The sequence below is a fragment of the Echeneis naucrates genome, chromosome 3, assembly GCF_900963305.1.
Source record: "Echeneis naucrates chromosome 3, fEcheNa1.1, whole genome shotgun sequence".
Classification (NCBI taxonomy): Eukaryota; Metazoa; Chordata; class Actinopteri; order Carangiformes; family Echeneidae; genus Echeneis; species Echeneis naucrates.
Genome location: NC_042513.1, coordinates 21740755 through 21812843, shown reverse-complemented (window position 1 = coordinate 21812843; position 72089 = coordinate 21740755). Strand labels below are relative to the sequence as shown.

Here is a 72089-nt window from a genome sequence, read left to right as displayed (position 1 = left end):
TCATAAATAGCAAGCAAATGAATTAAATGACTTCATTTTCTATAAAAACGATAAATCAGCGACTGCAATTATTCACACTGGATGTAATAGCACTCCACTGGGCAGATAAACGGGTGTGTATAAGTCTGTTTCAGCACTAACACACATGGACAGACACACACACACACACACACATGGTGTGCTTAAAGTGATTCTTTTGGTAATTTGGCATCCATTATAGATGTACTGCAAATGTCTTTTTAAGCTGTTGGGGGTAATTACTGTTTATTTGAGTGAGTATCAACCCCCATGAGCCAGTGGTCGCATGTGTGGTAAGCTTTTGAGTGTGTGCGAAGTCCATCCCCAAGGGAATTTTCTCCTGTTAAAAATCAACTGTCTATTACAGCAGCAGGCTGCCGATATTTCAGTCTGCTTCGTAATTATTTATTTATTTAATATTGCTTGCTACAGTGTGTGTGCGCGTGTGTGTATGTCTAAAAGGGGAAGGTCTCATCTCATTCAGGTATTGATGTGCTTCAACCTTGATGTCCTCCTTTCTCACTCAAAAAACACACACACACGTACCTACAATATACTGAAGCAAAGCATAGAGTACAATTCAATTCAATTCACTTCACTGGTAGACAGCGAGCACAGTCCAGAGGTCACCACACACACACACACACACTTGGCTGCAGGTGGCTGCTGGCTAACATTGTGTCTGCTTTTATTCTGAATCATTGCAGCAGTTGGTTTTCCTTTGGCAGTGTATGGTACAATAAGAACAACATGGCACAGATATTCCTGGGCTGAGGGCTCAATTTCCAGCAGCACCACCTGTAGTAAGCCCGTGTTGTGATTGTGGGATGTTCACAGCCTGTAGTGGTCAGTAACTATCTAATCTGGTGAGCTGGCGACAGGGTCACAGGCTGCTGAGGCTCATTGATGCATGTGGTGAGTGAATGGCGATCCGTGTGGTCTGACACAGCAGAAGTTAATGCTGGCTCGGATAGAACGGCGTCAGAACAAACACTCAGTTGTGTTTGGGGTTGTTTAGCCACAGACTGGTCAGTAACACCCACTTAAACATTGTTGCATAGTTTCTTAGCAGGTTAATGCCTCTTGCCTAAATATGACAATGAGGAACATCAACAAGTTCAGGGTGTTGACTCTAAATTCTCCAGATCTTAATCCAATCATGCATCTTTAAGATATGCTACACAAATACATTCACAAGATTCATGGAGGCCCTTAAAGGGATAATGTTTGGTGCCAGATGCCACAGCTCACCTTCAGAGGTCTAGTGGAGTCCTGGCCTCGATGGGTCAGGGCTGTTTTGGCCACATAAGGGCCACCCGAGCAAATTAGGCAGGTGGTCATAAAGATATGGCTGACTGCTGTGTTATCCTCAATCTGGGCATTTAATTGTTGCTTAGATCTCTCTTATCAGATGGCCAGTTCAGTTCTATCTGTTTACTGGGAATCCGGCAAACTCCAAAAATTACTCTTCAAAAGACTCACCATAGGCTTTTGCTTAGATTTATATTAGTACAACATTTTATTCAGAAAATAACAAAAAACAAACCTCAATTCCAATAAGGAGCTGGAATTATGTTTGTGGCCAGCGTAGTTTTGTTTTTGTAAAGAGCCTTTTAGTTTTACATTCATAACTGACATCAATTCAGCTGATCCCTGAATTAATAGAGCGTACAAGAAACTATCTGCAGTTTTTTAAAGTGTGTTCCAGTGAAAGTCACACCAACAGTTAGAGAGGAAGTTTTCACTTTCCCTCCTCTTAGTGGTTCATCGCATTTTGGAAGCTCATGTAAGTCTGTCAACATTCTGTCTAACAACATATACATATACATATAATAGAAAGAATTAGAATAGTTCTGTCTGGGTTGTGTTAGTGTGTGTGTGTGTGTTTTGGCGGGGAGGAAAGACATGGCTTGGTATGTGATGTCAGCTGAAAAGAGAACATCTCACATCTCATCTGCCACTGAAGTGACATGCATCTGTCTGTTTCACGTGTGTGTGTGTGTGTGTGTGTAGTGCCAGTCAGTGTGCCAGTCAGGGTCTGCATCACAATACTGATGACCTGTCATGTCCAGTCAGAACCCAGTGGGTATATGAATCTGGCTGTGTGTGTGTGTGTGTTTGTGTGCTGAGATGGAGTCCTAAAATGTCACTTGGCACTCTCGCCTGCAGCTCCATCTTTGACCTGAAGTATCCTCCACATGTACAAAAAAACATGTGTGATTAAAAATTTTCCTCACGTTCGTTTTTCACAAACAAATATTGTCATCAGATAGTAAATAACTACGAAGAGCAGCAGATTGAGACTAAAAGCATGTTGTCTCTGTCATACTAATGTACGGCTTATAAATCAGTGGAGACGCGTCGGTCATCTGTGATGTGTGTGGTGTTGAATAGTCAGTGTTATGTGGTTACCAGAGTTTTGGCAGTTAATGTTACATTATTGACACGAGTTTAAAAGACACAGTATTGATGTTGTAAAGGTAGTAGTGGGCTAATTGATCAACTGCGTGCCTAATGCTGACAACATTAAGAGTGTATTGGAACTCCATTATCAGGAGGCTGTGAACAACCAAACACACACACATTGTTATATACATTATTTTTCAGTCAAACCTCTTTAAATATAAAGGCCCCCATTGTTGAGTGATGCGCAGCTGTTGTGTAATTACTGTGATAAGAGTACAGTATCAACGTACATGCCTGTATTTGAACAGTGCCATAAGGTGAGCTGCCGGTTTTAAAGTATCTGCCATTGTAAGAACAACACAACTCCAACTCCACCGCTGAGTTCATAAACAGAAAAGCATTGAGCATTGCTGTCAGAAAGCCAACACATGATTTCATAGCCCTCCCAAAGATGGTAATATTAGAGACCCGTGGCTTGAGTTTATCTTCTCTGCTGCAGCAGGCCATTTTCGTGACCATTTTCCACATTTTCATCGAGCACAGAGTCTTCACAAGCTACAGCAGAAGGCTGGAAGTCTGCTAGCTGTGGTCAGCCTGGCTGTATGTCATGCAGGAAACTGTCAGCCAATCAGAAGAAAGGTTTAGAAATGGACAACAAAAGCCCTGTTCAAGAAGCTAGAGCTCAGAGAGAAAACTATCTTCAGATTCTTGGCATTTTGAACGAGGAAGACATCTCCTTGAAGAATTAATGCTTTGCTTTTGTTTAAAATTCAAGTTTCTTATCGAAATAGCTATAAAAACAAAGTCGAATCTGAGCAAACTTAAATTCAATGTTTTGTACTGAGGTCTGAGATTTACTGTGGTTAGGACAAATTTTGTTCGTGCTTAGAAGGTATTAAGGCTGGATACAGATGTCCTAATGATCACTGATGAAAGAAGAGGCTCCTTCACTTTTCATCTTAATACAACAAAAAGCAACATATAATCCTCGTCTGCTATCAATTTTCCCTCTCTCTCTCTCTTTTTCAGATGCCAGCCATTATGGCAGTGCCAGGCAGGTGATGGTGATGCCAAGCCGGAATGACACACACACACACACGGGCACGCAAAGGTCTCCCTACGGACGCTCTTAATTAGACTCCACCCGTCCCCTACAGTCCCTGTGGCAGGCGAGACAAAGGGAGGCTCACTTGTTCGGACGTGTGAGTGTCTGTGTGTGTGTGTTTGTGTCTGAGGGGCCTATCTTTAGCAGCTGCTCATACCTCTCCCGTCTCTCAGTGTGCGGAGCAGCGGTGCTATCATTAAAGTGTCATTGAGAAGTGGCACCACTTAATTTTAGCTGCTCTCACTGGGGGCGCTGAGGGAGACGCTGGAGACTGAGGAGGGAGGGCGGGAGGGAGAGAGAGAGGAGAAGAGGGAGAGAGGAAGAAGAAATGGAGACAGAGAGGGGAGCAAGAGAAAAGATACAAAGGTTAGATAAAAGGGATTAGGAAGGAAAAATCTAAAGCACCTTGATAAGAAAACTTCCTGCAGCCAAAGACTCAACCGTGTTTCCATCAGAGCAACGTGGGGAAGAGTGTCGTTTACAGTGATCAGGTGTGATAAGCTCTGCTAAAAATGCAACCTCTTGTAGTTCTGCTTGTGTTTTTGCTCCAGAACGACTCAGCTAATTTTTTTGATTTAGCCTCCTTTGGCTTCTCAGGGTTTGTAATCTCCATTCCTGTACTGGCACAATACAACACACTGGATTTCAGGTTCCAGCCAGACAAAGATGTCAAAGACACTGTGATACACTGTGCAAGAATGTCCACTGTGTTGTGTATTTGCTACCAAACTCAATAATACTGAATAATGTTTTGAAAGCTAACAACAAAGAAACGTAAAAAAGTAAAAGATTAGGGTGAAAATTGCAGTGAACAAGGAAGTGTATTAGACTTCAAGAAGAAATTTCCTAAACAACTGATTGCCCCAGAGGTGAGATACATGACACACGCACACACGTGCACAAATGCAAACACACACAGAGCATCCTGGTGGCGTCAGGCTCAGTAATGAATCCATGTCTCAGGGACGTCAGGTGAGAAGCAGAACTTCCTATGGAGAACCCAAAATAACCAAGTGGTTGACTGTTTGGAAGCTGAACAGAGAGACAGTCAGAGATACTGAAGACCTGTAGCACGAATAGATCCGACCAATCAAAAACCCTGTACACGCAGAGGCCTATCACACGAGCGAAGTATATCTGAGTTACGTGTCGCAGGTTTCCTGGGTCCTCCCGACTTTTCTCATCGATTTATTGACCTTGACCTTGGTATCCCCACTCTTTCCCTCCCTGCTTCCCATTTATCTGTCTGCCCGATGTGTCAGTAAAACGTTAGCACGTTGTCATTGTCTTCAAGAGCAGGTATGGACTTGTTAATCCTGCCCCCATCTACCCCTACACTGCTATCTGCTATTTAGATTTTGTCTGTAGGGCTGATGTGTTTTCATAAGGCAGTTGCCAACACATACAGAACATTTTTCCAACAAACTGTTACTTTTACTGGAGGGACTTTTAAAACTTTTTTTGGACTCCCTATTACCACATATTCTTCTCTTTCTCACCTCTCCAGCCTGCCATCACTTCCTCTGTTATTTCTCCCACCATTCAAGGACTTTCTGTTTTACGGCTGACTAGCTTTGTGAAGTTTAACATCTTAGTTACAGACGAAACACAATACACAGCTGCTACAGATTATTGTTTGTGCATTGAAGATGCATTTATGGTTACCATTACCCTCAAATCTATCATTAACATTTAAAAATATATGTACATGGTTGGATTGGGGCCCTGGATGGGTGCCGGTATGTAAAACTGATTAAAGAGAGATAAAACCTACGTGCAAACTGGAGTATGCAGCGAACACAGTGAAACTAATCTATCTGCCACAAATATCTGAAAAAAAATAAAAAAACACAGTGTTATGAATATGAAGCACTTCTCCCCAACACAGTGTCCTTCTATCTTTGTTTAATACGAACATCCCACAGCGTCCTCTCTCTCTCTCACCTCTCCTTGCAGCCACCCACTGCTCCCTCCACCCTCGCTGTCTCCTTGTTTGACACTCACTGTCATACGGCCTTGGCATCTGCTCCATGAGACTCCTCTCGCGTATCTTCCTACATTGTCCCAGCCGTTGCAACTCCATTTTTTGTTTGACTCGCTTTATGTCTCTGTCCTTCTGCATGCTTTAATCGCTGTCTGCATGCTGTGTCTCATACCTCGTCTCAAACCATGTGGTGTACTCGATAGGGCAGCTCCTTCCAAAGTCCTCATATGAATCTCTGTGTGTTGCTGGCAGGAGTTTGATTGTGGCTCTTTAGGTTTTTGGGACCCTTCGTGTCTTTTAGCTCATCCTTCTCTCAGCATGGAAACCCCTTCTGTCTGTAAACCTGTCTGTTAACTTTGCTGAGCCCCGATCGTCTGGATCTCTGTTCTTTCAACCCTGGCTCTGTTAAAGAGTCATCTTTTAATCCCAGCATAACTATAACACTGTGTTATTTAGTTATATAAATTTGTTTTAGGGACAGATATAGAACAATACATTTCTAGTCTACAGCATAGTTATTCTTCAAAGAGTAACATAGACAGTTATTAATTAAGAGCCACTTTCTTCCCAGTCAGCGTTGATCTTAAACACAATTATTTCCCTCTTTGCAAAGAAATTGCTGTTCTGTAGAACACAAAATGAAAAATGTAAGATTTCGCTGTATATAATCCCGCGACCTGGAAACGGATAAGCGGTTGAAGATGAATGAATGAATGAATGAATGTATATAATCCTGCCCCTGAATTACAAGATCATGCCAAGTTCACCACACTATCACTGTGCTGAGACTTTTGAAACCTATGAGAGTTTGGTTCTCTAAGATTTCAGCAGTGTGACACTTTTACATTTCACATGAGTTATCTGATTGACTGATGAGGTCAGAGACATCAAATAAGCAAAATGTAACAGTTGGTGTCTGACTACTAATTAATGTTTTTCCTTTGAACAAACCGACATTTAATCACATTTGTCACGGTTGCAATATCTGTCTTTACTGCACTCTACATCCTGTTTGTGACATTTAGAGAAAAGTGAATGGAAAAAAACCAGTGGAAGAAAAAAAAAAGAAGAAAAACAAGAAAGGAGCTATGAATTAAACAAAACAAGAAGCACACAGAAGAAATGAGAAGAAAAAATGGACACCAGAAAGGAGGAAAGGAGTGAGGAAAAGAGTTTAATAGTAGCCAAATGGAGGTGAGACAGGAGATGAGTGGGGACCTGAAGAGGGGATGAGAAAGGAGGGTATGAGGAGAAAAAAGGAGTGAGGCCCTCTTCATTTATTGCTCCAGTGGAGAAGAACGTAGAGCTCTCTAATGGCGCTGCCGTGGTAATAACAATAAAAACCAGGAGAACAAGAGAAAAAGAGAGACAGAGAAAGAGAAGGAAAAAGAGAGGGGTTAGGACGGGGAGGGAAACATCTAGCATGATTGTTTTCTTTCTACATTTCCATATTTTCCCATCTAGTTTCCAGTCTTTCTTTCTGTACCCTCCATTCAACACACACACACACACACACACACACACACACACACACCATTTCCCTCTCTTCTTCTTCTCTGTCTTTCTGCTGTTGGCGCCGTGTGTCCTTGCTCTATGCTTTGTTAGGCAGGGCAGTGGCACTGCTGTAGTTGCTGTGTCAGGGCTTTCTATTGGTGGTGATTAATGTATGGAGATGGACTGATCGTCACCAGCCACCAACAATATCCTCACCGCCGGCACAGTGGAGGTGCACACAGCGGGAAGGGGAGACGGAGACAGCGTACCTGCACGTGGGCATCATCATCATTGGATAATGGGCCCACTTGCACACATATATGAAAACTATGCCTTAGCTGAGGAGAAAAAAACTGGAGACATTTTCCCTTGAATGTGACTCCTGGCTTACAAAAAGTAACAGTAAAAATCAACCAGGAAAATACTAGCGATGACTTGATCTGTCAGTCACAGAAAATGTATTGTGCTCCATTAATTGCTATATTCTTCTCTTTTTATTTAATAGAACTATAAAATACTATTGAGTGCTGGAAACAGTTGTTGTTTGATGAGTATAATTAACAAGTAAAAGTTGTGCGATATCTAAGTACCAAATGGCAAGCTTGGCATTTCTGCACTCACTGCATATGTGTGTGTTCAGATTAGGCCACTGAGACAGTAGATAAATTAGCTTTGGGAAGGAAATGAAAGTGCAAGATATACTGGATTGCCCTGTGAGAGTTCATGCAAGTAGCCCCACACACACACACACACACACACACACACACTCGCACTAAACCTTTCCTCCCTCCCTTCCTTCCTTTCCACCTTCCCATCCATCAGGCCATCTCAGGGAGCTGCCCGCGGTTCCACTGGCTGGTTTAATTGTTAATGCTAATTGCTATTTATTGGCCCAGATGCAAATGATAGGCTGGCCAAAGTGAAATTTTATGAGGAGTGAACTCCCCCTCTCACACAAATTGAAAAAGTGAAACAAGAGGAAGAGGGAAATGAGGCGAGAAGAGAAAAGCTTAATGGCGGCTCTTTAATGGCAGAGAGCAAAAATTAAGACTGATTTAAGACAAGGCGCTAAATCTCCCCCAAAATCCTCTGTGATCCCAACTCAGGGAGACACCCATTTGGCACGAGAGGAGAGACGAGAAGAAATGTGAAATTGATTGTGTTTCATAAGTGTGTCATCAATATTACATGTTAAAAACTGTCAAAATCTTTTTTTTTTTAATGTGAGCCTAAAATACAAGTGCAGTTCTTCACGCTCAATACCCAAAACCCTGTTTAAGTAAATAACGCAGATCAATAGATATATTGATAAATAGAAAGATGGCTAGATAGACACCACTTCACACTCGATAACTGTAAGGACCCAGTGGAATAATTGTATTAGAGGAGAGCATATGGAGAATGACACTGGGCTGAGGTCAAACTTAGCCAGCGGCAGCCTTTCGCTGGCTCCCTATATACCAACTGAGCTTACACTTGAACATCATCCACTTTCTAATACACTCTAAAAGGCAAAGCAGTATTTGTACAGTACATTATCTTAATGTAAGCTGTGTATATGTATGTGTGTGTGTGTGTGCATTTTTGCACAGGACAAGCTTCATGGCCCTGCATGACTCAACAGTGTCCTCTTTTAAGGCTTGCTCATTTGCTTTCCATCCAACCATTACTCCCTTCCTCCCTCCTCTCTATCCCTGGCTCCATCACTCTGTCTGATTGAAGGATCTTCTCTCCATCCTCAAGGTGTGATCGCCCTGCCAATTAAAGACCAATCCAATCGCATCTGAGCTTCTGTGTGTGTTATGTGTGGGGGAGCAGAATGTGTATGCGTGTGATCAGGTGTGTGTGTGTCTGCATGTATACACTTACATGTATGAGAATATTTTGTGTGTGTGTGTTTGAGACGGGAGATCTGCGAGGTTAATGCATTTAGGGTTATTTCACAGTCCATTAAGAAGCTTATGTTGACCTCCTGACACTAAAGCCAACAACACAAAATCCATTATCATGACAATAGGACTGTGTTTGCGCACGCGTGTAACTGTGGACATTTGACAATGTTATACTATGTGGAAGAAAAAAGTTTGCATGTGAGAGAGAGGTGATCAGAAAAGAACGGTAAAGACAGAAAAAGATGTCTACGACTTCCTGTTTTACTTTACTTTTCTGTGGTGACTGAAGGTTACATCAGTTCAATCGGCCCATAGAGTCAATTTGCCGCACTATAGTTAACAGAGAGGAAAAGGAAGGACAGTCAGTGACCATGCAAAAAGGGAGCAAAAGATGCTGACAGTTTTTTTTTTTGGGAACAGAGAATTTGATTCAATGATATAGAGCAAAAGCCGGTAGATCCTGTAAATGCTAAAGTGTGTGTGTGTGTGTGTGTGCAGCTGTAAATGGGAAAACCTGAATGCACGACACAGTAAAAAGAACACTACTTGCTCAAATTAAATATGTGTATATGCCCTGTGAATATTTAGCTTTACATTCATTTTACATCTTATGAGTGATATTATCAGTGAAACACATCAATCATCAGCATTATTTATCTTGACTTTTTGTATACACAGTGGATAAATACTCAAAGGGCATATGAGGTGCTGTGTGGTATTGTGATAGTTTTGCTAATCGAGTTCTTGTTTTATATATTGAATGTAGGAAACTGATAAAAAGATTTCAGCCTACCCTAACAACACATACCCTAAACAACCTGATAATATTCCATTCACCCAGACATACTGTATCAAAACTATCTTTTTTAAATATCAAGCATTTTCATACTCAAAAATTCCATATGTCTAATGACAATATATCTTACCACCTACTCTCAAAATCTTTTCATTTTCTCTTCTGTAATTAATTTTGTTCAATGTCTCTCAGTCTTTCTCATCTGGTTATCTACTTATTTCCCTAAGACTGGGCAGCTAACCCTGACCCTCACCTTGCACCCCACTATCCACACCTCTAGGATGGTTATTGATCCACATGCACGCACACATGAGCAGAGGCCAGGCTGCTCAGTCCACAGCTAATAAGACAAGTGGGGCTGGTCTGGGTCGGGATGGGTTACAGTGTAGGGACCTATAAATGCACTTACAATACCTGGAGGAACAGCAAGATCGAATTTATTACACTTTTGGTCACAGCTTGAAAGATTTCATAAAGAATAAGATGCATGCTTCCAAAGGTAGAATAAGCAATTGGTAAATGTACTTACTATTAATACTAAGGAGGGAAAAGTGAGGATGACTGGAAAAAACAATTACAAATAAATAAATAACAAGTAGTCTCTTATCTAACAGTTCAATAAGAATTTAATTTAATGACAGCTTAATAATAATCATACTTTGCTCACCTACACAAAGACACAGCCCTCAACTCTGCTCTTCCCTGACTACCTGCATCCTCCACTCAGATGTCTTGGGGTTTGGGGTTGTGTTTGCTGAAATCAGTTTGTTTACAATATGTGCAACACCCCTGTGTGCTTACCATGTGCACCTGACAGTATGTAGTTGTGTGTGTGTGTGTGTATGTGTGGCAGTACACCGTTGAAAATCACTTGCCGTGTCTTTGTGTCTCAGGCAATATGTTGCCTGTTCAGGGACTTATCAAACTGATGGATGGGAGGAGGGCAGAGCCCTTGGGACCACTGCTTTAATCAACCACAAACAGTACACACACATGCAAAAACACATATATTCTAACACATTTGAGTGCTAACAACCTAAGATAATACAGGGCCATACACGTGTGTCTTCTTATTTTTCTCATTAAAATAATTTAGTCATTTAAACCTGTGTACATTTTTATACCAGGAACTCACAGCCTCAGAATAACCTAACGTAACCCGTGCATAAAACCTCTGTGTGTCTAAATATTCTCCTTGGAAGAACATGCTAGGACTGAAGTCTCATGTACTCTCAGGACCCATGGAAGGAGACAAAGAGGGCAGAGAGACAGAGAACAGTAAGTTTACTAAAGTTTGAGATTATCATTAAAGTTAAAAATCAAACTGAGAAATAATTTTGAGTTGCATCTGGTTCACAGACTTACCTTTTTTTACTTGATTTTATTGCAAAACCAGTATCTGTAATGGGTTGAAATCAGCCATCAGAAATACAATCTATAATATATATTGTTGCTGTTAATATGATGGCTTATCATGTTCATTTGCAAAGAATATATATATACACACACACACATATATACATACATATATATATATTTATATTAAATTTCTAATCATCATTATTTTCATAAGCATGTCTCTCACAGGATCTTCAGATCTAAAGGCGTGTCGTTCCTTTATATTCATTTACTAACCTATAGAGTTCAATAATATTCATTTAATACCTTCATCATGTTACTATCTGAATAAATCCATTCTATTTTTTAACTTGATATGGAAGATTGAACTTCCACTCTACATTAAGCTGTGATTAAATTTCTATTTGAGACATTTGTCTTTGGTCTCATGCAGTTTCACCTCTCTGGTTCTGTGTCTGTCTGTGTGTGCGCATGAAGGCCTATATGCACACACTAACTCTGTTTTAATGACTCTGGAAGGTGTTTATCAGTGAAGGGTATACAATGCTGTTGTCAGTACTGTCAAAAAAAAAACAAAACCACTGGGACAAAGAACACACACACACACACACACACACACACACACACTCACTCACATATAGATGATGACGCTTTCTAAATTGTCCTTCACACGGCTCTCCCTGTATATTGACTGTGTGTCTTTTTTCTCAAGCTGACATTATTGTCAAATTGTTTCTCAAACGGGACACAATTGAAAAGGCGGACAGTTGTTCAATGGCTCGAGCTTTACCATTGATTCCCAATAGGGCCGTCTATTCGTCTGACGGCTAGAGAGAGACTCTGCTCTGCACTCGTCCCACAACCGCACTCTTTTTGTTTTAACACACACAGGTGCATGCAGATACACTTACACCCACACAAACACAGAGATATTCGTGTCTATGCATGGGCACACACATTGCTTTTCATTTAAATATTGCCCCTGTCCCAATGCATTCTTTTACTTGATGGAGTATGATACTCACAGATCAATGGAAGCCAAGGAGATACCACACACACACACAAACACACCGTACACAGCTAGACATCAGGCTGTGTGTAGCCTGCAGGCAGATGGTATCTACCGTTAGACACTTGTTATTCTGAACAACTCTGATATGGAGATCATTAGCACAAGGAAAACACTAAAATACGTTGAAACACCTGAAGCGTATACATGAGATAAAACTTTAAACTTGGAAATCACCATATTAAAGCAGACGTGTGGGATTTTGAGCTGTAATATATTACTGCTAAATCATTGAACACACATGCCTCAGCTAAAAACAACAGATATGGAGATTATTAGGATGTGAGGAACATTTTAAAATTGATGGGGCTAGGTATGTGGTACTTAGAAAATGTCATTCAAAATGTACAATGTTGTGAGAAATACATTGAAAAATGGCTGAGACAGAGAACCCCCTCCTTTATTTTTCCCCCGAGACACATATCTCTGGAGTTTGGCAGCACAAATCTTGCTGCATCTGCAAACTTGTAGATTAAGTTGATATTTTAGTGAAACGTGTACTTCTCAAACTTTGATGTAAAATGTTGCAATGTAAATAAAAATATTAACATATGCTAGGATGTCCTTGGAATATAACACCAGTGTATGGATAGTGTGTTTTTAGTAATTGCACTCATGTCTCTAGCTCTTACTCTATTACTTTCTTTGTTCTTGTGTTGATCTTTGTTTTGTGGGAAGAATAATTTCGTCTTGCTGGACTATGAAGATTAGCAATTAACCAAATATTTTAAAGTGGCCCATGAAAACATGCAGTCAACAGAAAGTAGTTGAACAAAGGCTACATCTTTGTTTAACTTTGTTCAACTACTTTCTGTTGAATGCACTTTTCTGGTCATCAATTAAATCACATTTCCAACAATTACTGTTTGGATAATGTCCGATGTCCACATTCATTTGCTATACAAAGATCTTGTGTCCAAATGTGAATTGGTGGCCCTCAAAAGAAGTTTTTTCAGTGACAGTAAAGCATATTTTGGTGAGAAGAGAAAAAAAAGCAAATGTAAGATAAGAAGAGGAATGATAAAGAGAATGAACATTATTTTTCTCCTTCTCTGTCCCTTTCTCCTTGGTGACACCTCCCAACAGTAAATAAATTAGACTACGTGTGTGTATGTGTTTCTGTGTGTGAGTCAGAGAAAAAAAAAGAAAGTGAGGGAGACAGAACCTGATATGTTAACGTAAGGCTCATAGTGTATTTTCGTACTTTTACAAAAACCTTTACTGTTCCCCTTAATTCCTTTCTTCCTGTGTGTGTGTGTGTGTGTGTGTGTGTGTATGTGTGTGTATCTGTGTGAGAGAGAGAGAAAGAGACAGTATCTGAGGGGGCGTGCGGTGCTAGATTGATGTGTACCGCCAGCGTGGCCGTTTCTGCTGAGAACGGCCACACTACTCTGCCTAATGATGCCACATCCATCGTGTAGCGTCAAGTGCTATCCAGGTAGGTGTGTGTGTGTTATGTGTGTGTCCACAAGGCGTCTATCCTGAGGGCTACAACACAGCACCTTACACAGGCTCTGATCACTCTTTATTTGGCACTGAGCATGTGTGTGTCCACATGTGTGTGTGTGTGAGAGAGTGAAGGGTCCTATGCGCCCATTAATATTAAATATAGATACCCTTGTCAGTGAATTACATCCTCTGATCCCATATCCTCCTCTCAGGGAGGAGAGGTGAGGAGGGATGAGACATGGGAGGTGAAGGAAGGGAGAGATAAAGTGAGGAAGAGGGAGATGAGGAGGACAGGAGGTGGAAATAAGAGAGAGAGAGAGAGAGGAAAGTAGGAAAAGGGTGAGAAATGTTACAGCATGTGAAGGAAGAGGGAGTAAGAAGAGAGGACAGAGGGAGAGGATGCAGAAGGTACAAGAGAGACATGAAAGGGCATGATAAGGAAAGGAAAGGAAAAGAAAGGAAAGGAAAGGAGAAAGTGAGGACAAGGAGATGATTATGCCGGACATGTCTTGTTAAAAGTGCTTCATAAATATTTAACTTGACCAAAGAAAAGAGAGTGGAAACGAAGATAATAAGAGCACAGGAGAAGTGTAGGAATCCACAGATTAGAAGAGAAAGAGAGAGAGAACTGTGGAAAGAGGGACTGCAGAGGGGACTGAGGGGTTTAGGGATGGTTGAAGGGAGGAGGGGCAAGCTGATTGATTGTTTTGAGTATTGGAGACTTGAGAAAAGAGGGGGCCCTGCGATGGACTGGCAACCTGTCCGCTGCTCTTGCCCAATGTGAGCTGGGATTGGCTCCAGCACCGCCTGCGACCCGGAAACAGATAAGCAGTAGAAGATGAGTGAGTGAGTGAGTGTGAAAAGAGCGATGATAAGAGGTGGAAAGGGAAAATAAACCAGAAGACTGATTCTGTCACTTCAAGGGAAGAACTGGGAGGCATGCAAAGACATGGCATGCATAGAGGTGGATAAGATGAGAAAAAGAGAGGAAACAAAGAAAACAGATACAGACTGAAAAGTAAAATATGGAAGACAGAGCAGATAATAAAGATGAAGAAAGACGTCAATAGAAGAGATTTGTTGGAAGAAAATGAAGAAGGGCAAGAAGTGATTGAGTTGTGACGGATGGAGGAAAAACAACAGAGTGAACGGCAGCAGCTTTGACCTGTCATCTGTCTGTAATGAAGGAGAGAAGGGAGGAAGAGAGGAAAGGAGGAGTGACAGTTTGATTTTCCTAGCCAGGCGTTCATTCCCATATTCCCTGGCAAGCTCTCACCTGATGGAAAGATGGCAGAAAATCAATAGTCCATGTGCGTAATGGAGTAATGACTCTGAGTGTATGTGTGTGTGTGTGTGAGCGTGGATAATGATAAGTGTGTGTGTATCTGCCCGATCCCTAAGCAATCACACACAGCTTAAGCCAGTCCCAAGGGGTGGGGGGCACTTTAACTAACAACTTCATTACTGTAGCCACACACATACAAACTCACACTCACACATCAAGACATGCCCCGACTCAGACACCACAAATAGTCCAAAAAGTTTTACAATGTGACTTACTATTTCACTTTTTTGAATAAAATAAACAGCCTATCATATTTTTTTTACACAAAAAAAATCGACACACACACACTTTGTGTATGTGTATGTGTTTTTACAAACAGCTCTGAAGTGTTTCCACTCTCTGCCAAGTTTTTCTGAGGCTGTGAAAACATTCCCAGCTCTGGGAATGCTGAAGCCCTGGCTTGCACACACACACACACACACATATATGCACTCAGAGATGCACCTCAATCAACCAATTAGGTCATCAAGGGGATCTCTCATCACAAAAACAGGCTCACTGCCATGTCCAAATGATCGGGTGCTGACACACACACACAACTGCCATCCTCCTCTCTCTTCAAACTCAAGAGACAATGATCCACAATGTACACGTTATTTGCATACACACACACACACACAAACACACACTTGACCCCCCCCCCTACTCATTATGAGTGCACTGATCAAAATGAATGATGCTGCCTGTAACTATCTACCAGAGGAGGATGGAGAGGAAAGAGGAGTTTGGACAAAAGGCGGCCCGTTGCGGCTCGGCTGCAGCACCGACCGGCAGCTCTCGGCGGCGGCCCCCTCTGTTTACTAGCGGCTAATTAATTCGCCACATATGCTGAGAACATCTGTCGCTAGTGACCTGCCGGGAGAGCAGAGGACGCACTGCTGCGACGGCCCGCTCCCCCCCCACTCTCATTAGCACACACACACATACAGTTTCAGATACACACACACGGGCAAAGTGACACACACATATGCACAGAGATGGACGTAAAATGTGCACCTGCGCATGCAGAGACGCATAGCTTTACATCCCGAGATGCAAACTGTGATCTTCTCTTGATTTTAAGACATGTTTTATGTTTTTTTGCAGGATTTAAGAGATGGTAAGGGACAATTAAAGCTGCATGCTGTTTGTGCTGGCACACAAAGCAGTTAGCACAGAAAATGTCAAAAATGTAATTTACTTGATGTGGAATAACTACAAAATCACAGACAATGAATAAAACCTCCATGATTAGAATATACCATACATTAACTTTATCCTCCAAATTAATAATGCTTAGATGACCAGATCAAAATCTAATCTTGATATTCTGCCTTGGCACTCAACCAGGTGTAGTCAGTTGAAGGACATCTACCTTTAAAAGCTGTCAAATATTGACCACATGTGGTAGATGTTAGTGTGGTAGTTGTTAGTGTAAAGACTTCAAGAACTTGATGCCTATTATTTTACCAGTTTAAAGGGGATTACAAAAAAAAAAAAGCACCTGGGCCAGTGTTTTTGTGTATATGTGTATTTGGAAAGTTGCAGCCAGACAGCAAGACGTGAATGCGCTGTTTAAGTCATATGATCTTTAAAGCTGAGTGTGTCAAATTGTGCAACTGTTTTTTACTGCTCTACACATTTCCCATAAAGACACATAAGAATAGAAAATATCAGGATCACAGCCACATTAGGCCCAATAAATTACGACTCAAAAATATTGTTCTCATGCAAATACTTAAAGGCATCATGTTTTTCTTTGCCCTATATCACTGCAGGTAGCAATAATATGTTTATTAGTGTATCATATATTAATACAATAGTATATGTATACATGTATACTTGTAACCCTAACCCTGGATATTGCTGAAACCAAGCTCCAGTCTACGATATACTTGGTAAAATTTTGCGCACTTTTTCTGTTATTCTGCCCTTCATGTAGCGGTGTGTCGACACTAAACTTGGCAAAATAAAAAAGTGAGGCTCTGTGAGTGTGCAAATCGCAGCACCAGCAGAAAAACTCCCACCAACCAATCAGATTCATTAACCTCCACTATCCCACAATTCCCTGGGGGGAACTACAGAGACAAAGACAAACTCTCTCTCCCCTTGTGTCCTGTATCCCCCCCACCACCACCATCACCACCCTACGTCCTCCTCCCATAACAAACCACCTAATCCTCCTGCACTGCCTCACACACCCTGAAAACAGCTTCTATACAAGAATAACAGGAATCCAATTAAAGTATGATTTTATGATATCTTTATATACTTAAAATTTCATAAAACTATTTTGAAAAATATGTTTCACTTTACATTAAGTGAGAATTTCAAATAGAACAAAATAAAAACCCATAGGCTTTCTGTAATTTAAGTGTGGGAAGGTAAATTCAAAACAAAATTTTGAGCACAGAAACTTGAATTTTCCATCAAAATTTAAATGATACTTTTGGTTATAATAGGGTGGGCCCCTGCAAATGTCCATGAGTGAATGACTGACAGAGTGATCATAGTTGAGTGATCATTGCTCCACAATTAGTCTTAATGGGCTGCATCTCATTTCATGCCATTGTATAACAAAAAGAGGAAAAGAAATTTGAATGTGAATGAGTATAATTGTTTTGTTTGTTTGTTTTTTTTTTTTTTGGGGGGGGGGGTTGGCTGGAGGGGAAGTCTTGTCTATTCTAAAATATTGGTGTAAACCCGATCTAAGGCCATGTTGTACCTAAAACTCTGTGCAACATGTGATTGTCTGTTTCTATGACAGTCATCCAGGCAGTCAGCAGTCAACCATCTGGCAATCACTCGGTCAGTTAGTTAGTCAGTAGGTCATTAAGGTAGTCACCTTACCAGTCCCTTTTCATGTGTTGAGGAATCAATTAAACCATCAAAGTTTTCCAACTCCACTAAAGGCCTCTAATACAGCCAGTCGGTTCAACTCGTTCAACTGACCGCAGAACAAGTCCACAAGTCAGCCACTCAGTGAAGCACCCGACTAAGCATCCAGTCAGTCAAGCAGCCACCCAGCCAGTGAGCCTCCCACCTGTCCCTGCTAATTTGGTGAGGAATCAATTAAGGCTGTGTTTGCTGAGTTCTCCTTGCCTTCAGCTCATCTGCTCCTCTCTAATGCAATTGTCCTGTGTGCTGCGTGCAGAGCGGCATAATAAAGTGATAAGGCTAATCAGGTTGGCTGCTTCTCTCCTCTCCCCATACGCACACTACACTTATTCTATTAGATGTGTAATGAGATTCTGCACTCCATCAACATGATGCTGCTGTGTGTGTGTGTGTGTGCGCACGCAAAAGAGTGTGTGAAAGTATGAAAGTGTGTGTGTGTGTGTGTTGAACGAGAGAGCTTCTGTTCTTGCAGAGGAAATTTGCTCCATTTACATTCTATCATTAGCTTGAAACAAATGTGCCCTTGAGCTTAGCGCCCCTGTCTCTCTCGGCTGCAAACACTTTACTTTGGCAGGCGATCATAGTAACATGCGCGTGCATGCGCAGATGCACACAGCCTCACGCTCTTGAGAAAGACACTTCAGCATATACTCAAATGCAAACATGTACAAACACACTTAAATGAAACTAACGGCACAAAGTATTAGTTAAATGAGTGTGTGACGCTGGCTGTGCAGGTGTGAGATCATTAGCTTAGGAATCATCTAACTTTTCATTATGTAAACATGTATGTAAGCAAATGTGCACGCACGCAGATCTTCACTTCCTCCACTATCCATTTATCAACCCCATTTTACTTCTCACATACACATGAACCAGTTCATTCAACCAACCACTAACTGACACACACATATACACACATTGCAGCCCCCATTTAGACAAGTAGAGAGAGTGATGGTCGAGTAGATGTAGAGGACACGGGACTCTATGATGTGTAGAACAGTTCTGGTCAATGGGCCAGATAATGAGTTGCCATAAACAGCAGCAGTCTTCCACTGTCCAGTTAGCTCATTACCGTAGCTAGCATATGTAATCAGTGTGTTGCTGGGGCGTGTCTTAATGTACTCTACTCTGCTGTTTCTCAAAGACAGGGTTGGGCCCAAAGGGTGGGTCATGAGAAGGTAAGGTTGGATCAGTGGATCATCCTCGGGAAACAATGGTGATTGGTATTCAAAGCTGCAAACGCTCTGCAAGTTATGAGTTCCTATGAATGCAATTTAGAATAAAGAGCCTACTAAACTGGACATTATGTGGTCCAAAATGCACAATTTTTGAAGCATTTTTATGAAATGGAACATAATGTTTAGTGTGAAAACAATATGGCTGCAATGTTTTATTTTTCTCTCCACTTATTTTTTATCTCCACCGCCATATCAAGCACAACCTTATATATAGTCCCTCTTTTGCGATGCACTTCATTAACATAAATCAGTAGGAAGACAAAACAACAGAGGGTATGCAGTATATGGGTATTTTGGAGGCCAGAAAACTGTCACAGAGACGTAATTAGAAAACACGCACACACCCTCACACACATACAAACATAATATCAAGCTGTGCACATCCTCATTAACTCCTTGAGTATGATAAAACACGATTCTCTCTCATCCCACCCAAGATTCCAGAAAGAAGAGATAGTATTTCAAGCTGCCGACACTAAATCTCTAATTATAACTTTATTTGAAGAAAACAAGGGCGCACTTAATAAGCAAATGAGAGTGATAATAACTTGGAGTGTGGATTGGACCTAACAGACTAAATTATAGGGGTGAATGAACCCCTGCCGAGAGAGAGAGTGAGAGAGACGGCAACAGAGAGAGCGAGAGTTGTAAATAATGTGACAGAACGAGTAAATTATGAGGCTAAATACTCAAAGCTGTAATTATGTCTTTCTTTGAATAGACAGAGATGAGTGGGTCTGAGGATGATCGGATAAAAAGTTAACTGCCTCCCTGATTTTTCCCTTCCTCCTTTCTCACTTGCTCACATTAACACACTATAGGCACTTATTTTCGTCTTGGTTTTCTACTGTTAAGTCCATTAAAATGAGAAGATGAAGAGTGCAGAAGATTCCCCTTCCCCTTTACTTAAACCCATTTAATGAGCTCTCCATTGATTTTGCACAAAAGATTTGTTTACTCACCATAATAAAAGTGTTTCAAAAAGAAAGTTTTTCTTCCATGGCTCTTTACATAGTTTGGCAAAACAATGCCAGTGATTTTATCAGGATTTGTGCTATTTGGGGTCTGAGAACGCCTGCATAAAAATCTTTGAAGTAGGGTGGGAGAGATATGGGTCTAAGAAATAAAACTCTACAGTAAACTAAAATATTTTAGAGCTAGAGAAATCTCTGCTTATGATACTTCACTTTTCTACAGTTAAAAAAAAGTTCTAGGAAATATTCCCACTGAATGAGCAATACAGTTACTCTTTCTTTAGTGTTTATTGAAAGGAATAGTTTATTATGTTTATTAATCACTTTTTGCTTAGCTAGACTAGACCTAGGGGGAAAGATTGGAATGGTAACCACTAAGTCTCATTAATAAAGAGGGATACACAACAAGATTTAAAGTTCCAATTAATGTGCTTTCAAGGTGCTGGGAGGTAAATTTTGTGAAATATGAAACTGGCAAACTCCAGGAAAGTCTACTTACTTGCCAAAATAAGCAATAAAAACTTAATACTGATAAAACTTAACATTGATTACATTATATCATATTGATGCATTGCCATCAAAATTTAAGTGCTATTCTTAAAGAACAACATAAGAAGTCAGTGTTGCCTCTCTCTAAAAACCATAGGCCATTTCATGGTAAATTGTTATTCCTTTAGACAATCTGACATTATTAAGTAATGTCATGTGTTTTGCCCACTGAGCAGTCGGAAAAAATAACAATCATGTCTAATCTTGAGGTACAACTCTGTGTATTTGTAGTTATGAATCAATGATACTTTTATGACTCTTCGACCCCAATTTAACACACAATCCCACCAAGGTTTCTGCTTCGCCTTTGTAGATCACACTCTGATTCATTTTCTTCACTTTTCTCCCTGTAACCCCTCTTACTCCTTTTCCTCTAACGTCTGTTTCTACATTGCTTCCAAATCTCTTTAGATTTGTCTGGAGCTACAGGATATGAAATTGAGTTGTAAAGAGGAGACAAGTACTCACAGAGGGTTTTGCCATTCAAGGTTGATTTCATTTTATTCGCTATCAGAGCTGTCTGTCTGTTTGCATGTTAAAGATATGAGCTAGGTGTGCACGCAGTGTTTGTGTGTGTGTGTGTGTGTGTGTGTGTGTGTGTGTGTTGCTCTGTGCTTTGTGTCTCTGCCATTCATCCAGCTATACATATGTCACACAATCTCAATTTCTATACATGGTTATATTTGACATATGCTTAACGGGGACCAGGGGGATAGCTTGCAGCGTTGTGTGCTTGCGTAGGTTTGTGTGTGTGTGTGTGTGTGTGTGTGTGTATCCCTAAGCAGCAGTCTTTGCTCCTGTACCATTCAATGAAGTTGTCTGAGAATGACAGCTTCATTATCTTGTATGAAAGTGGGACAAATGGAGGCTTGTCTCTCTATCACTGAGTGTAAGTATTGAGAGCTGAAAACACAAAAACATTAATACACGCCACAAACACACACACACACACAAACTCATATTCACACATAGGGACAAAGAGCTACACTTCCTATCCTTCTTTTCCAACGTGCTCGTTGGCTTGTGGTTCCAATTCCCGTTTCTCTTCTGATGAGTGTGTGTTGGCAGCTGAGACCAGCAAGTGATGACTGTGTCTAAATGTTGATCGCTGGGAGATGCTCTGTTGTTCTGAGAAGAGGTGGTAGGGGAGCTGTGTGTGTGTGTGTGTGTGTGTGTGTGTGTGTGTGTTGGGGGGGGGGGGGGGGGGGTGTTTTGGGGTTTTGCTGGCAGATGTCAAACTGTTGAAGCCTCACACAGACATGCTGACAACTCTCTTAGTAACTGGGCACCTTAGGGGGGCAAGCCAGGTGTATGTGTGTGTGAGAGCGGGGGGGGCGTGGGGCAGGGGGCAGAAAGAGAGTGAGGGAAGCAGACGTGGCCTACCCCCCTCCATCCCATCCCATCTGCATCCTGACATCTGACAGGGGCTTCATACCAGGCCATTCCACCAATCTTTGTGTGCGTGTGTATGTCTGCATGTGTGCGGTGTCTCATATGCAGTAGAAAGTAGTAGTATGTAAATGACCCCCTGTATGTCATCCATGAGAAGCTGGGGATGGACAGACACACCCCTTTTCCTCTCTCTCTTTTACACACACTCACACTTGATGCCCTCAGGGTAAGGGGGGGGTCTTAACCCCTGTCTGATTTCTTTGGGTCAGTTTCTCACTCTTCTGACAGGGTCACACACCTCTCCTCTCATTATTAACCTGCAGTAAAACGCTGAGAGTATGTATACTGGTGTGTGAGCGTGATTCCGAGAGGCATAGTAAGTGTGAGGAGAGAAAAATTGTCAAGTGTATGTGGGGAGGAGATGGATAAAACTGAGGTCTGTGTCGAGAGGGACAGATAGAAAGAGTCAAGTCTCTCTGTTGTGTGTGTGTGTATGCATCCTCGGGGCATTACCTATCACATTAGCAATATGACAGACTGCCCAGCCTCCTCTCTCATTTCTTGTCAATCAACCACAGTTTACCACATTCAGCCAACAATACCTCACTTTAAAGAGAAAAATCACCCAATTACAGTTTTAACATGCTGCTCTTGTGTTTTAGGACCATTTAATGTGTGTCTTTGAACATTCAGCACGATTTAGTAGCCTTTACCCCCATAACTGCCATCAACAGCCATTTCCCTGCAGCCATTTTCAGTCCCACATGGGCAGCTTTCACTTTAATTTGGTTATAATATCATATTATATTGACATTAAGGGGACATAAATATTTTTGTGAAAACCTATGGAAGCAGTGAATTTATAAATTGTCACCTGTTACTGAGGCTTTTGAACAGATTGGAAATATACACACTGCAATGGCAGAATAAAAGATGCTAGGGGAATTAAACCTACGTGAAAAAATACAGCAGAAAGAATAGAGAGAAGCATATGCGTGTAGATACACCTGCACAAGAATTTTACATTTTGCTCCCATCATTCACAGTGTGCTATTGGATTTATAAAAAAAATTAAATCCCCTATAAATTCCATCACAGTTACTGACAGGATTATAGTGTGTGTACGTGTGCGTGCATGCGTGAGGTGACAGGTGATGAGCGAATCCTGTACTGTGGTCACTGCTGATACACAATAGGATTATGACCAACACCTGCCTGTGAGTGCATCTGTAAGCAGAGCAGTGACCATGAGGGAGGGTTCCTGGATGATAAACAGAGACTGAATCTGTCCCTCTTTCTTAGTCTTTATCAATCAGATCTATTTCTACAATCATCTGAACGCCCTGTCACCTCAGCCTTATCAAACACATTTTTTTGGGAACGGTGATAGTTGCCACCTGCCAAATACAATGGATGGAAATGTAGTTGCAGTGAAACATGCTCATTGTAAATGTTTTTTCTAACATGGGAATTGCTACATTTTACAGAATATGAGACGGGAGGTGGGTGTATAGTGAGCGTAAAAGTTGCAGGACATTGTGGGCCAGGATGAACATTTTCAGTCATATCTTATGCAACTCAGTTAATAAGACATAAAAAAAGCTTAATTTGACTTAGGTTAGAAAATACCTGCTACTGCTTTGGTTTATTACTTCTACAGCGAGTACTTGAAAGTCAATTAAAGTCACTTTTGTCTTTTTCAATACCTGACCAAATCCATGATCCCGCCTTACTGTAATGGGGGTGCCAAAACATAAAGATGTTCAAAATGCTTTAGTAGCCATGAGCAAATATCATGCATTTTATATTCATCTTATTGTAATGAATACATGGGATTGAGTTGTAGCTGTACAATAGTGCATATACAGTATCCCCCCCCCATCTTTTCCCCCCATATTTGTGTGTGGGTGTGTGTGTCTGTGACCCCCCAGGCTCACTCCATCAACCTCCCTTCACCACCAGCTGTCTCCCCTCATTTACATACGCTCTCCTCCCACTAATGGAATTAGCCACAAGTTTCCTGAGGTGAGGCAAAAAACACACATGCACACACACATCTATAGACACAAGCGTGTGTACTGTATGTGTGCGAATGTACAAAATTTTGTAGTGGTGATGGTGTGTGTGATTGTGTGTTAAAGATGGGCTGCGAAGGTCAATAAGAACACACAAACACATCAGCTCAGCCCAAAACTACACTGGCAGAACAATGAAAAACAACAACAACCAAAACCTATCAGTACTCGCCCTCTGACAGAGCTATGATGTCTCTCAGATTCAAAACAAAACACCAGCTAACCAATATGCAGAAAGTCAGGCAGTGAGTGAGCTGGAAAGCCAATCAGAAAGTTTTATTCCCAGAGGATAAGAAAAAAGTGTTGCATGGCACCTTCCATACAATTACAAATACCTTCAATTCATGGTTGGATTCTCTGGAAAACACCTAAACATGCCACAAAAAGCAACGAAAGGTTTGTATGTGCCATTCAACACACTTCTGGTTGTTCATTTGGAAAGGATGTTCTTAATACTTACTGGTTATGGAGGTTCACCATCAGGCCTTTTTCACAGAAAACATTTTGTCATTTGATCTGTTCAGGTTTCAGGGTGCTCGTACTGTTGATGCCGCCTCACAGTCAAACTCTCGTGGCTCGATGGGGCACTTTAATGGAACAGAGGCATCATCGATGTTATTGGTAACGCCAGCACTTGTATTATGAAAACTCAAAATGTTAAAATGCTTTGGACGGAGTATCATGAATTTTACTTCATCTTCATTTAAGACAATATCTCTCACTGCTATCATTGTCTCTAAATTTCAGTGAAGGGTTAATCTAACTGCCAGGTTTCACTACAAAGCATTACCATTACCCCTAACAATATATGTTAATGTGGCGCTGGGTAAGTGAATCATTTTCATTGTTGGTTAGAAATTTTCCTTTCTCCAGTTCTGACCTTGAGAAAGTTTCAAAGGTCCCAGTTGATGCACTTTCTTTCTCCCTCTCCGCACTGGCTCCTCTGGCCCTATCCACCAACCCTCCACCAGCAGTGCTCTGTTTCCTCTTGTTTTGTCCTCCATCTCTCTGTCAGCAGGTCCCGTCCATCAATACACAACTGTCAGTCATTGGAGTGACAATTGGCAGCTGTCGATACGGTGTGGTGGACCACCAGTCTGTATGGAGGCCTCAAGTCTTAAAATACTATCAGCTGCCAATACATAAACACACACAAACACATGCGCACACACCGTTTGATATGCACACGCACACAGACACACACCGTTTTCTCTTTGCATCCTCATCACACTTGATCATCGCTGACACAGGAAAATTTGGTTGCAAGGAGATCAGATCAGATGAGGAAACAAAGAACCACCTTCTGACTATTCAGTCTTTGGCAGTGCGCACGCACAAACACACACACACACACACACACACACACACACACACACGCAGAGTTGTTCTGATCAAGGTCTTTGACACAGACTGGAGTCGCTGACACATGGCTCCCCCTACTGGAGACCTATAAGACCTTTGGCAATGACATTCTAGTCCCTGGTTACACTGTAGCACATTAACATTCATTAATTGATTCAATCATCCATCTATTCATTTAATCACTCCTCCCTCTCTCTGTCTTCATTTTCCCCATGCTCTATCATACTCTTCCTTCTTTCTTTCTTTCCTGCGTCAATTTCTTTTGCAAGATGAAAGCACATTTCTCATTTACTTGTAACAGCTGAAAAATCTTCAATAAATCTCTCTTAAGTGTCATCTTATCTCCAGACATATACACAACTTTTACTAACTGGGATTTGGACAGCAAATCAACCCTTAAAGAAAAAATTTGGGCGATTACCAGTTCATTTTTTTTATAGATTTGACCTTCAGTTTTTAACTGCGATGACATTGGCATCACCAAAGTAGTTCATAATGTCTGAGAAATTGTTGACAATGCTACAACAGGGGGAAAAAAAAAAATCTGAAAGACTGAGCGATCAGAAGATCAGACATGCTGTACACAGAAGGGCAAAATTATCTTTAAGAAATCATTTGAAAGTAAAACCTGTAACTAAGTGTGTAATGATGGCTCATAAGTATAAAAAGGATTGCCATCAAAATTTTTTGCTTGTGGTATGTGAAGAAATGTTTCCAATCATTTGGTATAGTCTTACATATTGATATCATATTTGTAAAAAAAACACCACCAACAACAAAAAATGTCGGCGAGATGGCCCATACATAAAATGACTGGTGTTCACCACCGATGCTGTGGGGAATAATCATACTGCTCATTTGCCTTTGTTATATAGTCAGGAAGAAGTCTGATGTGGAGTTTTTGTCTAAAGCTTGTATGGTCTTTCGGATCCTAGCATAAAATGTTGAGTTCTCTATAATAAACTTCAGTTTTCCTTTCACGTGATCCACAGAATAGCGAGCATAGTTCAGTTATGCATCTTCATGCCACTCCTGTCTCTCAAAAAACATTATCAGTTGAAAGAATGGAGTACAATGGAACACACCAGAAACAGAACACAAACTAAACGTTTAGAAAATGCCGGCAGGAACTGGGAGAGGACATGCCTGTCTTCCTATTTTCTCACCGTTACGCACATGGCATCCATCCGTATGAGAGATGTGATTACAAATGAGAGTGCGAGTGAGAGAGCGGAGTGCCACATCTGGCACGGCATCTGGCTTGGCATATCGTTGCCCGGCCTCGCCCGCTGTCTGTGCGCTCTAATGTGGCTGTCGACAAGCCCATTAAGAAGCCATTACTAAATGCTCTGTCTCTGCTCCTCTTCCACGCCTTATAGCACAGGCCCAGGGGAATGCCAGCAACATGCAAGACAGAGAGAGGAGCAAAGAGACAGACAGACATGAAAGGAAGGAGAAAAAAGTGTAGAGAAGAGTGACTGAGAGAAGACTGGAAAAAAAAAAAAAAAAACAGGGGAAGGAGGGATTAGTGTTAGAGAATTAAAAAGAAGATTCAGTGCTAAAACCTTTGAGTCATACCTGTGTCAGAGACTTTGAACTTACTTTATGCTTTGCCCTCAAAACTGACAACTTCAACAAGAAAATCTGCCTCGGGGCACTAAAAGAGTTGTCATCTGTAGTCTTGAAAACTCAATTAAGTTAACAGGCTTATACAGAAGATTGGGTTTTGGACTGTTGTTCGAAAGACCAACAATAGAATAATGATTTTTCAGTGTGTAGACAATTACATAGACCAAACAATCAGTCACCAAAAAAATTCATCAATAATAAAAATTATCATTAATTCAAACCTAAGCCTTATTTTACTGTTTCCTTTTGGACAAAGCTCAAAACAAGACAATGGCAATACATACAAGTCCAAATTAAATATCAGTCAATATTTTCATGAAGTAGCAGAGCAATTCAACATTTATGCAGTGTGACTCTATTGTATTTAATACATTACCCAACATTATAAGCCACCTATTTAGCTGATGCTGAATGTTTTTTTTTTTTTTGTCATCAATGACCCTCTGCAAGCCACACTTACAGTGTACCATGTTGCATCTCTTCTATGGCCCAGTACATCAATACTAAAATCTGTCACTGGTATAAAAATCTAAAATCATAAAAAAAAGTAACAAAAAAAAAGGTTATTAATAATTTTGTTAATTGTGTTGCTAATCAATTTAAAAAGTGTTAATTAATCACATGTGCCCTGTAAGTACCAGTGCTGCTTTGTGTCATCTTTTTATTTCTAGAAACAACAGTGAGTTCTGCTGTTATTAAATTGGACTTGATACGGGTGACTAAATCTGCTTGAGTCACATATTCCCACTTGGAGACTAATTCACACACATACACACTGTAATACCAATATGTGAAAACAACACAACAAAGACAGTCTTTCTTTTTATTTGTACTTCTCTTCATTTTTTCAGGCCAGAAGGAGGTGAATCACATAATGCTGCCTGCCTTGAGGGAACTTATCAAAGACGTGGGTGGCAAATACTGTCTCGAACGGCTGGAGAGGAGGAGACACAAAAAGAAAAAATGGGATAAATGAAAACATGGAGAGACAACAGGTTTGTTTGAATTAGTTAGAATTAGTCAAGCTGTCTGTGTGTAATGTGGTGTAGTTTAAGTTTTGTGCTTTTGTTAATGGGGATTAAGGCGTACATTCATCCATTATGATTCACAAATACACTGAACAAGACTAGGTGCAGCTAAATACATTTAATGTGTGGGTACGAGTGTGTTTGTGTGCGTGTGTGAATTGCTCTTTTTGAGTGACTGACAGATTTCTCACCAGGCCCTGAGGCCCGCACATAGTTAGAGACCTTGTACAGTAACACTCACATGAATGCATGCTGACCTGGGTGATGGTGCAAAGACAGTTTTCTGTAAAGGAACTAAAGCTGGTAGTTGGTACCTTACATATGTGTGTGTGTGTTTGTGCGTCTGCACCGGCTGCTGGAACTAAGCGAGGCTCTTAATCACGGCTGTAACGGGCAACATTACCGGCAGCGGCAGCAGGCTAATGATGAATGCCTGAGTCTCTGTGCAAACCCTGACCTCCTTTTCTGCTGTGATGCACAAAAAGCTGTACCTCTCACAAAAATGCACACATATATACACATTCACGCACATATTAGCACACACAGGCTTGCATTAACACAATTCTGGACAATAAAGATTGCCTGGATGTTTGGGGAATGCACTGTGCATTAGACTGTGCCTGTATATTGGTGTGAAACTATACAACCTTTCTCCAATTTCTCCCCTACTCAACGTTCACTTAGTTCAGCTGGAAACTGTGTGATGTCCATGGAAAAAGAAAAAAGAAACAGAAAAAAAAAAAAAAAACCCTACTAATAATTTCAACTATGCATTGGAGGAAGTAAATGAGGCAGAGAGAAAGAAAGATGAAGTAGGAAACATACCTGGAAATATAACAATAATATATATAAATATAAATCAATGAGGGAAAAAGACCAGATAAAACAGAAATAAAAGTGGGAAAGACAGAAAGAACATGAGGGAGACAGATGGTAAAGAACCAAGTAAATGAGAGACATTTTGCAACAGAGGGACTGAGTAGCTGTAAACGAGTGTAAAGTTTTGATGAAGGACAAACTAATGTCAGGGACTGGGGCGGTTCGGGCTTCCTGCTCCGCGGCTAACACATGTGATCCTGCCTGTCACTCACACTCCATCGCCATGACAATCATCGTAATGCCGATGCCTGGGGGCGGGGACATGCCTGTCCTTGTAACAAACAGAACCCCTCCGTGATCTGACGTCAACAACTGCTGAGAAGATCTCTCTCTCGCACACAAAAACCATGTACACCCACTAGAACACAATAGAAGCTCTTGCATGCAGATAAAACTACGACCAAATGAAGCAAATCCTGGTTTAAAGTTTCATTTGTCAACAACAGTGATGGAATTTGATGTATTGCTGTCACTGTCTTTAGCACACTGAACATTTTGTGACACATACACACTAATATGTAGCACATAGTCTGTGCATCTTAGTAGGCATGTCTGCTTATCACTTTATTAATTTTTTGCCTTTATACAATTCAAGTTAATTTGTGATTAGTTTGTTTAGATATACATGTGTGTGTGCGTCTGCAAGAGAGAGGAGGAAGAAAGTGACAAAGACATAATGTGTGTGTGCGTGTGTGCGAACTAGCCACAGGGTAGGGAGCAGGGACTTGTCAAACTGAGGGAGAGATGGCAAACTGGATGGTGATGCCAGCCCCGTGTGACAGCTTATTCACACACATATGCACAAACAGACATGCACACACATACACAAGAGCTGGTGCCCCCCAGACCTACCCTATCCCACACTCTAGAGCTGTGAAAGCTGGGATGCAGCAAGAAAACGAGACTGGTGGAAGCGCCCTTTAACTGGAGGCTGATTGGTTTGTGTGCGTGTGTGTGTGTGTTTTTGTGTGAGGTGGTGAGCTGGTGGGTGGGGGTCACATAATTTTGTGGCTGTGCTGCTTCTGAAAGAGGCTAACCCCTCTGCCACTTAAACTTAGGCCAACAAAGAACGGCATACTGACAGACAGGACACATATACACAGTATTCACACACATGCATGCACACACCCTTACACACTATACCTGCATACACACAATGAAGTGCAAAAACACAGCATACTGTACTGCTTAAAACACATACTGACAATATGTGTGATAATCTTACATATATTGGATCATGTTAGTGCAGCAAAATTAAACGTCTTTTTCTGCAAATCTGTCAACGCATTTCTCTAGAATGCATTTTGGTGGGATGTTCCATTGTGCCTCTGAGCCCAGGGCGCAAGCAGCCAACTGAAGTGGAGTTGCTGGTTAGAAACCCCCAGGGGTGACCTGGCCAGGGCCCCAGACCACTTTAACCACTCGTCTCCATTAACAGGGTCCTAGATATCATTATGCTCCCCGGGGACCAGACGTGCTCTAACCAACCATTTACCCTCTCCCTCTCCCCTCTATTTCTGCCTCTTTCTGCCATGTTGTTACTCAATGAAAAAAGACAGCAGGGAGAAAAAATATGAGATTGATTTATTTGCTTCAGTGTTCTTTGGGATGGAGTCCTCTCCCTCTCTCTCTCTCTTTCTCTGCAAACTGAAACCAATTAGTGAGCAGAGCACTTGTAGCGGAGAATGTAGGGCAAGCGAGGAGTAATAAAAAAGTATTGACTTTTCTGTGACTGTACGCGGCGTGAAAGGGGTGCTGCGGCCTTGTCCGACATGAAAGGAGCTCCATTAATTTCACTTATTTCACCCAGGCCCCTGTCAGGAGGCCCTAATGTGTCCCAGGCGCACTTCTCACATGCAGGCACTCAGACAGCACAACGCAGCTCCAGCCTGGTTACCAAATTAGTTTACATTATATATCAGAGTGAGGGAGAGATAGGGAGCAGAAAAGAAAAGAGTAATTTCTAATTCCCTGGTTGGGACACAAAGCGAGGCCTTTCATACAGAGCTAATTTTGCTCTGGCCTCACCTCCTTGTAGCCATCCTGTCTCACTTTCTCTCTCTTGTTCTGCATTATGTTAAGGCCACACTTCCAGGAAAATGACCTATAGTGTCAGATCCACGTCCACAACATATCTGCTGACGAGGAAAATAATCATTTGGCTTCAGACTCGGAATGACAAATAAGAATAATATATGTTGGTATATATTTCAGCTGTAGAGGCCTTTTGTATGCTTCTATTTCTTTGAGAGGAACTTAATCGAAGAAACAAAAGACTGGTCTTGTCCTGTGGACTGCTGTCCTGAAGGGGAAAAAAAAACAAAACAAAACAACAACAACAAAATTAAACGTTTAGCAGAGCATAAACAATTTAATTTGCTGAAATATAATCTTATAATCTCAAAAGAGTTGACTCAAGATAATGTTTGGTGCCTTTTTTAAACAGTGTTATGGCACATCTGAAGCTTATAAAGAACCTTAAACATGTTCTGCTGTTCTACACACTGATCTTGTTCCTATTCAAAAGTTTAGAAGCTATTTAGAAGTGTTCAGTTCTTCAAGATTACTCTGACCTCTGATTAAGTAAAATCAGTTAGTAAATTAAAGGCACAGTGAACGTTTTTCATCAGCTTTTGGGGTCGACCCATGCTGCCATCTATTTACCTATGATTTTAAGAGTATTCTATCTATGCTTTTGTGTGTGCATGGATTTGTATGCCAGAGATACAGATAGCCACTGACTGCCTGCATGTGTGTGTTTGTGAGAAAGAGAGAAAGAGCGAGGAGTGAAAGGCTATCTGCAGACAGAAACTAATCAGCATGTGTGAGATAAGAAAGCAGCCTTTATGGCGTATGGTAATCAGCCCCCCCCCACCAGCCTGCCACCGCCATGCATAATCACCACGACTTATTCACATGATTGATGAAATATGCGTCTGTGAAATCTGAGCTGCTTTTGTTATCATCTTGTTTTTTCCACCCCCCCTTCCTTTTCTCTCAATCTTTTCCTGCCTTTTTCAACCTCTCTCGCTCTGTCTCGCTCTCTCTCATATATATATAGATATATATCTCCCCTGATCTTCAGTGGCCAACGATGTTTGGAATCACGTACAAACAAGAAATTAAAAACACTGCATGTGGTCCCTGTTACATGTACATATATACACTTACACACACAGACACACAAAGTTTACAAAGTGTTTTGTAAGGTGGCAATGCACAAGCAATGCTCAAAAGGCTACACAGTTTGAAGACAAATCCGAAGGGGGAAAAAAATCATAAGGGGTTAGAAAGTAAATGAGAGGGCATTTTAAGTGTTCTGTCCTGCAGAGAAGAGTGTTGGCTGGATTAAAAGGGAATGAGAGGGAAAGCAGAGAGTGAGATGGAGTGATGGAATCAGACAGATAGAGGCTTCGGAGAGCTCTTGTCATTGACACTCAATTGCATTAATCAGGGAACGGATGTAGAATTCACAACTAATGCAACATTCAGAAATAAAGAAACCATTTAAACAAAAAGCAGCAGTTATGGACAGAAATACCAAAAGATGGAGTGGTTAGCAAGTGTCTGGCCACATTTAATGGAAAATAGTTAACCACCACTATTCCACAACACTGCTGATTTCCGCATCCTCTTCAAACTTACGCTAGTTTCTGAAAGAGTACAGTAGGATATATTGTTTGGGGTAAATTTTCAGGCCTAAGTTATACTTGACATACAAGAAGGTAGTACCAGTTAGTCTTTGTAACATTTGCAATTTAATCCATTAGAATCTTATCCATATGCAGCTATTCTATTCTTTTCTACAGGATATGTAGAAGGCTGAGGCAGTTGTAAAACTTGAGGGGTCACATGGGAGATAGCTAGAGCTGTGGAGAAGGTAACCTGAAGCTGACCAATAGAGCTCATAAAAATTTTTTAAAGCCACATCCAGACTATTGCTAAATCTACACGAAAAGAAAAACAACTCTCATTCAGAACAGACACATCATCAGCAAAAAAATTAAAACAAACAAAATCACAGTGCTGCTTACTGCTGCTGAAAATCAGTCATCATCAAATGTATTCGTGTGTGCAGTGTTTTTGGTTAGACTGTCAAATGATAAATGTGTTCCTCAGAGTGGACGTTCTGGCAGGTGTAGTCAAGTAACACACATCTGAAGGTAAAACGGGAGAGAAGAGTTCCAAATAGTGAGGCCTGGAGATGAGAGAAAAGGCTGTCAAATTTCCTTAAAGGCATTCAGCGTTGCCTTAAGTTTGTCCACATGAAATGTGAGAGACTGGCCGCTCTAAAGTGTTTGTTGGGTTATGAGTTTTGCAAACTTGAATACATTTGTCAGACCCAGCTGTCAGCCACCCTCTGACATCAGAAGTGGAGAGGGAGTTTCCAACACTGTTTGGCCATCTGACAAGCACTTTGGTTGAAGCATAAGGACACCTTAGGGCACACCGTAAGAAAGGACTAGGAGACACAAAGCTTGGGAAGAGGACTGGGACTAGTACTTTGATTTGGGTTGACAGTAGACTCTGGGGGAAGGTGGGGGCTGAGACTGAGGGTAAGATTAAGACTGGGGCTAGGACTGGTGAATTAAGCCCCCCTGCCTCAGGCGGCTATTACACATCTATAATGAGAAAGGGAGAAGAGGGGGGCTTGTCTTTGCACCTCAGCACACCTTAGATTAAATATGCACAATTCCCATGCAAAATGGGCCAGGAACAGACGGGACCAGCGTTTCTGTCTAATCCCCCGTGCTGAAGTTGTTTCAGCCAGGGTTAACAGGCTCATCAGTCAACACAGGCTGCTTAGCACAGGACATCAAGGCCATTTGCAGGTTTAAGTGTTTGTGATTGCTTCCCTTTCCAGATCCCATTGCCACACCAACCACCCATACACACACTTCTTGTGCTGGCCTATAACCATATAACCGAGCCTGCAATAAGACAGACACAGACACAGAGACACACACACACACACACACACACACACACACACACCCCCCCATATATCAACCATTTAATTGCATAGGTAAAGGAGAGGCTTTCACACAAACCAAGGCTGCTTGCAACAAAGTATACAAAACCCTAATGCACACATTGGGGGGGGGAATTAACACACAGTCTATTTTAAACCCAGCTATATTGCTTTAAGGATGACTCCTCATGATGATTTTTTGAGCTTTGTTTGTTAACACGCAACCCTGCCAACTCTATCTTTTTCAATTAGATTTTCTATGATGTCCTCGTGTAGGTGTAAAAAAACCCACAAGGGCACAGTATCAAAACAGACAAACAAATAAAAATGGGAATATAAATATTGATAATTATGAAATGAGTTCAGAAGAAAACTATAGATTTCAATAGATACATTTCTGAGCAAACAGGGTCAATATAACAGAATCAAAACTCCTCTGCCATTTGAAAATTTATTCCTTAGCTTTTCTGATGGCAAAACACACATGTAAGTCTGTGTATCCTCTCTGCTATATCCTCTGTGTCCGTCTACAAGCTTCATCACATCATTTGCATTTCACAGCCAGTGTTGACTTCTATCACCAACACAGCTGTATGAGAGGGCTGTCATGTTACTCAAGTAAGTCTGTGTGTGTTTGTGTATCCGTATTGTGCACTCAGCTATTTGATAGCAGATACACACACCCAACATAGTTTGAGAGAAACAGGGTGGGGGTCGGGGGGCTGAAAAAGTTGCAGCTATGTACTATGTACTGCAGATGAAGGCAGGGGAACAGAGAACAAGTGTGCAAATAAACAAGACAGTGAGATAAAGAAAGAGTGATGGCAGGAGATAGATAGAGATAGAGATAGACAGTGATTATACCACACAACATACAGTATGGTTCAGTGGAGCATGTCCGCACAGGGACAGGTAGTCCATTAAAGCACAGACATCCTTATCCTGCTTGTCTCCCAGCTTTCTTTTACATCTGTGTGAGCATGCACAGGAAACTAAGGAAATCTAAACATCTAAATCTTGACTTCAGTTCAAAATAACCATGATGACAAAGCATTTTATACAATATTATTTTAAGTTTTGGATGGGCCTTTTGTTGTCCTTTTATAACCAATTTCTCAAATTAAGACATACATATACATATATTAAAGAGTAAAATGTAGTTCTGTTTGAAATCAAGGATGAGAGAAGATGCTTTGAGAACTGCAAATAAAATTAATCCCTAAAAGTGAAAATCTGGAATGTCATGATTGTATTTTCACCCAACACACTTTCGTGATTTCATAATCCCTCTTACTCTAAAATCGTCACAGGGGAGATGTGAATATTCTTAACACCAATCTGCCATCACTTTTGTTTTATTATTATTATTATTATTATTATTATTATTTGCAGGCGCTTGACACAAATTCATACAATTAAGTAAAAAAATTGTTCTAAGTGACCCCAGTTAATCTGGTCAAGTCAGGTCCAGCAGCTTTAAACATAAATAATAATGTCTAATGTCATTCATTCTCTTAAGTCACACCAAAACATGACTGCTAATCATTTAATTGCAACTGTCCATTTAATATCATGCCGTGTGCACTCAGCCCTCATCGTTACTCTGTATGCAGGCCTCACGGTGCAAAATGCCACCATAATGGAAGCAAAGTGTTGGGTTAATTGATAAATCTGAGGTCACGAGTAGGAAGGAGTGTGGCAGGAGGAATGTTTTACAGCTGTGCAAATGAAGGGGCTGCAGAGTTTTACACACGCTGTAAAATGGTTATGAGGAATTAGCGTTCTTCCTTTTTCACTGCAGTAGCCTGGACACTAATGCAGCAGAGCTGGATAGATGGACAGACCTGCTAACATATGAAATACATACACAGACACTCACATAAAAGGTGGACTCATACAGGTTCACGCATTTGCTGCCCCTGCTCCACCTGATTCCATTGTCTCTACTTGTAACCTATTTCTGTCTAGGTATTAATTGCTAATGAATACTGTTCCCATTAAAAAGAACCCTCATACATCAGTTGTATGCATCACAGTGAGGCCATAAAAAGGGAGCCAGTGCGTGTGCATGTGTCGACACACTTTTCCTATGACTACTGCCTGAAGATTTGTACCCAAAACACAATAATGATGATCATAAAGCCACAGTAGAGTAGCTGGGAGGAGACTGTGGTGTGAGAAGGGGTATGCATTTGTGTGTGTGACGGTGAGAGGGGTCATCAAAGGGAATACTGAGGCAACATTAAAGAGCGGGTCTATATCTAGGTAGGTTCCCAACAGTGGTTTGGGTATATGAATACACATGTATGCATGAGTTTTCAAATGTCTATGTGTTCAGTGGAAGCTTGTGATATGTGCATTCTGGTGCGTGTATGTGTGTTGGTTCTGCTTAGATGCTAGCTTTTAAAAGTTGTGACGAGTGTCATTCTAATGCAAGGGGAAGGAAATGCTTGGAGCACAGACAGACACAGACGTGACCACTCACTGTAGTGTACTTGATGAGCATGTAGCCTCCTAATTAGCTACCCTCTTTGGTTACAGGCAGGACTGCTGGTGACATGGCTAATAACACAACCACAAAATTAGCATGGACAGAGAGGGCTTTCCCTTATCTGCATCTGAAATGAGTAATTACTGGTGCATTCTACTGTTGCTGAAGCTGAAAACCTTTGAGTATTTTTCCTTACAATGGACATTATGGGTATTTAGTATAATAAACTTTCCAACCTTTCGAGGGTCAGGCATTGTTAGACAACAAAATCTAGCCTTTCCTCACTTTTATTCCAAACAGCCAATTCACAAGTCTTTAATACTAATACAATGATTAAGCGAGAAATGAGTTCACATGGCGAGTATACACAGTTTCAAGTCTGTGTTTCATGGGGAATTGAATGTTCCAAACTTTTAAATATTTACGTGCGATTGTTGTCATGAGCTAATATGGTTATCTCAGGTTGGCCTTTCTTCAGCAGAAGTTTATATGTTATTACTCAATCATAGAATTAGAAATTACTTACACTGGAAGATATCGAATCAAAACCAAGTAAATAATGTTTTGCTCTTACATATATTCTTGCCATGTTACTCACACTATCCTGCATAATATCTTTGTATAGCTTTCTGATGTTTATTGCTTTACACTAACAACTTCCCTTTCATCTGATAATCATAATATCAAGCTGGTTTACCTTTCCAGGTAGAAACGCCTGCTAATACATGCAGATTGAGACCCATACTCCACTCTCACCCAGAGAACGACTGCAAAGCCAGGTCAGATTAAGAATACTGACCCGTACAGGGATCAATTTTGTGTAAACAATCATAATCATCATAAGACAGCACTAGACCACTCGCATCTCAGCTCGAAAAAATGCTTTGTCAGCCACCCACACACCCCACCTCCTTTACATTCTCAGGCAGCAAGATGTCAATTGAAAGCGACCACGAAGCACACAGGAGGCACAGCTAAATAGTTAGACTGTGTGCATGACAACCAACAAAAGACAATCTAACCACAACCATCAGACCATGCTTGCATTGCCTTGTTATGTTCCACAGCAATGATGACAGTTAGGCATCTACTGACAACAACATTTTGACACAGTAATTCATATTGTGGTAACTGCATGTCAGCTAATCTTTTCATGTTACTGTCGCCATAGCAGCAAGCTGGAGACCTTAAGCACTTCAAAGGTCCATCTTCACAGTCCCACTAGAAATGAAATTCAGACTTGGATTTTCACAGTAGTTTAAAATAAATGTTTCTGGATGTTTTGACAGTCCACTAACAGACTGTAGACTGAGAGGGAAAGAAATTCTCCCTGAAGTCTCTTCAATAGGAAGAAAGTAAAGTAAACTTTTACCAGAGAGTTGCATACTGCAGTCTGTCAGCTCTTGTGTGGTCAGTGCTTGTGTAGTAAGACATGGCTAACACCACCAGTTTAACAGGAAGGACTCAAATTTACAGACCTTCTCAGACCAGTTACAATTTCGCCACTATAGTCATCTGGTAAATAGATAGGAATAGTGGACATACATAGTGGATAGTGCTAGATAATCGTTTAATATATATTTTAAATACTTTTAACTAGCTGTTAACCAGTTGGTTAGATAAAAAAAAAAGAAAAAAGATAAAAACAGTAGTTGAAGTCTAACACTCTCACTTTCATTTTCAGGCTGTTGATGAGGAATGTGAATGAAGTAAGGTGGTAAAGAAGGTAAGCTGAGAAAAATAAAGATATATCATAGGGCTTGGCTAGGACTGACGATGTTATGTCCATAAGGCCAAGAGCTGTGACGTTCTGGAACTACCACCCCCTAAAAAGAAAATAAATAATAAATAAATTGGGTTATGTTAATGAGGCTCTAGGCTATGTGGTGGGCTTAAGTATGCTTAAGGTGATGATTACAAACAGTGCTAGGTAATGTAACAAAGGCTGGGTGAGAGGACTGTAGCTGGGCTTGAAAATAATTAGGAGCATGGCTGGATAACATAGCTAGATAATGTGGCTGGGGGGAGGCTGGCTGGGCACGGTATGAAGATGATGAGTACCAGGGTTGAGCTGTCCACTCCATTGGCCCTCTGAGCTGTGACAAGAAGCTCTGCTGGCCACTGCAGTAGCTGGGGGTGATGCCAACGATACGGACTAAAGCACTAATTACCCCAGCAAGAGAAGCGAGAGAGTAAATAGAGGTGGAGAGGACAATACAGCAATGGCGCAACATAGACAAGACGGGTAAATCTGAAGTCTGACGAGTTGTGAGTGACAGCAGTGTGACATGACTGAACTGAGAGCAGGCAATACTACCTTTGTTGTCTTCTTCAACAACTTCTGAAACAGCAGCAGAGTTACCAAAGAGGAAGGTCACGTTAAGGAGGACCAAGGCGTGATAGGGTTGTCTGTACTTTCATTTGATTGCAGATTTTTTCCTATTGTGATGAACAAGAACATATCATTTTTATTCATAGAGAATAAATTCAAGTTAGATTATTTGACCAAACCTGACCCAAGTACAAGACACTGAGCCCACCCGGAACCTAATGGGCCTTCTCTTTCTTATGGCTGTACCCTACCTGAGCCTGGATGCAATTAGCCTTACATTAAACTACTAGATTGTTATACTCTGTTATGCATTAGTTGTTAACATGGTCACAACTTGCCTATTTACTAAAAATGTGGACACCTGATAAATTACCATCCAAGGGTGGCCAATCCTGACCTGAGCTCAACAATAATTTCTAGACCTTTGCGTATCTCACAGCTCCTCTCTGGCTCAGGTCTGTTATTTATTATCCAACATGCATAAACATGCACTTACACATGTTTTTAAGAAATCTAACAACCTTTACTAAAAAAGGTAAAACACTGAAACATGAAATCTAGCATAACGCAGTTTTTGACCTCTAAATTATTTTAAAAAATAGATTCCAATAATGGTTGTATTTGATGCTCTACCATGCAAATCCACACAGATGTGGGGGAAGGCATGATGAAATAAAACAGTAGATGAAGAGCCCTACCAGCAGACAAATTCCAGTTACTCTGCAATATGCTATCATACTTTCCAATAATAATAATTTTGTGTGATTGGCTAGCTGTTTAGTAGGAAAAAAAATTGTTCACTGATGACAGAGGCTTTGACGTGCAGACTGAAATACAGTCAAAATGTCTGCATGTAATTGAGTCACATCTAACAAGTCCAAAAAGTCCAGACCTCTGATATCTTAGCTACGAAAATAAAAATGCAGGGTCTGCTGTCTGCAGCAAACTAGACTTCACTCATAATGATTTTAAAATTAACATCCAATTAAATTTATGGAATGATAACATTTAAATGGCTTTAGACATAAACATGTCTTGGTATGGTTTTAGGAAGGATCATGGTTTTGGATAAAACGATTACATCCTTAAGGTTAAAGCTTTCATCAATAAACAATAAGAATACAACTATGTGTTGTAATCAATTGCAAGCACAGAAGACCTCAAGGGCTCATTTTTTACAGGAGAGTGCCTCTCACTCTACTTACAAAATAAGGAAGTAATTTTCTATTTTAATGATGAGCCAAATTATCCCTGCTGGCTTCAATTTCAAAAAGGCATCAATAAAACTTTTTAATCTACCACACATGCCCAAATATAAAGACGTTACCAGAATTCCATCAAACTTGTGTTTAACAAATACAGCATAAATGCATCGAGCAAAACTGATCCGACTCCCCCAACCCCCCGTTGTCAGCTGCAGGAGACCCCATTCACCCGCCCACTCGCTCTCCATACTTATTTATCTCCACTTCCTGGGGCCGTGTTAGTTCATTCCCATGTCGCTGCTCTCTCCTCCTTCCCTTGCTCCTCTCTCTTTCTTGTTTTACTCCTCGTTTCCGGGCAATTGGGTCTGGGTGCTGGTAGTGGGGGGGGGGTAAGAGGTTGGGGTAGAGCTGCTGGGAACTTTGTGAGTGTGTGTGCATATATGTGTGTGTGTGTGTGTGTGTGTGTGTGCGTGCTGGGAAGTGAGCTAATAAAGGACGGTGATCCATGAAAGGCCTTGAGCAAAGACACAGTCAATTACCTAATGCCTGGACCAGACTGCAGGGCCCACGCACACACATTCTCTCTCTAACATACTCACACAGACACACACACGCACACACCCATGCATATACCTCATTTACGTATACATGGAGAGGGGGCAATGGAGGGCATAACTGGGAATTGTGTGTATGTGTGTGGGTGGGTTTGCCTGTGTGTGTGATGGAGAGCGGCGATTTATTAAATTGCTGTCACATTTGACAAATTTGTGCAACTCAAGTTGAAAGGGTTAGGCCATAATATTTCCCTGTTTCCTCTTTTCTTTTAGAAGAAATTTATACCTTTAAGACCAAAACCCAGGTAACCTCAGAATAAACCCATGACTGCAGTCAGTCCACCTTTGGTTGAAAACTCATGTCTGAGCTGACCTTATGACCAAGCTCCATACCTTGATATAATATAGGTGTGATATTGAGACAGTGAAACAGTAAAACAGGGATCTTCAATGCTAACAGTATGATTCCCATAAATTACTCTACACACCACTATAGCAGCTACTATACAAAAACACCTTCCTTTTCAATCATTAATTTAGTTTTTTGACTCTTGATTATAATACATTGATATACAGTACATGAGGTGACCAGAGAAACAGAAAGACTCTTCCACACAGACACATCGAATTTCCATAAAAACTTCACAGCAACCACTTTGCTTAGCTCTGGTATGCATTAATCAAACTTTTACCTTTCTATACCTTTTTGTGTATATTTTTTATGTTTAGTTTGAACATAATCGGTTTATGTTGTCTTTGGTTAACAATGTTGGCCATATAGGCTTTATCTGTGAAAGTAGTTTAATTGAGGTTTTCTCGCCTTAATGGATTGTGTATGTTAGCCAGAGAGGAAAGGAAACATTCAATCGGTATTGAATGCAAAGTAGGTGTGGTCAAACCATCAATGACAACATAACTGAAGTGATACAATAAAAATTATGACAAAAAAAAGAAAAGAAAAGAAGAAGGCATATTTTACCTCCTTACCTCCTATTGGGGTCAGTGTAGAATGTACACTATGAAGCTGTTGGCCTAGACTGGCTGTGTAAAACAACTGCTGCTCCGGATCAGATGGTGGAACATATTTTGTGTTCTTCTGGTTGGCAAATGGCAAGACAATAAAAAAGTTAAATGTTTGTTGAACTTCAGCTCAGCCTAAGATCAAGTTAGGCTTTACTTCAGTATCAAATAATTATTTGGTTGAGCATGAATCCAGAATTCGGAAAACATAGCAAACACAATAGAAAACACGAAAGAGATTGAAAAGACAGGGTAAAAGGGTGTAAGGTCCTTTCTAAAATGTCTATTGAGTCATTTGATTTAACAGGACAAAAAGCTGAGAGCAACATCTTCTGCAAAGTAAAATTAACTCAGTATGTAGTGTTAAAATAATCCAATGGTATACACCCATTAGTTTTTATATTAAGAATATGTCCATTTGCAACTTAATGTGGCATAAGTTTGCCAGCAACTGTGCTGAGTTCATACAATACACATGTTAACTTTTGTACGTATTCACAGACATGCTGCATGCCTTGCCATACACTCAAGAAAAAAAAAAGTATAATTAAAGCAAAGTTTTAATGAAACACTCATAGTTAATGTTCATGTCTGTGTGGGTGTGTACAGAAATACCTTTACAGTGTATTTTTTGTATGCCATTATGTGAGTGTATGTGAGCACTGTTGAGTCTTACGGACTTGTGCTGTCGTAGCTGATTCTGGGCCTCCTCCAGGTGTGTATAAGAGGTCTGTAGATGCAGTGCCAAGTCCGGACAAAATACACGCTGCTCCCACACTTCTCCTGGCTCCCTGAACAAACCCTGGAGTAATCAAAACCACACCAACTCAGATATAGACAGGTACCAGATTCAGATTCTTGTAGTTAGAGCTAAGTGCTAAAACCAATGGTAGGCCAACGCATTTCATCTCTACTTCAGGGACACAGAGACCAGGAAAGAAGAAGAGAGATAGACAGAGAAATAGACTGAAGCAACTTGTATCAGAAAAATAAAACTGAGCTACAATAAGAATAAAGGGGAGATGTAAAGTGGTTGGATTTATTGCCCCTCTCCTTTAGATGATAAACTTGAAATTTACCATTTTGAAAGGATTTCTGTGGACAAACAACATGGGCAGTCTTGAAAAGACACTTTAACAAAAAAAAAAAAAAAAATTCTCTGTGCCCACTATTGATCTTCCTGATTAGTCTGTGAAAGTAAGAACACAGATCTAAGTAAAACCTGAGTATAATATCAAATGAAAAATAAAGACGTTTTTTTTCCTAATACTTAAAAAATAAGAAAACAACTACACATTAAAAGAATTTAAACTCATTTGTGACAACAATTAAGTGCTATTAAAAGAAAAGGTTATATCAGGCTCTAACAGATTGAATTAACTGTTGCTTAGGCTTTGCCTTTTACAGTAAAAATACAAAGGTAAAATGACATCATCATTATTTCTGTTTTTTTAATTATTATTATTTCTGATTCACATAACACAGCCTGTTTCCCTTCTACTTCCTGCTGCACAACCTCCACACAAAATTTTGGCAGCAATCTCAGAAATACGCAGCTGAACTTCAAACAGCTGTCTGTCATTTAATTCCTTGTAGGTCTACTTGACATTGGGGTTCCTTCCCTTGAGTGGTGAGTTTCCGATCCCTGAAGCTTTTGTACCATTGGCTGTTTAAACTTACTTCTCCCTTGTGCCCCCTCTCTGTGATGAGGTCCCCCACATTTGTAATAAAGATATCATATACAAAATATATTTGAAACATATTTAATAGAATATTCAATATTCAATAGAAAGGTTTGTCTTTTAAAACTAAAAGCCAATACTAAATAATATCTATATTTCTATTTATTACTTGAGTGAAATGCAAATAATGTGACTTGCAAGTAATTTTTCAGTTACAAAGAACCAAACAAACAAATATTGAAACTTTTAGGTGTCTTTTGAAGTGAATATGAAGCTGCCTCCAAAGCAGCATTTTTCAAACTTTTTAAGACCAAGGGTCCACTTGGTCAAGTAAGAAAAGTTCACAGACCACCTAATTCCCAAACATTCCCAGAACCAACTGGGCGCTACTTCAATAGTATTATGGAACGCTTGTATGGAAACTCCCTTGAAAAAAATTGATAGGTCAGTTAGTGAACAGGAAACATGAGTTTAAAAAAAGTTAAGAAGCTAAGAGTCCAGATGATCAGAAATCAAATCAGGGTCTCATTTCACCACTTGGCTATGTATTAACTACTTTATCCATATCTGAACACTGGCCAGATGACATTAAACGCTCTATGGTCTCAGTCATGGTGACGACATTACAGAAAAACCTAACACCCACCTGTTACATCCATAGTTACAACGGTTTCAGTCGATTCTCTTTTAATAATCCAGTATTAAGCACAGGTCAATAATCGTATCTTTTATCAGTGGTTGATAATTAATATGGTTAGGGTTATAAAACAGCTAAAATTTAGTACAATCCCAGGGCAGGCCAACCAAGTTTCATCTACATGTTCTCTCAAATGTCACACTCCATAGTTTCATTTTTCATGTTTTTTGAAAAACAAACAAACAAACAAACAAACAAAAAAACTGATTAAGCTACATGAGTAGACAGCGTCACAAAGCAGCCAACAAAGCATGTATACCAAAGTTGAACAACACTATAAAATAGCCAGTGTTTATTCTGTATATTTAAAACAACACATAGACCTCACCATGCACTAGTATGCTCTATGGTCACTCTGAGAAACCTTACATTAAACATTATATTGAAAAAGATTTACTCATGAACTACCTCAGGCCTCTTTTGGACCAAAGTCTGCCCTAAACATACACAAATGTGCTCTTTTCTGAAAATGATGTGTAAACTTTGTGCACTTTAATGTTGTTGCTTTGTTTGGGTTGACCTTCAGTTGTTGTTTGGTGTTAAAAAGGAGGGAGGATGAGGGGGGAGAGATAGGGGGAAGGACAGGGACCCTGTCCTTGCTCCTATCACCATGGGATCGGTGGCTTAGCCTGACCACTTCCACAGCCAGCACCTCAACCTTATCCATCACCACTAGATAGTTATCACACCAGGGGAAGGTGGGGGGATACACCCTGCACTAATCACACATACAAAACAAAGAAACACATGCAGGCAGAGAAAGATATAGACAGACGTGTATAAATTTAGATAAATAATGTATTTTTCTCCATGTCAGCACAAGGAGACTTTTCTTGTGTGACACCATTAATGAACTCACCCTAACTACAGCCTGCTGTTTGTGTGTGCATATGTGTGCGTGTGTGTGTGCATGTGTGTGAAGTACAGCTAATAAAATGAGACAAATCCACGCCTCATTTCTGCTCACTTATGTTTTACATTGCTAGAAACTAATAATAGGGAAAGCACTTTGCCATAAAGAGCTACAGAGCGTAAATAACACAAATGCTGAAATGGCTCCTCATCAAATCATTAACATAGACACATATGCATACAAAATCACATACTTAAATTGACACACATGCTATGGAAGATGGTCCTGTGCACCTACATTCAGCGAGTGAGCACTAGAGTGCTCGAGCTTTTTTATTTGTATTATTTACATAACTTATGTAGTAAAGTTCAACTGCTGGCATACATTTATAATGACATAAAAATCTACCTGAAACTATCATCAAATGTGCCAACAACACAACACTGCTGGGTCTGATCGGTGACAACCATTGGCTCAGAGAGGTACAGAGGCTAAACAGCTGATGCTCCAAAAACACAAAAAAAAAAAAAAAAAACGAAAACTAATTAGTTCATCATCAACCGCAGATGTTTGTTTTTTGTTTTTTTTTTACAGAAAACTCATTAGTTAGCAGCAAATTCACTAAGTTGGCAACACTGCAGTCTACAAACACTTGTTGTAGTTGCAGAATTTATTGTTTTCCTATCGCCCTGATGCATATCATATATTGGATATACTCTACTGGTGCCCCTGTGCATATGAAAAAACTTAAATAGGAACTTTCAAAATTCCAGTGCATTTACAAGCAACCCTCAAAACTAACTGTGCATTCATGATAAATGTGATAAAACTTTTACTAATCAGTATTAAAACTTTTTTATACTGACTTCAAGTTATGTAGCCCCGTGCTAACAAGACACCCAAACACAATGTTGAACACCAACATTCGATAGTAACACAGCCACACAGACAGCACTAACTGAAATATAGACACTTAACGGCTTTGTGCTGTATCCCCTGAGAGAGATGTCTGCCATGTTTTAATGATGTCATTCTTCTTTGAAAGGAGTTTTAAAGGATCTCTGCTTTCATCAAGAACCACACCCCTGGGGAAAGAAGGGGATGTTGTAGGCTCTAATAATTAGTATGACACCGTAAAACTGATACTCTCTTTCACCTCCTGTGCATGCTCTATTCCTCTGTCTTTTTCTCCCATACATTAGGCGTGCCTGAAGTTTGCACTTGTCTAAACCTTTTTATGTCTAATATGATGCAAGTTTTGACCATCTCACCTGTTGTTTCTTGTTGATAATAGGGGGCAATGTAAGCTTGGAGGAGCAGCTAGTTCTAGTGGTTTTGATCCATGGGGACCCTAGGCTCCCAGAGAAACTCGTAGCCAAGGCAGGCATGCCAGGGAGAGAAGTCCTGCCTCTGGGGACCAGTCTGGTTGGGGCTTGGTACTTGACCTGCCTCAGGAGCAGCTCTGTCTCATGGGGGGCTGGCTTGAATGGAGAGTTGAAGACCCCTGGGCACTGATGTAAGGAACAGAGAAGAGAGAGAGGAAACGAGTTAAACTTGCATAATAGAAGAAGTGAGACTGAGCTAGACACAAGAGTATTAGCATTAGCTATGTGATCTGATTGAGAAATTAAGGAGGCGGCTCCTTATTTCCTCCATTGAAGATAGTCCAGGAAAAAATAAGGGGTCAAAGGGGATGACATGGTATAGAAGCTCCTCACTAAAATTCAAACCAAGGACACTGCTTGTGTCAAACTGATCTCCTGGATGTTATACTGTTATACTGGCATTAGAATGTATTAAAATATATTTGTTGAAAAACAAAAAGTCATGTTTATCAGGAGGACAATAAGGAATGGCCACCTCCTGGGACAACTATGAAGATAACAACTGTTAGTCATTCGAATTATTCCAAAAAATATTCTAAGGAAATTTGAAATATCAGTTTTACAAAAAAGTATTTCCTCACTGATTTCATCCAAGATTTGCCCTTGCCCTTTTTAATTCATAATCCATAATCCATTTTAATCCACATTCATTTAAAAATTATGTGCATTCAGTTGATCTTAACTTCATTCTAATGCATACACTGTGGCCCGATACATTTTTGGCTGTAGCAGTTCAGTGTGTCCACTTCAAAAAATTGCAAAAAATATTACAGTGATAACTATCTGTCTCATGTGTGGCATCATATGGCTTAAAATTTGTTGCTAAAAAGGACAAACTGACAGATGGATACATACTAAACATTGTCCCTCCAGTCCTGAAGTGAGATAGAGATTTTCTATAGACAGTAATAATTATTCAAATCATAGTGATCCTTTTGCCTGTGTGTTAATTACCAGACCAAAGCTTTGAATTGGAGGACTCTGTGTCTACTCTATATGCTAATAATACTGCTTGCTATTTAGGACATTCTCAAAGACTGGGAGAGCAGAGAGAGAGAGGAACGAGAAATGCCCCCCTCAAAAAAAGCTCACCACTTTAAAAATAACAAATTAACAGACTTGTTAATTAGAAAATGTTTCATTATTACGCCCCTTTTGATGTAGATGTCAAGTATTACAGAATGAGTGGAGAGATATTAATTTAACTCAGCTAAGTGTGATTTCATTAACTGTGGTTTATTGACACAATTGGATAACAGCTGATTCTTATTGATGGGTCTCTATCTGAAGAAATTGTGAGTCGAGCTAATGCCATCTTTTCATTGGATCACTGTCGGTGGCATACCTCTTGAAATTATGGCAATTGTCCTGACTCCAGTATACAGAAGCCCAGATACTTATTTAGTATAAAAACACTTTAATATTTGGTGATTTACACTTTAATAACTTGCAACACTGTCAAAGTACAAATTTGATATGGTTAATGTACTTGGAACTTCTGCAACTTGCAGAGTGCATTGAGTCCTTTCTTTCTGAGCCATAGAAACAGAATAGTGCTATATGTGTAAAATACAATATTACTCTTTTTCATAAATATATGAAAACAAAATCACAGTAGCAAATAACAGTCAATGGATAATAACATGTAGTAAATGATAAAATATATTCCTTTGCAATTAATTTAAGAATTTAATGAAGACTAAAGTGAGAAACGCTCAGTGTTTACTCAAGCAAGAACTTTATGCTTTAAAAATGGGACTGTGTATGAAAGAATATTTCAGGTGCTATAAATTTGTGCCTTGCCAATCCTCCATGTACCTCCAGAGGACCATTCCTAAAACTGTACCAAGTCTACATGCTGATACTGTATTTCTCCTGTGCTGCGTTTCTCTTAAGACAGTAGTACACTTGTTCCTTTGCATTCACAGCAGGCGTCCAAAAAAAAAAAAAAAAAAAAAAAAAAAAAAAAAAAAAAAACACAAGCGCAAAATATCAGATAGTATAGTAGTAATTAAGTGTGCTGACTCAAAAACCACAATAACACCAAAATCTATGTATTGCAAATATGAGAAACACTCACCCAAAATCCTCACTATCAAAAGTTTCTGTGTATTTGATGACAGTTCTTTAGTGGTCAGCATCTGTAAAGTATATATTATACAACAGGGATGCCTGTACATATCCGGCTGTACCAAACAGGGAAGGGACAGAAGGCTGGCCACCACTGGGGATGTGCACACCACCCAAATGCATACACACACATAAATCTCACCACTCCTAAAGACACACACACACCCTTGCTAATGCAAGCCCAAAAGTACCAACCTAGCTACGGGAAGAGCAATGATGTTGACCCCTGGAACACACCTTCTCTGTCTCTGTCAGAGGGACTTTGGGCCTTTTGGTAAGCTGTATGTGTGTGTGCGACTGTGTGGGTGTGAGTGTGTGGGCTGGGGTCTGAGAAGTGAGGAAGGATGAACTGTGTGGGAGAGCCATCTATTCACTGTTGACAAGGTCAGAGCTACGAAGGGAAAGAGTCCCCTGCCATATGCAGAGAAAGAGAGAGAGATACATAGAGAGAAAAAGATGGACAGAGGGCAGCAAAGTACAGACAAACTTTCCCACTTGCTTTCTTTCCCTCTTTATTATTCACTAAATTCCCAACATAGTTCTACAGTAAATGATAAAACAATGAAAATTTGGACACAGCCAATCCAAAGCATCTGGAGACTGAAACATGGGAAAATACTACTGCTTTCCAGCTTACACCATGTTCATTTTACACTGTTTGGAGGTTGTGTGCTTTTGGGCACTTAAGGTGAGCAGGGGATAGCTGCAGGAAGAAAGGCTGCAAGAGAGATGATGACGATGCTGGTTGCACAGGCATGAAGGAGAGAGAAAGAGAGGGGTAGAGAACGTGAGAGAAGTGGTGGTGCTGAATCAACAGTGACCAGTGTGCTTTGTCTTCATTATGATCCCAGTGGGGAGTCACAGAGATGCATGGACACACACACACACACACACACACACACACACACACACACACACACACACACACACACAGAAAGAGAACCACTAAAATAATCCACTCAGCACATCAAAAGAGTCATGAGGACATTTACTTACTCATGTGCACACACACACACAACTAAACTGCACACTGCCCATGTATGTTAACAAAAGGAAAGACAGAAGATGTCTCTCTCTCCGTAGCCAGTTTCTGGAGGAACTCCCCAGATATATTTCATTGCCTGAGTGAGTCCCTGCTCGTTTTACTGTGCAGGCATACCCATGGACATGTGTGGATGTGCAGGTTTGCACTAACTTTCTTTGTACAAAGTTTATTGAGTCAGTGATGTAACATCGTAGACGGGTAAACAGTGCATTCCAATGTATGACAAAGCCAAGGTATAGAGACAAAAAAGACAACAAGATCGAGACAAGTGAAAACTCAGAGTCCAGGTTTCAAAGCTATAAGAATCTTACTGTGAGGCAGTAATGCTAACTACATCCTAATGCCAGCCCACATTTGGATTACTACTTGATAATTATTAATTATAACTATGAAATGATAACTTCTTTGTAAAGACTGATGATCTGTACTGTTAAAACACCAATTAGTCTCTTTCCATAGTGTCTTCATGACACAACAAAGACTGTAATACTTGAAAAGAAAACTTTTGGCATGACATATATATCAGAATATATTATTACAAAGATACAGTTTAGGGTTAGTGGAATGCATCATTGCGTTCAATGGATCAACAGATGCCCTCCTAAAATACTAATTGTAACACTATTACCACTGATGTCACTGCTCTTAATTGCTTTCCACTGGCCAGTGTTTGCTGCTGCTGTTTTCAGTTCAACCTCTGCTGTATTTTGGCTCTTTCAGATCTGACCCTATTTTTTGATTGACCTTTGACTTTATACAAAATTGCATTTAAAGTACCACATTTTGTGGACCATAAGGCGCACTTCATTATAGGGCGCAATATCAATGAATGGGTCTATTTTCATGCACAAGGCGCACTGGGTTATAAAGCGAAGCGCAGTACATACCGGTATTACAGAAATTGGCAGATGTAAGCGTACTGCGTACTGTTCTCTGATTAGTTTATTGTTGCCAGCGATAGCAAACACCTGAAGTTAGTGTGACGTTGGAACGACGTTGTAAAACAACATTTGATTATAATTGGATTATGATATGGATTAGAAAATTGGGTTTATGTTAAAAACGTAATGTTGGCTTGACGTCTATTATAGTAAGGTAACATTGACTAAATGTTGGATGATGGTTGCTTGCCAGCACCACACAATTAGTTATCTAACGATGTCTGACGTTGCAACCCATATCCAACCAGGGACCAACGTTAATACAACGTCCCTGTGTCAGCTGGGAATGCTCCGACAATCCATTAAGCGATTTTTGAGCGTAGTGTACCAAATACAATTGGTTTGATGTCAGTAAGCACAACAAGAACTCATACAGGCGCACTGCTGATTTTTGAGAAAATTTAAGGATTTTAAGTGCGCCTTATAGTGCGAAAGACATTGTGCAGATTATTTCTGACTGAACTTTTTATATGGCTGTGGTTATGAACGAGCCACTGATTAAATGATTGTCATCTCTGTGAGATACGTATAGGATCTTTTAGTTCCTATAAACCAACCTGCTCTGTGCTGAGGAGATGGTGTAAACGGTGAGCTTGGTAAACCATGGCTGTCTGTTCCTTTATCTTCTCCAGGCAATCTCTCTCTCTCTTTTGGAGTTCCTCAAGTTCATCCAACTCCCTCCTACAGGAAAAACACACACAAATGATTGAAAACAACTCCTATTTTTTCTTTAACTTTACAACACTGACAATCAAGACTAATGTTTTGATTTAAAAACTTTTTCAGTCCAAGCTGATCTGTGACATTACCTTATGACCAGATGGTTCAGCTAATGTTATGTCTTAAAATTCATAGAATGAGTACTTGCACAATGTCAACTCTGTCCGAGCGTAGTTTTTAGCCATCATTGTGAAAATTCCCTTGAAGCATCCTTCAGATTGATAAATAACTACTTAATGATAAGGGAGACATTGGTACAGAGAAACTATGAGACAAACAGGCGAATGACTGCATGGAGGGAAAAAAAACTAAGTGAGAGAGGCTGTAAGTGGGGAGATGATGGATATATTTCATCACCGCAGCCAGGACAGGTCTGTCTGTTACATCTGTTAAGTGAAGCTGGCTAAATGGGATACATTAAAAGCCCATACACAGCAATTTCATTCTGCAATCACATAGCCTTATTGTAACATGGGGATAATAACTTAAAAGGGGATTGGAAACAATTACTTAAACACACATGCCATGGTAAAAAACACACACACACAAGGCAAAGAGTAAAACCAATCCAATTCCACAAAAGCAATACCAATATAAGTTTAGTCATAGCTCATCAACAACCCTTTGTCTTTTCTTATACCTCCTTTTCTCTACCGCTTCTCAACTGCCTTCTTCTCTACCCAAATTCTGTTTTCAATTACAAACCGCCACAGAGAAATCAGAATATTCATAGTGTGTCTATAATGTGAGGTTAACACATTCTGCAACTACTGACATTTAAAAAGAAATCACAACACTCACTCTTGTTGCCTTTGCATTCCCATTCCTTCCTCAGCACCAGATTAAATTACAAAATAAATGAAATATGCAGAGCATTGTGTGTGTGTGTATGTGTGCGTGTGTGTGGTGTCAGAATGAGAGCAACTCTAAATGTGTATCTATGTGTCTATTTAATATTAACCACAGTAATTTCAGACCATCTGTATGAATGTGTGCAGGCGTGTCTGTGTGTGTGTGTACACAGGACTTCCTTGGCCTCTATTTTTCTACTTGGCAAACTTATTAATATCAAATATGAAGTTTGGATTTATTTTGGTGCAGTTATCAATTTCTACATATGAATGTTTACAATATGTGAATATTTTTGTTAATTCATGTATATTTCTATTGACTTCAGAAAAGACTGCCAATTTTTTTTGCATTTGTGTGTGTCTGAGCTGCCAGTGCTTAAGTGCAATTATACCAGTGTATATGTACAGTATCTGTAACAATGTTAGGGCTTTTGTGTTCACACACTTTTGCTCGCATGTGTGTCGACATGTCTGAGTCCATATGTGTTTGTATGTGTCAGGCTGAATGGGTGACCTTTGCTTCCCTGCCCCCATCCCCTGTGTTATTAATTGCTGTGTAGTGGACAAAAGCCAAACAGATTTGTAACGGCTGAAGGCACCTCGATCTGTGTCGACCCAACCAGCCACCACAACATACAACCCTCATTAGCCCTGTTCGGCACGCAGCACGTGCCCTCAAGTGCGTGTGTGTGTGTGTGTGTGTGTGTGTGTGTGTGTGTGTGTGTGTGTGTGTGTGTGTGTGTTTGAGTGAGTGAGTGAGTGAGTGAGTGAGCGAAAAGGAAAGGAAGAAAGAAACAATAGTTTTTGGGGTTTGTTTTTTTTTAGTATTTTAACAACACATTCATATAGTTTTCATTTGATGCACAAACTGTATGAGACTCATACTTTGACTGTAACTTTCTTATTCAAAGATTTGCTTTCAAATCTGATAAGAATTTAGTCCTTCATGACTATCTACCTACAGTGAGAAGGTGGGAAAACAACCGGGAAATGTAAGTACGGGATAAAAATGATTAGAATCATTTCAAAAAGGACATATTGCTACTGCAACAATTCATAAACGTGTACATTATTGAATATCAGCAATAATCTTTGAAATTTTTCTTATTTGAGACACTTAAAAAAAAATCAACAAATAAAAACTGTTTTGTATAAGTTGATGTTTTTTATAAAGTAACTCCAGAGCCCAATATAACCAGAAAAAAAATATAAATAAATATTGAAACCAATGTCCCATGTAGAAATATCTTAGAAAGCACTATGTATCACTTTATTATAGCATATACTGCCTTGTACTACAACCTTCTTGGAAGTGATACAATGAAATAAAGTGCAAACTCTCTGACTACAGATTACTTTTGATGGTTGCAGAAGCTAATCAAGTACACCTGAAGTACTTTCAAATAACTGAAATTCTGTCTGACATTTTCACCTCAGACCGTTAACTTATTTAAATGGCTAATATAGTAGAGGTACAATTCTCACTTCTTCCTCAATTATTTACTCCCTGGTTCACAATGGGGCATCAAAGGCTGATGGGATATCAGAGAGTGAGGCATTGTGGGACAGCAGGCCACACCTGCGGTCATCCAGGCCAGCACCAGAGCAGCTAATTGACCAGGTTTTTAATATTTAATCGAGACTTGACCTGATTGGCTGTTTAATTGCTCCAATTTAATGATTCAATAGCGGAAAAGCAGGCAGTACTAAGTCTGTTAATTTAGACAGTTACCAGCTCAATATATTGAGCTTTCAACACCTTCATAAGACCTACTTCTATTTAAGTGACTGATTGACTGATAGATTAACCAGCTCAACACAAAAGTAATAGAGCTGCCATGAAGACATTTTAAAACAAACAATGATTCTACTGTTAAAATGATCCTGAATCTGGTTCAGGTACTTCTCATACTATGAAAGAGAAAATGCTTCAATTTCATAGATTTTCTATACTTCCATTCACTGTCACTCTCAAAAGTAATTTTCTAAAAAGGGGAGCACAGCACCCAGATTAAACTTCAAAACACACATACACACACGTACTGAATATACATATCCAATCAGACTGAAGGAGTGAACTTGTCTCCACCCAAACTGGATCAGAAAGAAAGAGCAGTTAAAGAAAGACTGACGCATAGAAGCAGAGAGTGATCGCAGGGCAGGCATACAGGCAGGCTTGCACTCTCTCCACCATAGCGGCTCTCCTTTCATGAATGTCCTTGAGAGGGACACAAAGAGGGAAAAAAGGCTGAAGAAAAGAGAGACAGGAAAAAAGTACAGAGAGAAATAGAGACAAGAGAGCATGAAAAGAGAAGAATAAAAAACACTCACTGCTCAGTCTAGCAACAGCAAGTCTGTAAATTCTCCCTGAGCTTCCTTTATTCTGCTCATTTTAGGAGGACTTAAAAGATTTTGCCATGTTGTTGCAACATCACAGGGAGAATTATTTATCTGATTATGGCAGTAATAATTACCCAGCTGTTTGTTGCAGATAGAGGAATAATTCATGTAGTCAACAGGCCGTGTTGGTGACAGCAACGATGACACCAACACATTTAGTAAATATGCAAAGCGGGCTTACTCTGCTTTCCTAATTGCCCCCATCTTCCCAATGCACGCCCTTATTAAAACCCAGGAACTTTAAGTGTCTCCCTGACAAAGTGATAAATTGTTGGGGTACCAAGGAAAACTGTGGCAGAGTGGGGACTGCGTTGGGGTCCTGACTTCATTAGGCTATGCAGAAGGATGGATGAGGATAGACACTGAGGTACAGAGAACCAGTAACAGTGAGCGAGGGAGAGAAAGATAGAGTAAAATAGATTGACAAAGAGAACAAGAAAGAGAAAGAGGAAAAGCAGAGTGGTGGACTGAAAGTAGAGGATAGAGGAAGGTTTATAGGTAGCATGTATTAGCTGGATGCTGTACCTAATGAAATGACACAGATGGTTTTGTGAGGGAGAGATCTGTCAGAAGACAAAAAAAGAAGCTGAAACCAAGAGTTAAAGAGAGTGAGAGAGCGATAGAACGAGAGAGTGAAAAGGAAAGAGAGAGAACGGTTCGGCAGTCTATGTATTACTCCTATATCATTACCATGCGCAGCCGATCAGCCTGCGCTAAATGGAGACCATTAGTCCAACTTTGAATAATTTATACAGCAGGTTGGACAGACAGACAGACTTACAGAGGGAGGGAGCATGCTGGTGGATTAAAAAGTAGACCTTTGCAAGGTGAGTGATCAGGCAGCATGTGATCCGAGGGCTCAGTAGCTAACACAGAAAGGATATTTTAAATAAATGCCGGCACGGCGTTAATTGATCGTGACCCCAGCAGCACTAAATAAACATGTGATTAACTGGAGAAGTGAAGTGACCTCAACACCCCAAACCACTGTGGAGGAGGGGCTGTGTGAGTGTGTGAGTGTGTGTGTGTGTGTGTGTGTGTGTGTGAGAGAGAAAGAGTCTGTGTTTATGTGTGTCTGTGTCTGTGGAATGGAGGTGCCTCAAGAGAGTGGGGATGTTACACCACTTACGTATTGAAACAATACAAAGTAATTCAGTAAAATAACATTGTATGTGGAATTTCCCTCCAGTGTTTGTCTAATCTAGTCTGACTTTGTTTTCCACTATTTTTAGAATATACTATGTGAGAGGATATAAAGACATTGCAATGATGCAGAGGAGAGCATTGCATTATTCTACATATTTGTCAAGACAAAGTCCAAAAAGCTTTAAAATTAATCAATCTGCATGGGACTTACCATATATAATGTGTTTTTTTTTTTCATGAAAATAATATATAAAATGGTTTTCATACTGGTTTTCAAAGCTGTGTTTAATTACATATAAATGTTAATGTACCAATCTATTTTCACAATGACTTCTGGAATGGACAGTTCTATGTACTTTATAGTCAAGTTTGCTTTAGAAATAATGAGCACAGTTATGCCAGTTCTATGTCTTTCAAAACTGGTGTCATACCCCTAACTGAATATTTGACTTGTTTGTCATTGTGTGTTATTAAACTGAGGTGACAACACTTCTTTAATGGACTTCAACAGCCTAGTCTCCCCTACCTCTAAAAGGAGCAAGGAGTGTAGAACGCTGGTGGGGAAGTGAGGGGGGAAGCAGTGATCCAAGGAGCACTTTAACAAATTTACATTTAATTTTAGCAGAGGCCTTAAGATATTTTCTGGTAAAATATATTAGCAACATTAAAAATGTGACTATTAGCTAAACGTGTTTTTTTTTTGTCAAAAATAAAAGATGGCGTATCTCTAGCAGTAAGCCCTGGAGCACAGGATGTTTTATTAATGCATGAGCTGCGGTTCAAATCAGAGGCTAATTTTTAATTTCTTCACATCGTTCACTTCTCTCACTCTTAGCCTGAAGCATTTTAGAGGACTCTTTTGCTCTGTCTGACTCTCTCTTTTTCTCTTGCCTATCTCACCACCTTTCTAGTAGTCTCTTTCATTCCTTCAGTTTTCTTTTCCTCTTCACCTGCCCCTATTCTCTTGTTCTGAGGCAACACTTTTGCAAGCATGGATTTTGCCAACATCTTTCTCTCTCTCTCTCTCTCACACTCTCACTCAAACACACAGACAACACAAATGTCTTAAGGTTATGGCTACACAAATACACCTTTTAACCCTCTACCTTTACTCAAATCAGATCAATTCATCTTGACATAAGTACGAGCTGACTCTAGCTCTCTGCTCTCTCATATTGATAATCATATGTTTTTCTATTTTACCTGAGAAGTTCATTTTTTCTGGATAGTCCTTCTAGATAACTCTTCCGTGCATAGAAGTTGTGGATATACTTCCTCACAAAGAATCCTCTCCACCTCCGCTGGATCTGTGATAGATTAAAACATGTCAGTGGTTTCTTCGTGAGATGAAACTGTGGTTGTTGACATTGATGTTGTTTATTTATTTATACTTTTTAAAATTCAAAACTGAATGAATCAGCTCTTGGGATGTTAGTGCATATACATTTCCTTAGTTTTATTTGTTTAGTTTTTTTTACATTTTCCTAAAAAACAAAACAGAAATTAAAATGAATATCAGTGCTGTTTACAATGGAATCAACATGTCAAAGACTTTTGACTTTGCTATTTTTAATTTTCTATCGTCGTAAGAACCATCTAACCAATACTTCTTCTCATTACTTTAACTGGAACAGGTGAAAAATAAGGAATCCAAACATATTTACATGGGATAAAACTTTTAAACCATGCAGTTTCCCCCCTGGAGTGATGGAGGGACACTCCAAGGTGGAACAGACAGCTGTCACAGCTTCATACATTTAACTATATCAGTCCACATTGATTGTGGAGCCTGCAAGCAGCTGACACACACCCCTACATACATCAGTGGACCATTTTAAAGCAAGGGGCAGATGTCCTTCAAACTAATTACAAGATTAAAACAACGGCAGGTAAAAGAATAATCACACTATGAGAAGAGGAAAGAGGAGAGAAGAGGAGTGGAGGATGACGAAAAACAACAAAGAGCAAAATGAGAATTAGCATTGATCTGCCAGTCAATAGATAATTTTAAATAAAGTAATTGCCGCCTCCCAAGTTCTTGCTGACCTTTGTTGACTAGTGAAATCAATGCTGTTGAATCTAATACAAATCCAGGGTGCAGCATGTAAACACTGGTTTCTATTACGGCCCTAATACATTATCCTCTGTTAGTTACCACGCTGTGATAAAGACAACAGGAGAGGAGTCAAAAAAAAAAAAAAAGAAAAGAAAGAAATCCAAATTGATTCAAAGGAAATGTCACAAGGGGATTCTGAGATGATTGTTTTTCCCTTTGTGTCTCTCTTTCTCCCTATTTATACATTGAATATTTCATTGGTAAAAGATGTCCTTCATTTTTTTTGCACAGGGTATCTCCCATTTGCTCTCTCTCCCTCTCTATTTCATTTCCATGCACATGAACAAAGGCTACTACTTTAGTCTGTCCCAAAGGCCAATTATTCAGAAGAGATTTGGGGTTTTTGAGATTGCAGAGAATTGCTCATAGCCCTACAAATATTTCGGATCATATGAGCAACATAAGCTATTGTAACATTCTTTATAATTTCAACAGGTGACATCATAAAAGAAGAGGTCAAGGTTCAGTTATTAGATATGTTTTCACCATACTTTTTTTGAATTTTTTGTAACTCTTCTGCTGAAGTTTGAACTTAATTGATTGGGCCTGGTAAAAGTTTTCGCTCTATTTGTCCCATGGTATTGCTTGATGTGTGACAGAGGTATTCTCATGCATATCTTTTTTGGTGGTTCAAAATGGAACACCCAAAGAAAAACCAGATGGAGTAAAGTGCACACTGTAGAGAAAATCATAATTTGGCCCTTGTGGCATTCAAACTCTGTGCCTTCCTCTATTGTGAATCACTAAACCATTTTGTTTCCACATTAAAATACATACATTTCACTTTCCATTAAAGTATCTATTGCTTCCTATATGGACCTGGAGTTATTTTATATGGGTAATAAATCTCTTTAACTTAAGAGGTTTCCACTTTGCTGCATTACCCCTAAACTTTTCCCTCCTGTGACCTAAGACCTAACACTACTCCTACTCTCACACATAAAGTGACATTTACCGAAACAGCGTGGTGGTCTGCTTTATTTGTTTGGGTTTCTATTAAGTGTAAAATTTGAAGCCTTCAACAATCCAAGCTTTTCCACCAGTGTCAAAATATTGTAGCCAACCATGTCCAACTGGATAGGGACACACACTGTTCAATAAATGTTAGTGGATTTTTTGTTGGTCTATGAAATCCTCTAATGGTTGAGGTAGAATAAAACTGTCAGCCAAAAAAGTAGGCTACATGGAATTGTAAAAATATAAGGTTTCTGTGTAATATCCTTGTATAAAAATGCCAAAGCATCAGTCATAGCCACAGTTGTATGATTTATGAGCAGAGCAGCAGTAGCTGAAAAAAGGAAAAAGGGAACAATTGATGTGCAAGGAGACCAGAAAAAGTTTTAGTTTTTTGTTTTTTGTTTTTTTTTTAATAAATAAAGGATATGTTGCTAAGAGAGAGATACAGGCTGATGTAAAGGGTATCATTCACTTGCTGGCCTCTTATTAGTCACTGTAAATGAACAGAATAAGGACTGGAAGGAATTGTCAATGTGAAAAGTAGGCAATGGTTTATTATGTTCTCTCACATTACATTAAGTAAGTTTGTATTTAATAAAATGCAATACCAAATAACTTGTAATTCACATAGTTACACCGACACATTTTTAAATAGCAGAACCAGCAGCCCAGTATAACCAGTTTTGTTTTCTTTGTATATTATATAGAGAAATTAGAGAAAATGTCAATTTTAGAGGAAATACTACATGTAAGATTAAATAAGTTGTTATGAAATAGTGTAATGAAGTGCTTACAAGCTGCTATTTATGGGGCCTCCCCTTCACAGCACACAGACAGAAACAGAGTGTACCCCCACCAAGACACTCAATTTGCTAAAATAAGACACTGTGGTGATATTTACCCTGACCGCCATCTCCTCATAGAAATTCATCTTCATGATAAAATATGCCGCCTGTGAACACAAAGGAAAAGATGGCGTTACACCTTGTCTCTGAGCCCTCTGATCTGTCCACAGCAGGCGTCAAAGATAAAGAGCTCTTTATACATAATACATTGCACAGAGGCAGTACAGATAGGGCCAATGAAGAGGCTAGGGAGGAGGGAGAGAAGCATGAAAGAGAGAAAGCAAGAGAAATGAGGAAAAGAGAGAGAATGACGAGAACAGGGGGGAGAGAAAAAAGAGAAAAAGAGAGAGGGACAGAGATAGAGAGAGAGAGGCTGGTTAGCAGGACTTTGTATCAAGGGGAGAACAGTACACTCTTAATACACCAACGCAGACAAGGGCCAAGAAAATCTATGGTAGTCAAGCAGTGAGCTAATGGAGATGTATGACGGCCAAACGCTCTCCTCTGGATTTCATAATCAATGACAGCGCTGCCAGAAGAGACTAACAAAAGGCCAGAGAATATTCAGTAGCGCACCGACAAGCCATAGCACACCAAACGTTCTGGCCGACCACTGGGGGCACATTTCTGGAGCAAACGGGAGTCGGCCATAAAAGGGATTCATATCTCAACATGTCTTTATTAATAACGACAGGGAAGAGAGGGAAGAGTGGAAGGGAAGGAAGACAAAGACTTGAAAGGTGGCTGTAAATTCAGCTTGATGTTTTGAGATGAGGCGTTGCGCACATCACATTAGACGTGATAAGGTCCAGAAGAGTAAGAGAGAAAAAGACAGGCAGAAGGCGGAGGACAGAATCTTTCAGAGCAAAAGTGTGCTGTGGCAATTTTGAGTGATTCAAATTAGTGCTCGTCTGTTTCCAAATGAGACCAAAGAGCCACTTTTTAGACCATATGTGTGTTGTGACACATCCTTCATCGTTTATTTCAACACCCCTCACCCCCCCCACAATCATACACCTCCCCCTTTCCATTTCTTGAACGCCTCCCAAACGGCGGCTGGCAGTTATGCTTTAACAAACAGTCAATTTACAGGCATGATAAATAGCTTGTTGTGATACATTTACAAAACTCAATCCAGGGGAAAATTATACGTGAGAGCGCTGGGTATTGGATCCGGTATCAACAATCTGTTCAATTAAGAGGCAGTTGGAGGCAATATGCTGAAAATGGGGCCTTGTTTTACTAAAGCACACACACACACACACACACACACACACACACACCATACACACTTCTCACTTCTCTTTCCTTCTCTTTCTTTTCCACACTCTTCTATATGCAACCCAGGAGCTGTGATGTAGATGGAATTCCTTATCATATTGCATCATATTTCCTAAGTGCTAATTTCCCAATGTGTAATGAGTGAATTATATTCCTTAAGGTCAGACGCTGGGACTTAGGAATATAGCAATTGAATTCTAATGCATGCTATCATAACATAATCAATATATCTATAGGTTTTCCAGACACTTGCTTACCTTCACCATTTGTCTGAAGCGTGCCCTTGCTGTGAAGCCCCTCCATATCTTCTGAATAATGATTGCCTTCTTGTGCAGATGACTGTAATAAAGTCATATTGGGAAATGATTTAAAATATTGGCTAAAGTTACAGAGAAAAGATAGAAGTAAATCAAAACTAAATAAACAACTAAATAACAACACTAAAAAATTTTAAAATCTAAAAGACTTGCATTCCTGTATACAATGCAATTAACTAAACCACCCCCTAACCCTGGCATCACTACTGCTGTAATAAACTGTGATCCTTTTTGGTGCACAACAAAAAAAAAAGAAAAAAGAGTGACCTTCTGCATACAAATGGCTAGTTATAAAGGACTTCAATTAAAAAGGTCAGGGAAACATCACACTTACACAGACGCTTTCACAAAGACACAGACACACACGCAGAACATTTCTGCTCCTCTAGGCTTTTCGATCATGTCAGATGAGCCTTTCTCCCCCTTTAAGTCAGCAGCACACATTTGTATTCATCTTCAAACATACTCTAAATGCAAGTCCACCGCGATTCTCTGCCTCCAATGAGACCATCAATTTCCAAAAGGCCATTTATATGCCCAGAAAATCAATGCTTATAGTGGGTGTCGCACAACCCCGGAGTTGCACTTAGGCAGCTAAAATTGTTGCTAATTATCCACTTAACGCATTGATCAATTAACTAAAGTAATCTGAATTAACCTACTGTCTGGAAGTTTGTCTGCTGACCCTGCAGAATGGTACTGGGGTCAGAGCGTAGGAACAGGCACAGAGACAGAGACATTCATTTCTCTGCATGTGAAAGGCGCACAGAGTGCAAGCGACATTTATTCCTCCAGGCCATTTGCAAAGCTCTAGAAGTGGGATAATTATGGGAGTGAGCTAGTATTAGGATCTCCCCTGAAATTAACTGTTTGAGTTGTGTCTGAATTTTTTCCTCAACTCCCAGAGGGTAAAGTAAACCTCAAATTGGTATATAAAATATTAAGGCTTGTATATTATTTTGCCTATGGCACAAAAAGGACCACCAGAAGTCTCATTAGACCAACACATAAAGGCCAATACAAATTATACCTGAGGTAAGCCCGCACCTTGCAGGCCCTGAACCAGCTCTGGATCCGGGTGGCGGCTTGGTTTTCCTTCTGTCTGTTCTCCTCAGCCTTGCTGAAGCAAACAAATCATAAAAACAAAACAGTGTAGTGTAACTCCATTATCCATGAAATGTTGTAGCGTGTTGACGTTCAAGAATAACACAAACGTTTTTGTTTGCTGAGCTCACCGACAGACGTTGATGTGGACTCATTATGTTTTATTGTTGTTAAATACCGTCTGATTTAGCGTTTTGTTAAAGCATCACTGTGGATTTATACACGTTACAGTATGAGTTTTTGCAACAAGAAAGGTTAACCACAGATACAAGTCAGGAACAGCTAGCTCCCCTAAAATGGACGTGCTATTTAGCGGCCATTAAGTCGACGCTGACTGATGTTTTACCTGCCAAAACTACTTCAGCAGCGTTGAGAATGGGTTTTCATAACTCACACCGAACTTAGTCGAACTTGAGTTGCACACCTGTTTCTGAGGAAATGCTCCTTTTTGAACTCTTCCACTTCCCGTTTCTCTCTCAGCCGCTCCGCCATCTCTGCTCGGCCGTCGGTTTACTGGTTGCCATGACAACCAAGTGTCCGGAAGACGCGTTCAGGATCATGGAGAAAATTGGAGTTTACTTCACAACAGCACGTTTAAACGCTTCTGTATGTTATTGAATTGGAATTACATTCGTATTTTGCCCTTACCCCCTTACCCAACACTTTGGTGCTCTGTCTCTAAATGTTTTTTTAAATCATCTCTATGATCGTTCCCAACTTTCACAAGGCAATTACTTTTAATTTCCTTTGATGTACTTACAATTTAACAAGGAGAAAGTACTTGAAAGTTCAGATGGACCTACTACAACAAAATCAGATTTTCTCTCCTTCAGTGGCGACTACTAAAGAAAAATTATATATAAAATAACATTATAAAATAGCTTACGGATGGCTGAAAAATAAACACTTTGAAAATGTCTGCTCTGGATGCAGATTGTGGATCTGTGTATTGATCTGCTAGTTGCCTCGCTCCTTCTTTCCATCTATTTTCATCCTGACGTGGCGTTATCACCCTTCATCACACAGTTATCAGTTTATTTCTTCCTTCCCCATTTCCCATCGTCTTCAATCCTCCACTCTGCCTCAACCATATTCACCTGTCAAAATGATCACCTCAGCAGGGTGTGTGTTTGTGTGTGCACTTTTGTATCTGTGCAAGGAAAGATGTCTGTCTGGCCGGTGGTCAGAGAAAAAGACTGTGCATATTATAGATTACTCCTTAGAGACAGGAAAACGACAAACAGTGGCAGTGAACGAATGTTTCCCATGTGTGAATCTGTCTCTGTGCTCTTTTGTGTCTGTGTGCAGGCATGTGTGTTTGTCTGAAATCCAGAGTGCTTGTTGAGAGTCTTATTCAGTCTCTCAGTCTTTCTCTGAGGCCAATTTGCTGTCTGAGGACCACCACAGTGCTGAAAAGCAGTAGGCAGATGTCCTAGGTAGAGTTATGGCTGGAGGGTTGAACCCACGGTGGCTCAGCCCATCCATCGAGGGCAGCAAGAGAGAGGCCATCCTGGTAATTACCGGAGAAATGTTGTCGTGACAAAACTGCATGCGAGCGTGAGAGAGAGATTCTTAGAGACGTGGTGTTTTTGACAAGACTGTAAGGACAGCTAGAAGCCATTCGTCCAGCTACAACACTGATTAGGTGTCACCAGGTGTGTATCCGTGAGAGAGCAACACAGAGAGGAGAGTGATGGCACTTCATAAAAAGACATGCTGTTTACACTCTGTCTAATGACCCACTTCTAGACCCAACCAGACCATCACTGTCTTTACGTCCCTCTGCACTGGAAATACACTTCTCTGTCAAGTCAGTTCCTCCTTTTTAATCTGTTCTGACGTCTTTCCCTTTTGTCTCTTTTTCTGTCTGCACTTTTTCCAGTTTTTGTCAGTTTCCTGCGCCACATTTTCTTTCTTCGTCGTACAACTCATCTCAATGAAAACATTTTTGTTGCTCACTGAGGCAATAATTCCTTATCCAGCATTACGGAGATATACCCGCCCTTTCCCACTCACTTTATCTCTCCATACGGGGCATGTCATTTAACATGCCTCCAGTCACCTCTCACAGTCAGGAAGCCCATCCAACGAGTCATTCTCCATGCCCATTGTTCCTAAATGAGGGCCATATGCGCTGTGGCCAGCACTGGTCATAAAAACGCATGCACACATGCACACGCCAGTGGTGATACCAGTGTTTGTGAGTGAACGTGTGACTTATGTGTGCGAGACTGTCATACATGGCTCCGCACAGTGCATGTGTATGCATCATTATTGCGTGTGTCAGCGTATGAGTGATTATATGTTAGTGTCTGTGTATGCGGGCCTGTCTGTGTGTGTATCTGTCTGTGCTTGTGTGTTCCTCCAGCCACAGCAGGGTACGGAGGATAGAATGTGTGTTTCTCGGCAGGGCCAGTTCAGCCATTATTATTAAACATCTGTCCGCAGCACATTAATTCCCCCACTCTGATGCATCCCTCTTTGCCCAGGGATCACTTAATTGAAATCCATAATGACTCTTTCTTCTCTTCTCTCCCACACTGAGCAAAGTGAAGCTGGAAAATATATTTTACCCCCAAAAGAGGGAGGTTAGTACCAGTTATTCTCAAACCGTTCTTTCGCTAACATTATTTTCAACATCCAGAGACACTTCTTAAGTTACACCCAGCATTTAGAGACAATAAAAAAATAATGGCTGTGTGCCTTTCCTCATGCATTCCAGTGACAAAGCAAGATAAAGTGTTTATTTATGTTCTGTTGATTATGGATGAATTATGCCTGGTACAGTTTTAGTAAAAATTTGAATAAATAAAAAAAAAAAAACAAAAAAAACAAAACAAAGCAAAGCATTTTATTTAAAGACACTTGACAGAATTATAATGATGAAATGTTCATCTTAGATACATGATGGGTGGTTTTAAGTGTAAATATTTCATTCCAAATAAGTGAATATGCACATTTGAATGGAGATTATTTTGAATACTGTGGTGAAATATTAATTTGAATAAATTACAAATAAAATAATAAAACTTTTATAATGTATTCTGCATTGTTAATTTTGAGGTTCACAACAGGAACACATACAAAGCAGGGCAGCACATTGTGTGTTCCTCTAGAATGAGCTGCTGAAATGGTTTCAACAAAATTTTATTGAATTCTTGTCACGTGATCATTTAAGGTATTTTCACCTTCTGCCCTGTTATCTAGTTTTCTCTTGAAAGACAATTAAAATTCCCCACCACACACAGTCCTAACTCAAAAAAATGAATAAAGCGCTTTATAGTTTGAGCTGATGTCATTTGTGTGACACTGAAATGTGGACAGAGCCAGCACCAAAAGCTCACCTAGAGCTTCGAAAGGCCTCAGGGAAGCCCCAGTATTCTAAACCAAAACTATGCAAATTGCTCCCTCATATTTTCCACCTGGGGCTGCTGTTACTTTTTACAGTGGCAATGCTTTTAAACCAATTTGAAGTCATCTCTTTTTCCCTCTCCATCCCATTCCCTCCTTCCTTTCCTCATTCCCCATCCTAATATCCTACTAATGGATAAAAACTATGATTGTGCCAGTAGAGGAGAAATATCATACCTTTATTAGCTCACCTATACCCAGAGAGAGAGAGAAGTAATGAATTGAGCATTGTGTAAAATAGTTTAATGCAGGGGTGGTTCATCATTATTTGTGGCGGATTGCGCACAGACAGGGGTGATCCATTAGTGTGGTCGTTTCCATCTGTGTATGCGTGTCTCAGTGTGTGTGTGTGCGTGTGTGCATGTGTGTGTGTATGTCCCACCCAGAAGGACATTTGCTGCTGCCGGCCCCACTGTCACAATGAGAGATTCATCACCACTTTCACACACACACACACACACACACATGCTACAGTACACATGTGGCATCATTGTTCCATCATTACTCCGCTCATTCTTCTTTTAAACAATTTGTCATTTTGTTGTCTGTGTTGACACATACATGTAAACAGATTCATTTGGCAGTTATGTTTTTTTGGTCAAGACAAGAATTACAAGCATTAAACTGAAAAAAAGTCTAAATGTAGTGATGCAGAAAAAATACAAATCACTATACTATCCTCCCTTAAAGCATGTGCAAAAGCTGTCCTAAAATACAGAATAAATTTCATTTGGCAGAGAAACCGCACTTTGTTAGTGTGGTGTTCAATTTTGTTTAATGATATGCATGACTACAGATGCAGTATGCATTAGTAGACAATGCTTTTGTGAATGTGCCTAAAAAAAGTTTTTTCAAAGTCTCTCTCATTTTGAAGTAATTGGTTTTTTTTTTTTATTATATCATTACACTCTGTATAAAATGAAGAGGAACAGGACCTGAACAGCGAACAAAAGGGGAGAGGAAGAGAATAAAGATAGGCTTACACATTTTTAAGTTGCATGACTCCCATGTCTGATGGCCATTCCACTAACCCCCCACATCCATACCCACAATCACATTTCCCTTCAAAATAAAACCCTCAGTAGTTTAATGGAATGTAGATTTTTTTCTCCAATATTGTAGATGGAAAATAAATCATCCAGTGCATACTCTGATCATGGCGGGGAGTAGGCATGCATCTAAGGATTCCCCATCTTCTCTGTCTCTGTAGCGTTTCACCACTTACACTTCACTTGGTCTTTTCATCTCTCCACACCCATCCACTAATACGCTCATCTCATGCGCTCTTGTTCTGATTCCGGTCGTTCTTTTGTGTGTTCTGTCCGGCTTGCATTGCTCACTAGCTTTATCTTTGTCTGGCTAGACTTTTTAACATTTTACACAGTGTCTTTCTGTTTCTTTGACATTAACCTCTGTCTCTTTGTTTCTCTCAGGACTATGGAAAACAACCCCACAGGTTGTGTGTGATAGCAGCTTAATCTGACCTATAGTTACGTTTTATTTTTAGGCATCCTCTAGCGGCTGTAGTAATTATGATGAGAGCAAAAGAGGAAGTTAGGGGACAACAGACAAAAGACAAGAGATTCACCGCTTGTTTCCCATGTGATACCAAAAACTGGCCCTTTTCTTTGATCCAACTCTGCTATACAAACTTTACAGTACGGTTAATTTTGTAACCATGACTACGTCCTTTAACACAAGTACACAATCCAAACAACAACACAGTAAGTTTTATTCCTTGGTGGTTGCTCCACATGGTGCAGCTGGCTGTTTAGTTTGGAGTAAGCATACATTTTTTGAAAATGTGTTTTCTTTTTTTTTTTTTTTGGAACATATCAATGTTATTTTTACAGGAAAGCATAGAAACACAGGAAATGTTAAAGAGAGGAGGAAAATCACATGCAATGATTCTGTACTTTGGTCACTTAAAGTACAAATGCCATATGATATATAATGAGTCTTAGGCATCTTAAGGATCTTAAGTTCATGACATGAGACATGATCGTGTGATTACAGTTGAGAATTGTGGTGTGAAAAATATGAGACACTGAACAAATGACTGACCAATTTCCTTCTGTTCTGACTTTGGATACATCTCCAAAAAAACCTATATATTTGGCTGCAATTTTGAAATTCTGAACACACACTCTCACACTCTTGCTACTTAGTGAAGTATAACAAACCTTTAGCATGCCTGCACATGCACAGGCCTGTCATCACAACAGCTAGTCTATTTCTCTTCGCTCCCAGCTAATTGGCCTGTGAGAGGGAAAGGCTGGAGAACCGGCCAGACCTGACAGTGAGTGTGTGAGTGCGCGCATGCGTGTCAGATGTCCTCTGGCATGCCTCAGAGAGCTAATCATAACCACACTGCAGAGATTAATGAAGTCAAGAGCAATCAGCTCTGACACACAAACAGGGATACACACATGTACACACACATGCACACACACAGGAACGTATACTGGCTCAGATACACTGGCCCGTATTTAGTTGAGGCAGTGACATGTGGCGTTACTTAATGATTAATTGAACATCTTCTTGTGTGAACATCTGTAGCTACATATGTTACTATTGTCAGAGTTCCTCTTTGCGTGCTTCTTAACTTGTGTCCAGACCTCTGGAGATGTTCCTTTTTCTCCTTACAGATTATGGGTAAAGGACAATTTCTACCAGATTTGTTATGAACTGTTTAATGCTGGACTGGTGTTGTGTTGGAGAAATTTTAAGAGGAGGACAAAATAACTTCTACACGTCTACATATTAATACCTTCATCATAGGTGCAGGATGGGGTGGTTCTTGATTGAGCAGCCAACAGAGCCAGCAGAGAGGAGAGCTGCAAACTCAAGTGACAACATGAGCCCTAATTGCTGTATTTCCAATATCTACCATTATAAACACTGACTCAGTAATTTGCAAAGATTTTGCTGTTATAGTGGTGAGTGAGAAAACAGGGCTACATCATTTGGCTTTAACCCTCTTAAATGCCTGCTGGCTCTTTTGTGTTTACTGGACTGCTGTTTCTTTCAGTCAGTCAGTTCTGGTCAACACCAAAAAGTTTACAATGGACCAACAGCCAGAAGCCACACAGCCATGTGAGCCACCTCACCTCATTTTTAAGTCTATGCCTGAGGCAGGCGGTAATGGCGATGGACTTATCTTAGCTGGGGGCGCACCTGCCTTTGGGCCAGCAGGTTCCCTAGACACTGAGTCTCCCCCTGCCCAATTACAGACTTTTTAGGGGTTGGTCATGAGTCCTCCCTTAGAGACCTCAGGACTACAGCCACCATCTGCAGATCCTGATCGCAGTTGTCATGCAAAAGGATGACATCACCCACATAGGCTGCAGTCTTCCCCCAACCTCCCTCAGAGGAGACGGCACAGGAATCTTTATCAGTGGCCAGCTTTCCTGCAGCAACGCAACCCACTTAAGTGGTTGTTTCAGCGGCGCCTGGTTCTGTGGCTGTCAGTCCATATTCTGCATCCCAAACCCCATCAGAATGGCACGATTTACTGTTTTCAAAGTTCCATGAGAGAATAGGGAGTTTTACACCTCAATCAGATTCTTAAAACACACAGACATACAGACATAACACGGATCTCTACTTCAAATTTATAGTAAGTTACTTGTTTCTGGGTTCAGGGGGTGTACTGACAATGTCTAGTCTCTCTGCTAAACAGATAGATCGACAGGAGCACTAATTACCAACTGACAGCAGCTGTGACTTTAGCAATATGCAAACCAGTTTTGCCTCATAAACCAGATTTATACCAAAACCACAACAACCACCGTCCAGTTTTTTTCTTCCTCCTTCCTTGGATATGTGATTGGGGTTTGTGCATACATGTGGGTTTATATTACATGTTTTTGTTGCTGTGTCTTTGCAGTGTTTATCATGTTTAAAGGCTTTCATGTACATTCAGATGCAGTTTCACATTTCCACTTGTGTGGCTATAGTGCTTCACATGCATGAACCAACAAATGAACTTATCCTGCAAATAAATAACTAACTTTTCATGATCTACATAAACAATAAGATTACTTGAAAACCACAAGGAAGAACAAACCTGAACAAAAATCTTATTCATGCTGTAAAGCAGTAGATGATGAATGCTGGATCTATCGACTACATGGTGTCATATGAGTGTGCCTGCCATGGAAATGTCTCTTTTGTTGACTCAACAACAGACTCTGTGATGGACTTTAATTCTCACAAACATTTGGTTTACACATTCTGTGCTTGACTCAGGCCAGGCTTCTGAATGTGAAGTAGTTACTTGTTTCTATTGACCATGCTATAACACGCCTCAACACACTTGCATTTGTGGTTCAGTGTGTGTGTCCAACAAACTTTGACTGGGTTTGGCCTTTGGTCATTATGCCCTCAAACAGATTTGTTTTCCCAATTCACCACTAAATGATTTCCACGATTGGACTATTACCCTAAAATGTTTTCTTGAAGTACGTTATATAGCTGTAAAGGTGCTTTCCTGGACAACTCAAAATAAAATAATAACAAATTTTGCTTTTTAAAATTTTTTTCAGATACATGAAGTCATCAAACTAAAGTAAATATTGATTGTTGAAAGCTGAACATAAATTTTCTTTGGTTATGTAACACACACACAAAATCAAGTGTGAGCACAGCGTAATGAGATTTTGCTATTCTAGTGTTTATATTGTCCATTACACCCTTACTGTGCCCACTCACACACAAAAGCCTCATTCATCACAAAAACAATCTAACTTTCAAATCAACAGAAATCAGCCCTAGCCACAGGTGACTGGACTGGCCAAATAGCCTCACATAGTGTGTGTGTGTGTGTGTGTGTGTGTGTGTGAGAGAGAGAGAGAGTGAGTGTGTACGGTAGTCTGTGTCTGCTGTGTTTGCTGTGGGCTTGAAGATTTAGATAGAGGGCAGGGTTGTCCAGCTCTGGCCTCATGATTGTGCTTTGGAAAGTATTGCATATTTGTGTGTTTATGTGTGTGTGTGTGTGTTAGTGTTTGTGTGTGTAGCTAGGTAAGCACAGTTTTTTTTGGGTTATCCTGGTCAGTGCTTGAAGTGGGGAAAAAAAAAGTACAAATGCTCACCTATGTATTATATAAGCAGCCGATACAAAGAAAACATTATTAAATTCTTCTCCAGTGAATAAAGTAATCTATGAAAAATGGCTGAATGTGATATATATTTATTTTGTCAAAGAACTATTTACCAAACTATTATTGTTATGATTGATACCATATTCTATGCACTGCAGTCTCAGCAACAGAACTCATCTGACTTCAGCTCTGCAACAGAGTTACTCCACATCCCTCAGAGGAGGTATGTCGCTGTCTCTTATTATCACAATGACACGCCGTGATCTATGAACACACACAGAACAGACAGACACAGATAGATAGAAGAGAAAGATGGCCAGAAAGAAAATGATTGAGTATTTATCTATCAGGTGGTATATTTTCAGTATATTATATAATAATGTATTCAGTATCGAGATATACTGCATTTGGCTTGAGCAATTTACTTCAAATAAGCTCTGGCAAGTGGGTTAACTTGATTTGTCGAGAGGTGAACATGTGAATCATGTGGTGCCCTCTGGGTAACGTAGTTAATATAGGGCACATACAAATCACCTCGAACCTGAAATGGAGAGGGCAGGAAAAGAGCACAGTGACATATTTTTGTGTACCTGCAACTTATAAGAAACTGCTGGTACGAAATTAAAAAGTAATAGTACACTATCCAGTAAAAGAAAGGAGCGCGATGAGATTTAATACTGATCCTGGTGAACGGTTAAGGAAGAAGCAAGAAGGGAGTTTGTAATTCTGAACTTGCAATTGCATGCGGGCAGCAAATTAAATAGTAAAATGGGATGTAACCTAGCTGATGGCAACATACAGACGAAGAAGAAATATGATGATGGCTTTTGAATCGACAGTTACTGAGAGAAAAGCAGCAAAACTAAGAGATCCAGGCAAAAACTGCTGCACTTTGAGCTAGACAGAGCAGAAACGAAGCAGTTGGTACAAAGGCAAACAGTACATCATTTACAGGCATTACCACACCAACTGATGGCAGAGTGAATGTATAAACCTGATGATGATGGGCTTGTCTCTTCACATGTCAGAGCTAGCAGCAAAGGTCACTGAGCACCGAGGAAGTATGAGGCTTTTAGAGAGGAGGAAAACACTAAATACTCCTAATCCCCCGTTTATTTGCCGCATGGATGGTTAAAAGCTACTCTTGGCCTCATAAAATTAAAACCAAGTGTTCGCTGAACTGTGGAGAAGAGGCATGGATACAGAAAGAGAGCATGAGGAAAAGGGAATAGAGAAAGACAGATGATAAAGCACTAAAGATAGTGAGACACAGAGAGAAGGTAAGAGGGAGGTGGAGAAAGAGAGCAGAGAAGAAAGGGGAATTGAGAAGCGGTGATGTGCAGCTCCAAAACATTCTTTCGCAGAATGAGCTGTCACCTGTACCTCTTTTACTTGGCGATCTATGGTTCACACCAGCTGCCTTTGATTAATACATCCCACCTAAATCATCGAAAGTTCCCCTTTCCTTCTTACCCATAAAATGCAATACACAACACAAATCAGCCTCTTAAACAGGGGAGCCGGATAACAATCGGAAAATAATGCATCTTACCTGGGCCATCTCGATAAATTGTTCCTTATAACACCCTCCCTTAAACCAAAATCAATT

At 40.2% G+C, this 72089-nt stretch overlaps 1 protein-coding gene across 1 annotated transcript; it reads right to left on the bottom strand.

Moving 5' to 3' along the window:
- Positions 1 to 27871: 27871 nt before the first annotated feature.
- Positions 27872 to 62459, bottom strand: spata17 (spermatogenesis associated 17). Its single transcript, XM_029498924.1, has 10 exons — positions 62392 to 62459; positions 61894 to 61983; positions 60804 to 60885; positions 59322 to 59372; positions 56551 to 56654; positions 50788 to 50911; positions 46001 to 46240; positions 42178 to 42299; positions 41465 to 41573; positions 27872 to 27950 (listed from the first exon to the last, which is right to left on the bottom strand). Exons 1-9 carry the CDS (start codon positions 62457 to 62459, stop codon positions 41510 to 41512), a joined length of 945 nt encoding a protein of 314 aa, XP_029354784.1. The 3' UTR covers positions 27872 to 27950; positions 41465 to 41509.
- Positions 62460 to 72089: the final 9630 nt, after the last annotated feature.

Coding starts and splice junctions, on each gene's coding strand:
- spata17 (XM_029498924.1), bottom strand. CDS start 62,459: ATGGCGGAGCGGCTGAGAGAGAAACGGGAAGTGGAAGAGTTCAAAAAG. Junction 61,984..62,391: donor GAGCATTTCCTCAGAAACAG/GTGTGCAACTCA, acceptor TGTTTGCTTCAG/CAAGGCTGAGGAGAACAGAC. Junction 56,655..59,321: donor ATGAGGAGATGGCGGTCAGG/GTAAATATCACC, acceptor AATCTATCACAG/ATCCAGCGGAGGTGGAGAGG.